Source organism: Miniopterus natalensis, unplaced genomic scaffold (genome assembly GCF_054644295.1).
Source record: "Miniopterus natalensis isolate mMinNat1 unplaced genomic scaffold, mMinNat1.hap1 Scaffold_69, whole genome shotgun sequence".
Taxonomy (NCBI): domain Eukaryota; kingdom Metazoa; phylum Chordata; class Mammalia; order Chiroptera; family Miniopteridae; genus Miniopterus; species Miniopterus natalensis.
The window spans coordinates 130695-202783 of record NW_028269999.1 but is presented as its reverse complement, the minus strand read 5'-3'; the positions used below and the strand labels follow the sequence as shown (position 1 = coordinate 202783).

At 43.2% G+C, this 72089-nt stretch overlaps 1 long non-coding RNA gene and 1 pseudogene across 1 annotated transcript; one reads left to right on the top strand and one right to left on the bottom strand.

Moving 5' to 3' along the window:
- Positions 1-17101: 17101 nt before the first annotated feature.
- On the bottom strand, positions 17102-68473 carry LOC148090297 (uncharacterized). The gene is made up of 3 exons (XR_015713886.1): positions 65959-68473; positions 20419-20519; positions 17102-17190 (listed from the first exon to the last, which is right to left on the bottom strand). It is a non-coding gene; the product is annotated as an uncharacterized LOC148090297 (long non-coding RNA).
- Positions 58889-58961, top strand: LOC148090298 (small nucleolar RNA U3; annotated as a pseudogene).
- Positions 68474-72089: the final 3616 nt, after the last annotated feature.

Sequence of the window (72089 nt, the reverse complement as noted above, 5' to 3'; positions counted from 1 at the left end):
ACTGTTGCCAACACATATTGAAACACTCCCCAGCCGATTTAGTGAGCTGCATCTATTGATTGACTGCCAAAAGTGAGACCTGGTGACAATGCTTGCAAAGCGGATTACAGACCCTCCCGTCAGCCTCGGAGAGGGCTGCTGCCAAGTGCCAGACTGGCTCAGTTCCCAGCTCTATGGCCCGTATGGCTCCTTGCAGGAGAGGATTGGATGCTCCGTATTACCTAAAGTGGATTATATTAAATAAAATTTTCTACTTTCAACCCTGTGTGGATTTCTCTAGGACTCACTTCTGATAGACTTTTTTAAAGTTAGTTTTTTCGTAACATTTTAAAAAGATATGTTCTTAAATTGTTTAGAACAATTTTTTTAAATATATATTTTTATGTGTTTTAGGGGGAGAGGGAGGGAAATGGAGAGAGAGAGAGAAACATCAATGAGAAAGAGACATCCATCGGCTGCCTTCTGCATGCAGCCTAGTTGGGATCGAGCCTGCAACCTGGGCATGTGCCCTGACTGAGAATCAAACTGGCGACCTCTCCGTGCATGGGACAGCACTCACCCAACTGAGCCACACCGGCCAGTGCTAAAGTTAGGTTTATAGCCAAACTAGTCCCAAAGAGATTTCACATAAGGTAAGAATTAATTAGTTGCTATTCATTTGCCAATTTGCTTAGTTTGTAAAAATGTTTATAAACAGCATAATTCTCCAACCTCATTGGGCTCTCCATAAAATCCATATAAATATTAAAAAGGTTAAGTTGTAAGCATGATAGAAACAGGTGGCAGCTTTTCTAGTAATTATTGGGATACCTTCTTCTCACAGTTGATATAGACTTACTTACATCAAGCTACTCAGGGAACACTTCAATTTTTGGATTTGGAATAATCCGTAGTGTATAACTTTATAATGCAGTTGATCTGACTGGACTCACGCAGTGCCTTACACATAGAAGACACGTAAGGAAATTGTTGAAAGCATACCTATATATTCCTGATGACAACGAGTTGTCTCTACGTGATTCATCAGGTATTCTCTGAAGGCTTAAAAGAGTTTTCCCCAAGTAACTCACTGTCAGAATTCAACTTCAAATTCTTAACACCCGTGACAGGTACAATGACAGCTTCACTCAGGTGTTTCTGAGACTAATTAAAAAGAGGATACTGCTTACCCTGGCCAATGTGGCTCAGTTGGTTGGAGGGTCATCCTGTCCACCAAAAGGTCACAGGTTCAACTCCCGTCAGGGCACGTACCCAGACTGCAGGTTAGAGCCGCAGTAGGGGCATGTACAGGAGGCAACTGGTCGATGTCTCTTTCACACATTGATGTTTCTCTCTCCCTCTCCCTTCCTCTCTCTCTAAAGCCAATTTTAAAAATTATAAAGTTGAATCTTGAACGTATATTCAAACCAACGAAAATGCTTTGAAAAGCCCTTATGCCCAGGCCCATCTCAAATCGACTGGACTCTCTGAGGACAGGGCCTAGTCAGTGATGTTATCTGGAAGCTCCCCAGGTGATTCTAGGAGCAACCAGAGCTAAGAAGCAGTGAATTTAACCTGGCAACAAAGAGACCACAATCAATCATATTTCTCCCCAACAAATCCCATCCTTTCCCCATCGCCCCCACTCTCCACACATACCCCGAGAATGCTCTAAGGAAACATGGGGTGTGTGGCCTTGAGCCTCCCGGTAATGGCGCTGCTGGAAGCGCAGGAGCCGGTCCCTGGGATGCCACAGGGCTGATCTGACAGCTGCCTATCAGGTATCATTGCCTAAGACTCCTGCTCTCACTGCCCAGTCACTGTTGCAACATCAATGTGGAAACCCCTGTCCCTGGGCACTTGTCCTCATTGACAGAACTCTCAGGAGGTTACGGTGAGAATTATCAGCCTGGTATCACAGCCCAACAGTCTTCACCTGTTCCCTTAACCATGGGATTGGAATTACGTGTTCTGTGCATCCTGGGGAGTGACAGTTTATTTTTCTCTTTTGACCTTAAGTAAGCTTCTCCCGGTCCTTGTATTCGGAGTTGATCGTGTCCCCGGTGTGTCGCTACAGAGCAGGTGGCGAGCACTTGTAAGACCACCGCCGTGGGTCTGCTGCGACCGAGCAATTAGACGATGCAGGAGAACGCTGTAGCTCACAGATTACACCGAGTTTCAGAAAAGCAAATACCTGAGCGCCCACCTTGTGGCAAACACTGGGTGCGCACACACAAACATACCCACAGGTAGGACGTCTGTCCTATGCACAGCTGTATGTCCCCTTAAGTGACTGGTACCTTTTCCACTTTATTCCTATTTAATCTCTTCATTGACTAATTTATCTCATCATTTTCAAATACAATTGGGGGTAAGGAGAGGAAAAACAATAGCAAGACCTTCTTGAAGGTGACTTGTAAGTCTTTTGCAGTATAAATGCAAGTGGATTTCAAATGAAAACCCCCTTTGATGAATCAAGGCCTTATTCAGGAAACGCTAACATCCTAGATGTCGATTGGTAATACACGAGTCCCCGGAATTCTAGAAACAAACGGGTTCCAGTCAGCTGAGCGATATCAGGTATTATATCCGAGTTGCAAACTTTTAAAAAGGCAAACCGACAGTCTTTACGTCCTACCTCATTGCCCCTTCTCGTCTCACCCAGTGGCAAACAGAAGGAAAAGCAAGGAAGGCGGCCACGCTTCAGAAACACTGTTTGAAAACCAGAGAAAGAGCTTTGCTTGACCATTAAAGCACAAATAGAAAATAGTAAATCTCCTTCCCTCCCCCTGGCCTCCTCCAAGCAAAGCACTAGCAGCAAAGCCCATGTAAGGTTTGACAAATACTCAAGGACAAGGCAGGGCGGCTGAGTAAGAGGGCTGGGCTGCGTGTTCAGCCCGTGTTGGCTTAGATCTGGTTCTGGGAAGAGGTTCCCAGGTCCAGCCTCGCGGGCACCCTCGGAGACCAGAGAGGGGGGTGGAGGGGCATCAGATGAGGCAGGCCTAGGTGCAGAGGCATCAGATGACCACGCTGAGTGTCATGCTCTGGTCCTGGGGCGGGATCCTGCGGGACCAGCGAGCAAGAGATTGCCCAGCTGCTCGCAAAAACTTGCGTGCTCAGCAGGGCCCCCTGGCGCCGGGGCCCGGTACTGCAGCGCCCCCTTGCATCAGGCCCCTGCACAGCAGCAGTGACTTGCATCATGCTCCGGTACTGCAGCGCCCCCTTGCATCAGGCCCCTGGACTGCAGCACCCCTGCACCGCAGAGCTCCCTTGCATCATGCCCCGGTACTGCAGCGCCCCCTTACATCAGGCCCCTGTACTGCAGCACCCCTGCACCGCAGAGCTCCCTTGCATCATGCCCCGGTACTGCAGCGCCCCCTTACATCAGGCCCCTGTACTGCAGCACCCCTGCACCGCAGAGCTCCCTTGCATCATGCCCCGGTAGTGCAGCGCCCCCTTACATCAGGCCCCTGTACTGCAGCACCCCTGCACCGCAGAGCTCCCTTGCATCATGCTCTGGTACTGCAGCGCCCCCTTACATCAGGCCCCTGTACTGCAGCACCCCTGCACCGCAGAGCTCCCTTGCATCATGCCCCGGTACTGCAGCGCCCCCTGCACCACCCTCAATTACGCCGGACATGCCACAGTGCCCAGGGGCCGGGGCCTGTGAAAGAGCAAGGGCGGGGCCGAGATTCAGGGCATAGCCTCTAGACTCACTTGGATTCGAGCATTAAGAGTGAGGGAGAAAGGCAGGGGATGGGGTGTGAGAAAAGACCCAGAGTTTGGCAAGAAGTGGAGAGCCTCGTGGGTGACACAGGTGCGGGTGGCCCCAGGGACAGAGCAGTTGCAGGACACTGAAAAATGTGGGAGATGAGGCTCTGGCCCACCCAGTCTCTGGAGCAGGTGAAAGACATTCTAGGGGTGGGAGTGGGGGCAACAGATTGCAGGCGCTCGAAGCCGTGGAAGGAGCAGGGACTTGTGCGCCAGCGCTCCACTAGGAGCGCACGCTTGCGGGGTCCTGCCGTCCTCAGACGGGGCCCGAGCTTGCAAGACTCCAGCAGAGGCGACCACGGCGTAGCCTTTGTGTGGGCCTGGCGCTCTCGGGCACAGTGAGATCTGCTACAGAGGTGCCGGGGCGCCGGCAGTGCGCAGCTCAGCTGGGAATGGCCATGAACTCCTGGAGATCCACGAGGAGGACAGGAGGCCGAAACAGCCACACACACACACACACACAGGGAAAGGGTGCAGGGCAAGGGCTGAGGGAGGACCCCTGGGTAGCAGAGGAAGGCGCTGTGCACTGAGCGCTGCGATTCAGGGGCATAGGCCAAGGTCAGCGGCACGCTGCTGGGCACAGGAGAGGGTCCTGGAAGGCCAGGAGCTGGCCTCTTTGCGCAGGGTCCGTCTGCTGCTGCTGACCCAAAGGAAGCTGGTTGCTGGTGACTCCCTCCAGGACGTGGAGAGCACAGCCCACGACGAGCAGTGGCTTGCACACCCCAGGGGCCACAGGCCTGCCAACCACCCACCAGCGTGCTGCGAAACACCCTTTGCTCTGCGGCAGGAAGAATGACCCCAGCAGCCCAGCTGTGGACACTCAGCCAATCCTTGGAGCCCGCTCGCCCTTGCAGGGGGCCGAGGCACTCGTGGTGGAACTAGACGCGCTGATGCAGCACGCAGGCTCCACCAAAACTCCCGCTTCCCGATCCTCTTCCTCCACTCAAGCCAAACGCCTCCTTTGCCACGACGTGAGACCACAGGCACCTGCATGCTGCTGACCCAGCCCATTCCCTGGTGGCTCCGTCAGGCCACAGGACGTGCATCCAGCCAGGCTTTGGCTCGGCTGCACTAATAACAAGACTGCTTGTTGTTAGTGTCATTTTAAGCCTAAGTAGACATCCGTCTCCCAGGAAGTAATCTTGATGTGTTATGAGTTCTGTTATTATGTCACAGAAAGGAAAAGCGGTTTGCTGGAGAAGCCTGGCGCAGGAAGCAAATGGGAATAAATAAGGGCGTGCTCTAAAGAAACAGTTATGGCCTTTGAAGGCGCTTACAAGGGCTGTCATTTCCCACCTGCGCCTGCGTTGAGTCTTGTAAGAAGCAGGAGGGCAGTGTGACCCCACGTTTGCTCTGCAAGGGCAGGGCCCCAGAAGGACTGGCCCCGACAGGAACCTGCCTGCTGCACACCCAGCATGGCCAGGCCGCCCATCTGGCCGCCCTGGGGCAGGGGACGCTGCAGCCCTGTGCCTGCTACCCAGGTGCCTGGGCGAGCCTTGTAGTACGTGACCAAGGGCAACTGTGCTGTCCTGGGCTAGAGAAGGAGCCCAGCGCCTGCTTCTAACCCACAGCAGGTTTTGCTTAATTTTTGTAGCTCAAAGGATTTTTTTTTTATTATTATATTAAGGGACAGAACAGAATGTACGATGTCATGACGCCCAGCTCCTGCATCCAGGTGGGTGGTGTCCTCACTAATTCTACAAAGAACTCATCAGGGTTTCCTTTCCGCCCACAGGAGACAACGCGGTTTCTAGGCTAGGGTGCAGCTGTGAAAACAGGGCGTACGAGGACACTGTCACTGAAGATCCAGGCCAAAATTTAAAATAAGCACCGTCTCTCAAAACCATTGTCTGTTTATACTTTCAAGTGCCGTGACTTTGACGTGACTGGCCTGCTTCCTTTCAGAGTGTCTAGATTCAGTCTGCACGGACACAGGCGATTCAGCCAAATCAGCCGCATGTGCCGACGAACGAGACAATCGACCGGCACGCACGGTTTCCTGACACGGGCCCCACAGGAGCCGGTATTTAACTGGGGTGGAAAAGCTACACACTGTACTGGCAAGAACACAGGCAAACATGAGAAAATACTTTCTGGCAAACAGTGTTTCGTCAAAGCAAAATGGATGACAAACCTCCTTTCTTCTTATGCTGCAAACTAACTAGGTAAGAATCCCAGTGGAATAAGCAAGGTCGACTCAGGCTTGAGATAAAGAAGCGGGCCCTTCACCCTGTCATGTGCCTCGGTGTGGAAATGAGGAGCGACAGTCACGGGCCCCAGGACACGCAGATCCCCCTGCGGCCTCCCCTCCTGGCTTTGCAGGACCAGCCTGGCCCAGAGCTGGCTGCAGTCACCGCACAAAACTAGAGAAACTAAATTTCGCAGACTTTACTCTGCCCACTTTTTGTTTACACATATATTATAATAAAAAGAAGACAATATAAAATATTTCTCCATTAACTTAATAACGCAAAGACATCCAAAGGTTTTAATGCCAATTCACATCATGATACAATGCTTTCATAAGGAAAGTTCTGCTGTTGGCCAGACAATGGTCTCTCACAGAAAAAGCATCTGGGTAATTATTAAATTACTGAAGAACTCACCCACATTTTATATTTGGATTTTAAAAATTCCAATTTTATTCCTTGCAGAAATATTATTAAAACTACTCAGGAGAGACTTTAGTTGCAGGTGTTATTTATAAGCCTGCAGCAAGCATTCCATTGAGAAAAGTAAAATTTGGCCTTCAGGGTAAAATGGAATTTTCCTTGATACTAGAATGTTACTGGTGCAGCAAATCAAACTATACAGGGCATAGTAAGAGTCTGTATATATTCTTACAGTAATTCAGTGTTTATCAATACAATCCAAGATACTCACAGAGTTAAAGAGTCTAACTCAAGTCCTCCACAAAATCTATCAACTCTGGTTGGTAAGTATTTAAAAAAATAAATCTGACAACCTTTACTTTTACTTCTCTGAATAATTTTACAAACAGAGGACTTCTGGTAGATGACTGACTTGCTCCCAAGATCACACTTCTAACTCTCCCACTCCTCCACTCCCCAAAAAAGGACAACTGAATTGGCAGAGGCAACTCTTATGAAAAACCTGCAAATCAGAAGTGTGACGATCTCTAATGTCTTCCTTTTCGCTCCAAGTTCTCTGAAGAGGTAAATATCAGTCCCACATAGCCGAGTAGGCTTGAGCACAATACTCAATTTAGAGTCAAGCAGAACTGAGGAAAAAATTTTTCATTTGCCACATCTTTCTATTTTTCTTTGCCTTTCAAGAACAACTAGAATAAGCCTCAGAGTCTAAACAGGAACTAACTAGCACTGTGGGTGTAGAAAAACCAAACACAGCTTTGCCACAGTTGGGCGGGGGCCTCAGATCAGCAGTGCTACTTCTCTCTGACTCCAATACGATGTCTGAAGCTGCAGACTGCGGCCTTTTTTCAAAAGCACTTATCTTACCCATTTAAAATGAAACGGATCAGGAATCCCACACCACTGACTATATTTGGATTTAAAAACCGTATCTGCTTCTAGAGCATCACCGGAGCCAGCTTTCACTGTTGGCTGATTCTCAACCTTACGAGGGGAGTTTTATTGCTGGAGTCCTGGCGACGCCTGAACTAGCGTGATGCTGGTACTACAGCAGCTGGTGAGTCATGTAAGTGATAGACGGAATGGAAATGTCCTACAAGAGTTGGTCCCCAACATTAACATGAATGTGCCATAGTGAGGCGGGGGGAAGCTGACCATGAATGTGCAACAAGGTTCTGTTCTCCCACTTGTTCAGATTCCTGCTCCGAAGCCATGCCTGACATCTGGTGGCATCTTGGCGGGTTAGTCCATGATACCGTAAGCTTTTCCAGGAGGCATTTGTGAGTTTGACATGGTCACAGAGTTGCAAAGTGCACAAAGCTCAAGGCACAGAGTAGAAAAAGGTTGTGGACTAATGGGGGGAAAGGTAGAGCAAAAGCAGAGTTAGCATTTTCCTTTCACGAGACTTTCTAATGCTAAACAAAGACCAACTCTTTTCAAGGGGCTTCTTTTAGTTATGGGTGAAAAATACTGTATTGTAATGATCTGCTTGATTTTAAAGCAAAGGGTATCTTGATGTGTGAAACCAATATACCGAGCGCCAAGTCCACAAATGAATAAAACAGTGCTTAAAAAAATTCTCCTGCTCCTATATTTTTGCAGGAAGCTGCTGGTTTGGGCCGCCCAATTTCACTTAGCAATGGTCACCTTTCAAGATGCCTGTTCCTCACGGAATCTATAGAGAGATTCATTAAAGGATTGTCCCATTTCAAAATCATCCCCAAGTCTAGCAGCAACTGACAGTTTTTTTGTTTGTTAGTTTTTTGTTTTTTAAAATTACAAATCAAAGTAAGAAGTCTGACATCCTCTTCCGAGAACAGCTTTGTGACAGTGCCCGAGTGCAGGACCCACTGTGCTCGGAATACAATCTCTGCAGCTCCAGTGTGTCCTTGTGGCAGGAAGGAAAGTACATTCAACACATTCACTATCTGTAGCCTCTGGAACTCGCACATGCTGAGGAGCTGTCTGAAAAAAATCATCAAAACAGGAAAAGGTATGAATAGCAGACGGCACTGGATCATGGTAGGAACCTATTTAACACATATTCCTACCCCTCTCCCAATCGCCAAAAAGGAGATTTTTTAAAAAGTGGTTTTGAGTGGAGTGAAAGGTGAAAGGGGGCTAGGTCATCAGGAACTGAGACTGAGTCACTGGCAGCATCCTGACAACTGCCTGAGAGCCACCACCACCCACTGGACCTCAGATCGGCCGCAACTCACAGAACAGCCTGTCCTCGATCACACACAGTCCCGATGAGCCCGCCATCAAGAACACTGTGGGGATCATCATACTTGCTGCACGGTCACTGCCGGTGGCTATCTACACCACAACCCCCACAGATGGTAAGGAACCTTATTACTTACCATAAGCCAACTCATCTCCAGCTCTCTTCCGGGACTGGGCAGCTCTGCGGATCAAAAAGGGAAAGTGAGTCAACAGAGCTGACTGACACCTCCACGTACCAACAGGAGAAATGAACCGCACAGCTGATGATGGAAGTGCAGCAGGCATTCCCATGCTAACCCAACAGCCTTAAATTGTGAAACAGACATTAGATTGCACAGTAACTGAGTCATTTACAAACTGATATTCTTAGCTAAAAGGTGTTCTTTTAAATACAGAAAGCTATTAAATGAAGGAGGGGTTATCCATGAAGACGGTTTACGCTAGGTTCTAGAAACAGCTCAGACTGACTATCTTTGAAGACTGCCCTGGGCTCTGCTGCCAACGTGCCCAATGACCTTGCACCAGGGCAAACTCCAAGTCTGAACTACGAAGGGTAACTTAAAATCTTACCCTAAGAAACGGAAAACTGCTCAAGCTCTGAAAGTCTCAGGCTCTCCTTAGAATGAACATGAACACTCTTCTTGCAGAAGAACACAAACCTTTCCCTACATTACCCAGTTTACCTTCAAACACCAAAGAAGTCCTGGTTCCACTTTAGAGGTGAGAGAACAGGTCTGATTAGGACCTATGCTACCCATAAATGCTATTTTTGTGTCTCTAGTTTCCCAGACAATAATTCAGACAAGTGACTAAAATGCCCGAACCATGAGTAGTAACGCCCAACTCACTAGCCTGTTCATCTGGCCAACACTCTGTCCTCGGTCGCCTTTCTCTCCCTTGTATAGTCTCCTTTGTCTAGAACAGTGATCACACCAGTCCTGTGACTTGAAATACTTGAGTGGGTTTCGTGGATTTCCATTACAGTTAAAAATCAATTCAAATTCACACGCCAGTGGGCCCCAGACTTCCATCTCCTGCTCTGATATTTCCTCCCCTGCACTTCAGACACAGATCAACTGCCCCATGACCACTGCCACCTGGATAATTTATACACACCACCAATGTACCATGGCCAGAAGGAATACTGCTGACTCCACGCCACCCCCACTCCTTCCCCAGTCTCACTCAATAAATGAATACCCACCCAATTCCTCAGACCAGAGCCCTAGCTCACCCTTGATTCCTCTCTTTCCCTCTCTCTGGAGCATTTACCCCCAAACAAAATCCAAAATAAACCACCCCTCACCTACTCCACAGCAAAAACCCCAATTCAAGATACTATCATCCCTCCCCTACACAACTGCAAGAGTCTTACTATTAGTCCAGACAAGAGCCAGAGTGATCTTATGTAAAAGCATAAATAAGATTAGTTCATGCCTCTGATTAAAGCCTTTCACTGGGTTTCCACTACAACTACAAATCAGTTCAAATTCATTTCCCTGGTCCTGTGAGATGCGGCTCCGTCTGCCTCTCCATCCTATCTACCTCTGGTCACTACACCCAAGCCACTCTGGCTTTCTTTCCGTCCCTTGGACACGTTAGCACTTCTGTACGTACTTAACCCTGCCTGCAGTATTCTTCACTTAGTCGACCAGTGGCTATCTCCTGATCACCAGCTCCCTGGCTGGAGGCCTTCTCCTCGGGAGGCACGACATTACCAAGTTAGCAGGAATAGCCCCTCAAAATGCCCTGGTCACCCGTTCTCTATCCCACACACAGTTTCATTTCCTCAGAACACTTATTATTATTTGAAATAAACTGTTTACATGTTTATTATTTATCTCCCTACACTGAAGCACAAGCTCCATAAAAACAGGAACTTTGCTCCCTTGTTCCCCCAGTACCTAGAACAGTATCGAGCACATAGTAGAAAATAAGTATTTGCTAAATTAACAAACTAGTGAATAAATTCATAAACAGCCTCTACAGATGATTAAAATGCTAGCTCAAATAATTATTTCCTGCTTTTGAATAATCTTCCAGATGACCAAAATTTCCCACTTTATTTCCCTGGTTTTGCTCAAGATGAGGAAAGAAGCCTCTTGCTGGGCTGGGTGAGAGGAGTCCTAACGACCCAGAGAGAGAACACAGCAAATGGCCTTGAAAGGGTTTGTTCTTGGCAGGGCACTTAAGGGAAAAACATGCTCAACTTTTAGCATGAACTGGCCTCACGCAGTTAAAGGACTTGAAACAGAAGTTCTAAGGCCACTTTTTGAACATCTCTACCGTGAACACTGCACCTGCGCAAAGCCAGCTGAGCATCTTACACGATCACTATTTACAGGATATCATCACAGCAGCATTCGCCGAACATTCTGAAACAAGTTAACACTGATCAAAAGGAAAATGTAGGATTTGAGATATGGAGCCTCAACTTCTACAGACAACCTGCATTCCCAACCCCCAAATGCCAAATAACTGAAGATGCCAAAAATAACAGGAGAAAAACAGAAGTGAGGACAGGAGACAGGAAGCGGCCGTGCACACGGCGTACGCGAAGGCTGCCAAAGATCAGCCGGCGAATGCGGCAGGGAAAGCTGCAAGCGGCGCTCCAAACCAGGCCCTGCTGCTGAAGGGAAAAGCCCCGATCTAGAGGAACCCCCTCAGCTGAAGACCAACAGTACCCCCGCCCTACCAGGTTCTATTTGGGTTCAGAAACCCAGGCACCAATTCCTCAGAAAGAACATTTCATTTGCCCTTGAAAGCTCTCTGGCACTCGCTTTGAAGAGGACCCCAGGCTGGTTTGAATGAGATGTTCCGCCTCAGGGCATGCACGCTAGAAGTTTCCAGATGAGCTCATCTTCCATAATGCAGTCTGACAACACCGAACTCCAACCTGCCTTCCCTGACAATAAGCAATTCAATTATGCAGGTAACAGAAAAAGGAAAATGTCGCTCTTAGCTTAGATGTTAATTGTAGCTTTGAAATAAGTCCACATGGTATTTCCATGCACCTGAAGATATTTCGCATAAACTCAGCTCAAATGAGGATGTGTCCATTAAATGCAAAAGAGGATATATTTGACAACATTCACACGATTTCAAAACACTTCAAAGACTTACTCTGTGCCGTCCACATTAAAGCTGTGAACTGCCTACTCAGGACTCCGTACATCGTGTAAGTGGAACATAATCTTAAATGAAAAAACAGTTTGCAAAGCTGAAAGGAATCATGTGGTTGGTCAGGCATAAGCCATAAAATGACTGCTCATGTCAGAACGGCCAGTAATAGAATTCTTGTTAGACAGCCTGTACTATATTCCCAATTTTTATTTTTATTTTTGCATCAGTGGACACCATTTCTTCTAAAACAATTCTAGCCAAATGCTGAGCAAGGAAGGCATCAAGCTGGCCGGGCAGAACGTGGAACGAGGGCCGGAAGCACAGGCTGACTCTCCCAGCGGCCGCGTGGACGGCGCTGCGCATCCTTTCTGCTCGGGATGGGCCAGCTCAGCAGTGCGGCGAGCGAGTCCAAGAATGTCAGCTTGGGAAGGGCCTTCTCTGTGCTAAGCACTTATCAGAATAACTTATGAGGCAGGCCTTAATCTTCACAGTAAATGTATAATAAACTGCCAACTTAATTCTAGAAATGCCCAATTCAGTTTGTAAAATAAAACATTTTAATGTTATCACCTCTTGGAATACTAACGTTTTAAATTTCAGGCAGAAGGCATACGAAAGAATTCCACTAAGAGAAACAAAAAATCCAATTTATACCCAAACCCTGAATGTGTTGGCCTTGGCAGAACAGTCCATGTTAGTCCATGTACCAGGGCAATGTTACATGAAGCTACTTATGGAGTCAGTCACTCACCCCAAGCAAATTTTACATATGAGCTACTATACAGCACCAAGCAGTCCTGCACCCTGCTGTCTTATTCCAATTCCAAAATTAGGGTTAGGGAATGTCTCTGGAGGTGTTTAAAAAGTTGCCCACACTGCTCGGAAAGGTGAATTCAAGGTGTTCAGAGAAATCCACACGAGCTAACTTCCTCAACTGCATCATAGAAATAAAAAGTTTTCAGAAGGCCGTTTGTTTTCTAAAGACACCAATAAGTTCATCTCTAAATTAAAAGCAAACATTCAAATAAAACATGAATAAAAGCATAAAAGACTTCAAATTTATGGTGATTTTTCTCCTACATTTATAGGGGGGGAAACATAAAAAGTATACTCAGATTATTCTACATGTATTTTTTAAAGTTTTAAGGAAACACTTTTAACTATAATTCAAATTAAAAAGCCAGAAAAACACCTGACAAAGTTAGTTATACAAAAATAAAAACTTCTACATGACTTAAAATTAAAAAGAAAAACCAACACCAAAAGTAAAGTCAAAAAACAAACTGGGAAAAAAATAACTGTCTTCTCTCAGGCAAAGCATCAATCTCTATCCTACAGAAAGAGCACCTAGAAACTAAGATTAAAAAAAACACTGACCACCAATAGAAAAATGAGTCCAGGGCATGAACAGGCAGTTTACAGAAAAAGAAATATACGAACGTGAAAATAGGCTCTGCCTCACTCATAACAAGAAATGCAAATTAAACCAACTCTGAGTAATTATGTTTCACCTGCTAGAGTGGCAAAATACAAAGGTTTAACAACAGGCTCTGCATGGAAGGCCACGGAGAACAGGTACGTTCAGACTCTGCTGGGCACATGCAAGATGACACAATCCCCTATGGAGGGCAATTGGGCAATATTAGTCAAAATTACAACTGCATTTACTCTTGACCCAGCAATCCCACTTATGGGACTTTACTCTCCAGATATACCTGCAGCAGGTATAGAATTACGCACGGACAAGGCTATTGACTGCAGCAGTCTGGGTAATAGCAAAAGATTGGAAATAATCCAGTTGCCATCTACTGGGGACTGGTTAAACAAGGTGTAGTAGATCTACGCGATAGGATGTGTAAGAGTTGAATAAAAATAAGAAAATACATTGTATTTGCTTGTATCTATATATTAAGAAAAACATTGGAAGGAATCACAAGAAACTTAAAAATTTATTACCTAACGGGGTGGGAGTAGATGGAAAGGCAGGTGAGGAAAAAACTTCTCAGCGTATATTTTTTATTTTCAATGTATATCATTTTCATTTTTGAACCACACAAATATATTAGTTCTTCAAAAATGATTAAGTAAAACTACTATGGCATGAAATGGCCTCATTCTGTGTATAAAAATAATCCTGCTGTTAGGGACATTACAGTTAATGTCAGGAAACTCGTGACCACTGGACATCAGAGAAGAACTAGCTGTCTGCGCGCTCCCATTTCCCATGGCCTTTCCCTCCCTCACTTGCTGCAAGAAAGCCAGGCCTGTCTACCCCCTGAGCGTCACGGAGCCTTTCCAGCGGGACCTGATGGTGAGCGGGGCAAGTGGCCAGTGGACTGATTACTCAGTGCCCCACTGCCATACGCACAGAGGTGCCACCAGGAAAAAACGGGGGGAAAGCCAACCCATGGGCCAACCAGTCAGCTGTTTTACTTCTTAACCTGTGCTGAAACTAGAGACTTGGTACCAGTGATCTTGGTCGAGACCAATATCCTGAGACTTAATTTGGCCTCAAAATCTATGGAAGTGAATGTCTCTCCCCAGTCCCAGCAAGAAAAGTGAGTCAATGATCCGCCTACTACTGTGGTCACAACTGTGTCAAATGAGGAGCCAGGTGCCTTCCTTTCCACAAACTGGACATATTTTGTCACAAAAGAAAATAAAACTTGCCTCATAAGACCATTCTGTATAAGTTCTCTCTGAAGTTTCTGATCTTGAGCAGCATATTCAGAAAGTTCAGATTCCACCGCCGGAGGGAGAATGTTTGGAATAAATTTAGAAAATAGAGTTGGAGCCATCTGAACCCACTCTGTGAGGGAAGGAAAAGATTCTTTAAGAAAATCATATAGACAAATTAAATTAAATATATATTAAACCAAAGTTAAGTGCAAGTTTATTCTGATAAAGAAGATACAAGAGGTTAAATTTCCTTTCTAAAAAGAATTTACAGTGTAAAGAAAACAGATGTCTTTACATTTTACCGATATAACAAAATTTAATGAAAATCTCTAGAGGTTTTTAAATGGGCCTTATCAAAAATTCTAAATATGAGGGAAGGAAATATTTGCATCAAAGGTGAATTAATATCTTTATTATAAAGCATTTTTACAAATCACTAAGACCAGATAAGTGAAAGACAGGACTGAATAACTTATAAGAAAAACAGAATAAAAGCCTTGTTAATATTTATGCAAACTCAGGCTAAAATAAACACAATCTCCCCCCGCTCACCGACCTGCAACTGTAACGAAGGCCCACCTGTGGCAGGGGCGTGAGGGAACCAGCGCCCGCCTCCCTGCCGGGGCCCTCCTGTGAGCACTGCTGCCCTTTTGGAGCCTATTAATCTGGCCCTTTCAAATTTTCACTCTCTGAAAACATCTTAGCTGCGCATCAAAAACCATAAAATGTCAATGCTCTATTTATTCCAGTGAGCTCAATTGTAAAATTGTAATCTTAAGTAAATATAATTATAAATTTGAAAAAATTTACGCTAATGCTGTGCAATGCTGGGTCATTGGTAAGTTAAAAAAAAAAAAAAATCAACAGGAGAACAGCCAAGTTAGAAATGGCAAGAAAAAAAATAAGGACTGAAAATGACACAAGGGCCACCTCACTCAGCCCTGAACAAACTCATGGCAAAATGCCCTCAATCGTGTCCCTCCACCTCGCTCAGCTCAAACAGGGTGCGGAAAGAGCCTCGGAACAGTGCTCCGGGGACCACAACCAATCGGTGTGAGCCGCCAACCAGACCTGCCGTTTCATGGAACTCCAAGCAGTGATTAAAATAAAGATAAAGAAACAAAAAACGTGTATTAAATGAAGGGCAACTATTTTTAAGCTGAGTTTCTAAACACCAAATGAAAACACACTTAAAATGTTAAGTCATCAGGATCTCCAAGGATTAGGGCCCAGGAATCTAGAGTTTAGAAAACCTTCTTGGCTGATTCAGATGCATTCACTATACAAAGATCAGCACGTGAGATTCACTGCAATGAAAGAAACTTTTACATTTAAAATTCAAGTTTTAAAATATTTTAACCTTAATCTTTCAGGTGAATAAAACTGCTTTAACAAACCAGGAACACAATGGGTGAGATGTGTAAATGTCAAAATACGTTTAACAGTATCTCAGAAAATGCCAATGGTTACAAAAGGTTTGCCTTTGCAAAAGGACAATTCGTAAATACAGACTCTTCACAAGTAGCACGAATCCTACCTAAGAGCTCAACCTTAGAACAACAGCATTTAGATGAACACGTATCTCTGAGTGTTTCTCCCCTGATTACTTTTAGTCTGCATTTCGTTATTTATGATAAAAGCCAGAGCTTTTATGATAAAGCTGCTTACTTGGGAGGCAGAATTTAGAAATTTGTCAAACTGCACTTGGATGCCTTCCAAAATAAAATAAAATAAATCATTCATAACCTAGCACTAAAAGCAAAATCCATGAGCCATTTCATCACATTTAGTAAAATGAAATTCAAAATTCTGAGAAACTACAAAAAGAGAAACATCAGCTTATTGGAAACATGAAATAAAATATTTTGCTACTTTATATAAATAATTACTTTATACAGATAATTTGTTTAAATTTTATGAATAGAGCGAGACCCGACCAAATTTAAGTAACACTGAATCTGAATACTGAAGCCACTGTTTAAAGTAGCCTGAGAAAGAAGCATTTACATCACACTCTACTCCTACTACAGTTTTCACCAAATTTCCATTTTTAGCAAGTTAAATTCTGACGGATCTTTTAAATTTAGCAAACAATCAAGCCACCAATTAAAATAAAATAACCACTGGGCCCAAGTGTACCGTAATACCTTAAGGTTAGTAAGCTTATTATATCATCAGGTATTGTGTTAAGCAATTTAGATCAGGTTTTATTTCACTCCATCTTCAAATGACAAAAGAATTTCACAAAAAGGTTATTAAAGTAGTCCCCCTTTCCCGAGGGGGATACGTTCTGAGACCCCCAGCGGACTGCTTGCAAGTTATTCAACAAGCCTGAGAAGACGGCATTGTGAGTGCGTCCCGAGCGTGTGCGCCTGTGCACAGCACCCGCAGTGTGGGCAGAATGAAGGAGGCTCCGCAACCAAAAAGACAAAGATTAATGCCAGGCGCGAGAGTCAATTTTACCAGAAGTGTCTCCTACAAACTCTTCTGTGTGTTTCCTAAACAAGTTGGGTTTCACTAGAATAGAGAGAATTCCACCTGAGTCCTGAGCTTACATTTCACAATGATGAGTATCTACTCAATTTTTTTTGCCATAACCAACCCAAATACCATTAGGGCTCAGAAACACACAGAGAAACACTGTTTCTTGGGTAGGGCTGGAGCCACCACAAACAAGCAGTCCAACCCCAAAGGAATGATGTACAGTTTACCTGGTCTGAGAGTGTACAGGCCTTGCACGATATCTGCCATAGTTGGAGGTGTGACCTGAAATGTGTTGACTGGGCTTCTAAAAGTAAAGCTGAAAAAAGAAGAAAAACTGGGACATAAAAATGGTGCAACATTTACTGGTTTTTCTTTCTATTACTATTTCTCCCAAAGATAGAAGGGTAAACAAGTGCAAGAAAAAAGCACCCCAAGAGGACAACCCAAGAACTGATTCAGTGAAGGCTGCCTTTAAACCCAGTGCAACGGAGCTCAGTCCAGCAGTAAACACATACAGGCTGTGGACACACCGATGGAAACGACTCAGTCCCGGCGGCTCTGAAAACAAGGACAGCTTCCTAAAAGCAATGGTGTTCCTGGTACTTAGGGAGCCAGAAGTGCTTCCCGTTATGCTCATGACTCAAAAGACTTACATTCGGGGGAAAAATGGTCTCTAATTCTCTCAGCCATTTCTCTCTCCCCCAGGTCACTGTATTTGAGGCTCTTGGGATTTCCCTGAAAGACGTGTTATTGGTAATGTCAGTGGCCGCAGTCAGAGGCAGGCTGACTTTCTGAGTCAATGTGACTTTCCCAAACGCTACAGCTGTATGTGTGTTTTCTCTTACTCAGGATAACAGCAGGGAGACCATGCTCGCTCCCCCTTCTCACTCCCATGGCTGGTACCTGCAGGGCCCTGACTGAGCCTGACAACGGAGCCAGCTTTCTTTTAGGTTATCTACTGCCGAACAAAAACTTTATCAGAACATTTTTAAATGGATAGAAATAATTTCTCTAGATAACATCATTAACAAATACAAATAAATTCCATTATTTAGTGGGTACAACAGATACTACTGACTCAAAACAGTTCTTTTTTAAAAAAAATTTTTTTAAACATATCTTTATTGATTTCAGAGAGAGGAAAGGAGGGGGAGAGAGAGAGAAACATCAATGATGAGAGAGACATTGACTGGCTGCCTAGCCCGCAACCCGGGCATGTGCCCTGACCGGGAATCGAACCCCGATCTCCGAGATCCTAGGTCGATGCTCAACCACTGAGCCACGCCTGGCCGGGCAAAGCAGCTCATTTTTAATTTCTCTCTCAAAGACCCGCAATTTACTAACCAAAATACTCCATAAAACTTGGCATAATTTTACTGTGTGCTAGGCTTGTCACATTGGACAGGCTGTTTTCACCTGTCCATGTCTCTTTCAACAAACAAATTCCATTTAGTGGGTACAATAGATACTACTGACTCAAAACAGTTCATTTTTAATTTCTCTCTCAAAGATCTGCAATTTATTAACCAAAATACTCCATAAACTTGGCATAACTTGGCTTGTCAAATTGGACAGGCTGTTTTCTTCTGTCGGTGTCTTTTTAAAAATGGAAACGCCATCTCACTTGGCCAACAATGACTTTACAGTTTCAAACATACACTGTGAGTTACACTTGAATTTACATGAAAGCTAAAAGTGCATTGTTCAAGTTTATCCTTTGGATTTTATCATCAGTAGGTAGTTACAATTATAAATAGCATAGAGAAATTTTAAGGAGACAAATGCTAATTTGAGCACTCCAGAAAATACTTTAAAAATATAATGTTTAAAACTGAAATTCTAAATTTTAGGTTCTAAGAGAGTCTCTTCCAACTCAAGGTTCTCTCTAATATCAACAGGCACTCGAAACCCATACTCTATTATTCCCTCTCCCTACTTTTGACCAATTGTCTTGACCTCCAGTAAGTCCGACTGAAGGTTGCCAGATGGGAGGGTAGCTGGGGGAGGCCGGGTGGAAAGGGGGAGAGACTATGAAGCACAAACTGGCAGTTACAGAATAGTCACAGTGCCTGGTAACTGCTTAACAAATATCTCATAAGTTCAGTTTTATCCAACTTACAAAAGCTTAAGGGCCTTTTCAGTTTACTTGAAAAAGAAAAGATATATCCACCTTTAAGTGTACTGTTTATTAAAAATCAGATTCTATAATAAACGAAAGGAAGAAGTAATCCGTTTATGTTTTCTCTCACTAAATCTGGATTCTCTCTGAATATTTTCTTTGCATACGCCCAATAAAATTGATTTCCAAATTACTGACAAATATAAAAACATATTTACATAGTAAATATGCTTTTCTACCAAATGACAGCACTGGTCTAAAGAATTTTAATAGGAAAAACTCCAAAATGCTGTATTTTCTTTTATAAGGAAAACAAAGACAATGTCGACATCAGAGATAATACTTAAGTGGTTATAATTAATAGTTGGGATACCTCACAAGATCATATTTAAAGATACCTGTAAGCATCTGGAAAGCCTTTTTTTAAAAAGGCCATACTCCCAAGATTCTAGATCTCCAGGATGATTCTGGAATCTCTTGAGGACATAATGAAATATATTATCTTCATCTACAGTATTACTTGAAAACCCTGCCTTTCTAAAATAAATTGGCCCAATGTTTAATATTCCTTCCCTTTATTTACACTCAAAAATGAAAGAGTTTGTGGTCAAGCTTACAACAATTCTTTTGTAAGTTCCAGTAAAAGTTCATTGTGGTAGAAACTATGACTATTAGAAAAGCAAAAATTACTGCAAATCCAAAATGTGCCAAATTCTAAAACATGACTTGATGATTTACTGCATAAAATATGAGCTTTTAAAGACTGCTGACACATTAGGTTGTAGGGGACTCCTAAATTTCACTTGGAGAGGTGTATTCCTTTAGGAAAGGTATAAGATGCCGCCTACTGTAAGGGGGCAGGGGCCTGGGAATGCGGGGAAAGGAAAAACTGAATTTGGCACGATGCTCCGCTTACTTACTAATCTACATAATAACCACGTTAAACATTTTACTAACCCCAATTCACAGAAGAGAAAACACAGGGCCAGAGGGTAAGAAACTGCCCTGAGATATAGTTAATAAATGCCAGAGCCAGAGGGGAAGTGTTTTTGCATCAAAGAGTAAACATCAGAGAGGATTCTGTGCTCCGGCTTCAAAGATATCACACTGGGCTCCTCCTAGAGTTACCAGTGACAAAGTTAGGGGCACACCCCTTCCTTGCTATGTCCCCCATTGTCAGAGGAGGGAAAGTCAGCAAGTATCAGGCACTGTCCGGGCACATGGCTGAGCAGCTCCCAGCTCACGAGGCGACCTCCAAGTCACACCTTCAACTCCTCAGGCCCCCTCTACAGAACTGGGCTTCAACACCTTCTGCTGCATGATTCAGAAGATGCCAACATGGGGTTTATGTGCCAGTGCTCGCTGACCAAAAACTATGCACATCACTGCTGGTGTTCTCTCACCCCAGCAAGGTGAATTACTCACGCAGTAGGCTGTAAATGTGCTTTTCTGCAACGTTCCGTAAACAGCTTTATAAGGTCATCTTTTAAGTCTCTGTTAAGCTTCGTTTCGATGTAAAACTTATTCTGAAAAGGAAAATAAATTATTCTTCAGCGAATCAATTAGAGGAAATGATTAGTCTAAAGCTGAAACACTAAAAATAAATTATTTTTGGGAAACAATTCATAAAAGCATCAATCAAAACATAAAAACCCAACACCAAGCAACAAAAGAAAGCCCTATCCTATTTACATGTCTTTCCGGCATGGGGTTAAAAGTACATAAAGATAAAATGCCATGAACCACACACCTCCAAAAGAACAAGGGGGAGATACCTGGCATAACCTAGAGAGGGATGATGGACAGACACACAGAACCCACTGTGTGAGGCACTTAATATGCCCTTTAAAAATACCGGATCATCTAAAGGCAACACCGGGTATCACTAACAAAAGTTCCCATTTATCCATGATCTAGGCTGAAAGCAGGAGGCGAACGTGCACTGGCTGGGCCCCAACATACACTCCACTCCAGCGCTTAGTGTAAGTCACTCAGCGTGTGGTATTCCCTGAGAGAGAGCCTGGTTCAAAGGGAGACGCGTGACCACGGCAGCCCCGTAAGGCTGAGAGAAAGCTAGGCTTGAATGAAAAGTATCTGACAGTCATCTCAGCATTGTGCGGAGAACAGGTGAATCAGATGTACACAGCAGAGACGAAAGCCCGAGTCCTTGGCAGCACTGTTAGGCCACAGATTCGGCCAAACTGGAGACTGCCTTATATCTGGATTTTACTGTAAGAGCTAATGCTTTCCCTTATTTACTTAAATCGCTTTGAATCTGGTCTTCTGTTTCTGGCAGCCAGAAGCATCCTGATTAGAATTACTGATAAGTCAAAACAATTGAATTTGTTCATGTTTAAATGTTAACTCAATGTACAGGAACGGAAAACGCAAAGAGGAATGTTAACAAGTTGCTGATTCTCTTAATTCTTAACACAACTTTTTTTTTTCTCTTTAAAAAATTATAAAAATAACATGTACATGGTTAAAAATTAAAACCATGCAAAAGGTTATACAATAAAAAGAACTGTCCCACTGCAGGCCCTCTGTCCTATTCCAAAAGGTCCCACCCTACACTGGGAAAACTTCTGTATATTCTTCCTAAAAGGTTGCTTGCATATGTGGATATGCTTTTTTCCAGAAGAAAACACACTTGCTAATGGAGAAATATTATACCCTGCTCTGCATCTTACTTTTCCACATAATGTCTCTTGGGAACGATTTTTCTCTAAAATAACATAGCACGTCATTATTTTTAACTGCGTATTTTTCAACTGTAAGTATCTTCCATAAATTACTTAAATAATGGCCCCTGGTGATAATGGAAATTTCTCCCAGTGTTCTGTTTTGTATGGCTTTTTTCTAGTAGTTTTGGGGTTTTTTTTTTTCAGTGAAGTATATCTTATGGAGCATAAATAAATCATTTTGAAGATGGGTATAAGACATACAGCAATCTCTATGCTATAGAATACAGGCTCAACCTACACACCCCAGTCCCTAATCTAATAAGCAAAGAGGAACTGGGATGATGGCTTCACTCCACTGGGATAACGAGCCCCTCCACTTGACAGGAACACTGACATTAAGATTCTGCAACTTGATATATTTAAAGGGAAGAGGGACTAATCAACAAAGTCAACAGACCACAAATTATACTCGAGGCATAATTCTCCAAGTGGAAGAAATCATCAGAACGCAAGTAAATTTTGTCGTTCCATATTTTTATGAGATGACTTGGCATTTATCATACTTCACATTTTTAGATACACGTCTTAATTCTTTTTCTGAGGACAAGAAATCTTTCTTATACATCTTTATTTTCCAAGCACAATATCTTCCATATGGCAGAAATAAAATAAATGCTCAACGGATAACTGCTGATATTCATGCCTAATTGTGTATATAGCAATATTATTTATGGAACTTTAAAACAGAAAAGGGGTAAATAATTCTTCTATGGCAACACTTTCAAACATTCCTAAAATAGATTAATTTCCATTTCCACCATAACATATAGCAAAAGAAAAACAGAACATGCTTCGCTCTTGATGCTTAGACCAGTAAACCAAGCTCTAACTTACCATATAAATGAAAAGAGGCACAATGCTCTGCAATGCTCCCATACACTGTCCAAGAGCTATATTAAATCTTTCAATATAGAGATCTGGAGGGCTGGCCTGTGAGAAAGAACATAAATGTGGTAATTCCGGGAAACCAGGCCTACAGACCTTCTGTCAGTCTAAAATGCAAATGGCTTAGAATACGTGTAGGGAACTCTCCTTACTTCTAATTGGGTCTCCACATGCAGTACTTACCCGTTCGGGATACACTAGTGTTTTTTATTTTTCTTAGTCCCCCTAAATGCCTGCAAATTGAATGTTATCTCCACTTTTACCTATGAAGCAACTGGGGCTCAAAATATTTAATCACTTGACTACAGTCCCACAGCTAATAAGCAGAAGAGCTAAGTCTCAAACTCTGGTTAATCTGAGTCCTTCCGCCTACTTACATTCCTCTTTCAGCGCCTTGAAACCTTTAGAACAAAGTTCAAATTTCCAACTGAGGGCACACTGTTTGCCTCCGTGTTCATACCTGCTCCTCGCGCACAGCCCAGCGCAGCAACACGCGGAACTGGCGGCAGTTGCCCAAGCGTGACGTGCTCCCAGGCCTCCCTGACCGTACCTTCTGCCTGAAGTCTCTAACGCCCCCAGCCAGCTTCGCCTGGCTAACTTCTGTGTGTCCTTCAAGATTCGTCGCTTCCTCATAAATATCTGGGATATATGGCCTCCCAACTGGGCACTATGACACTATTCACTTCTCCCACTGGGTGGTCTCTGTCCCTAAGCTTCAGGTCCCTGCAGGGCAAGATCTACATCTTGCCTTTGCAGCTTCAGTGCTGACCACAGAGCCTGGAACACAGTAGGTATATATAGAGGCACGTCTTGCAAGGACAGAGCCTTGCTTAAATCTAAACTTGTTGAAATCTAACCCTAACCTAGCCTTGTTTAGATCTAAATTATTTTGCTATTGAACAAGGCTGTATGGCATTATGCAATTCTTTTAGTCCTCTGAATTTCAATTTCCACACATAAAATAGGAAAAATACTAATTGTGCTATTTCTGAGATGAGTTTAGATTCAAAGAAAATAATGTGTAAGGGCTCACATGAAACCTGTTTATTTTATGAAGACTCTTCAGCCCAGTCTTGTGCGGGGGTGGTGCCAATCCCCTCTTTTATCATGAAATTTTCCAAGTCTTTGTCAGATAATTGTATTTAAAGGTTCTCCCTAAATTGCTTGATCTCAGGTATGAAAACCCCACGGGCAGCCACCCCTGACTCCCCTTCCTGAAACGCCAGGCTGCCCGTGGTCCCTCCATCACGGCCACAGATTATTCTAGCCATCTTCTACAGCAGCTGGCAACTGACAAGTGTCTTATAGAATAGGCAAGACACTCCTACAAACATAACAAAAAGGTAAGACCACCCAATGAAAACATTGCCAAAAGCTTCAACGAGCAACTGACAAGAGAAAATGTACAAATGCGTAACTAGCATAAAAAAGGTGTCCACTGCATCGGACACCAGGAAAGTGCACGTTAGGGTCGCCCAGGAGAAGGGCTCCATTTAAGGAGTTTATACACTGTTGTGGGTGACCGGCCAGAGGAGGGGAGAGGGTAAAGGGGGGTGAGTGGCGATGGAAGGAGGCTTGGCCTGGGGCAGCCGACACACTGTGCAGAGTGCAGACGATGTGCTGCACAATTGGGCACCTGAAACCTATTTAACTTTATTAACCAATGTAACCCCAATAAATTCAATAAGAATGTAAAACATAATACAAATTTTAAAAATAAGGAGTTTATACACTGTTGATGAGAGGGCTTATTGGTAGTCATGTTGGAAGATAGTTTGGTATTTTAAATAAAATATGAATATTTGTATATTCTATGACCCAGAATTTCCACTTCTAGGTATAAGTTCAAAGAAAATGATGACTGCATACACTAAGAGACATGCATGAGAATATTAATAGCAGTATTATGGTTTCAACCCCAAATATCCACCAACTGTAGAGCAGAGGAAGAATCGTATGTCCGTAAAGTAGAACAGCACTCAGCCGTGGAAGCGAGTGGACCACAGCTGTGGGCAACAGGCTGGATTAACTGCACAAAGAATACTGGAGAAATTCATCACAAAAGAGTACCTGTTAGATTATTTCATTAATCCAGAGTTTAAAATAGTCCCAATTGATCCCCAGTGTTGGCAATCAGGAGAGTGATTGCCTTTGGGGTGTTGTCACTTGGAGGTGTCTGGAGGGGCCCATAGGATGCTGGCAGTGTTTCATTTCGTGACCTAGGGGACGATTACGCAGGTGTGTTCATCTAGTGATCACTTTCTCTGAAAGTGCTTCCTGTCCACTTTTCTGCCCGTTTCAGTTATCTGCTGCTACGGAACAAACCTCCCCAAACTCAGTGACTGGAAACAAGTAACCATTTATTGTTTCCACAGACCCGTTACTGGGACAAGGCTCAGCATGCACAAGTTGTCCCTGTCCCCTGCTGTGCCCTGGCTTGGAGAGTTAGAGTGACTTGGACTTACCCGAGGACTCCTTCACTCCAGGTGTGGCAGGTAATGCTGGCTGTTGCCTGGATGGACAGGGTGCATTTCCACATGGCTTGTGGACTCTGTTAGGGCCCAGTGGCTGGGTTCCAAGGCTCTGCGCACCCACAGGGCAGGGCAGGTGGGCATGACATTTTATGACCCGCTCACTTACGATCGCTTCCACCGTATTGCAATGGTCAAGGCAATTACAGAAGTTCCTCCGGTTTCAAGAGGAGGGGCACAGACCCCGCCACTCAGCGGGAAGAATGTCAGTGTCACCATAGGAAGAGCATGTGAGATGGAATGTACCACTGTGGCTTTCTTGAGGAAATACAATATGCAGCTCTGTGTTATCGTTTTAAAAAGCATCACAGCAGCCCTGGCCAATGTGACTCTGTTGATTGGGTGTCATCCTTGCGTGGAAAGGTTGGCAGTTTGATTCCTGGTCAGGGCACATGCCCAGGTTGCAGGCTCAATCCCCAGTAGGGGGCGTGCAGGGGGCAGCTGATCGATGTTTCTCTCTCACATTGATGTTTCTCTCTCTGCCTCTCCCTTCTCCCTCTCTAAAAATCAATAAAAATATATTTTTGAAAAAGTATCACAGCAAAGAACTGGCAAGCTAAAAAAGTATAAAATAGCAACCTCTGCTGGTAATTTGAAGTCGAGGGAGTCCCTAGGACAAACAATCATTGCAGGTACAACATGGTGACCTCCATGTCACCTTGGGTGTCCCCCCATCTCCCCAGCTTCTGGGAATGGGTGACTCTCATTGATACTGATGAAAGGGTTGGAATTGTCCACACCAGCTGTGCTCAGAGGTTCGTGCCACCATGATCCCCTGGTGGAGATATGAAAACACAACTTTGCAAATCTTCCTGTTTACAGTGTGGCAGGCCTGGGGGAGGCCTGAGCCCCTTCCTTTCGGGCAGGTCCCCGCCCTGTGATGCTGCTGGTCTGAGGCCCTCATGGAGAAGAACTGATTGGGGAGGTGTCCCTGGCGCTGGTCACCGGAATCCATCATCAGAGCAGCACCACAGTGATTAACAGGGAACCAGTAGAAATGCGGCTTCCTCCAGGAAGCCTGTCCTGATGCATCAAGGCCTGTGTCCCCTGCACCACCCCCAGGTCCCCCACAGCGACCACTTCTGATCACATGACCCACTGTGCGACCTTAGGTTGGGGAGCTGGGGAGGTCAGAGGCCACTTCACTTCTGTCTGTAGCCCCCACAGGGAGCCAAGCGCTTGACGTCCCCAGACACTCAGTCACTTCAGAGGGACTGACAATAAATACAGTGTGGCAATTACTTCTGTGGGTACCAGAAAGCTATGGAAATAGCTAGTATTCCTCACAACATAGAATCCACAAAAGGCTAGAAAGGTGTGGGCTGAAATGAAAGAGATAATGCAGCGTTTCCAATTCAGGCTCAAAGGAAAAGGCGTTTGGAAGAGTCTGTGTCGAAGCTGATGTGGACATCTCGGGGTTTTAGTTAAATCTCAGGTGAGTACGAGCCAACAGTCTGAAGTAGCAGATGGAGCATCTGATAAACCAGGAGGGGAGAGTATTTATACTTAGTAGAGTCATATTATTTGCTACTTTTTAGTTTAAGGACAATTGCAATGTCTGAAGAAGAGCCCAGTAGGAGCAGGTACCAGAGCCAGGTTACCTGGAAAGGGGGAGTCTTCTGTGTGCTCCTGTTGAAACTTACTTCTGGAAGGTATACTGATTTTTTTTTTTTTAATTGAAGAGCTGAAAACATTTAAATGCAGGTTCCCTTTCTTTTTCTAGCTGGGAGGAATCTGTAGGCAGGTTCTCATTATCACGGCCACCATTGAACAGGGGCCTCCGCTGTCCAGGCCTCCTTTCGCCGGCTCCTATTTTCAGACGGATCTCTCTTGCACTGAAGGTTCTTAAGCTGAGCCTCAGTCCAGGGGAGGGCGTTGTCCAGGGGAAGGGGGTTTAAATGAAAACCATTTACTTTTCCAGCCATTGGTATAGAGGTAACCGATGTCCTGTTAGAGAGAAAAAAACCCTGAGAAATATTTCAGGAAATATTGGCGTTTAAATAACTAACATTTAAAATTGGAAAAAGGTGTTAGTTTCAGAAAAGAAATGAAGACTGGAATAAAGAAATGGGAAAATGCTGGCTGGTGGAGCCTCCCCTCTCTGAAGATGGATTGGGGAGATGCCAGCAAAGCCCAGAGAGAAGCTGGTGCTCTTTTCTCTGTGATGATGTAATTCTATTCCTATTTTTCTTGTTTCCCAACCACTCATCTTCTGTTTTCCTTGCTGGGCATTTATTTAGGGGCCACCGACCCTCCAGTCCCAGGCTCCGTTCTTCTTGCCCGTGGTCCCCTTGGAAGGAATCTTTTCTCGCATCATTAACCGTCACCCTGGTGCAGCTCATTGTAGTGCAGGGTCAGGCCCACGTTTCCCTCATCCCACACCTTGCGCGATGCTGTTTCGTCCACTCCACCCCGCGGGTCTTATCAGGCACAGACACCCGCCTGACTGCGCCCCCTCATTGCTCAAGGCCCAGCTTGTGCATTACCGGGTTCAGAAAGCTGACCCACGGTTTTGCAACAGTCCCCTCTTATTTACATCATTGCCCCAATATTGTATCAATATCCATATCTAAGCATCATTTTAGACATTTCCAGAGTTTGTCACACTGTAGATACATTTTCATGCTATTCCAAACATTTCTGCTTTCCTTGGAACTTTCTCTTGGACTGAGTGATTTAGCTTAGTTTCCAAATATTTCAAAAATTTTCAGATAGCTTTCTCGTTAATTTTCAATTTATTTCTAATATGGTCAGAAAACTTGCTTTGCATGATCTCAGTTCTTCTCAGTCTCCTGAGGTTTTCACAGCGCAGGATAAGGTCTCTCCTGGTCTGTGCTCTGTGTTCTTGTACATGCGTGTTCTGTGCGTGTCGGGCTGCGGGTTCTAGAAAAGCTAAACCGGTAAATGGCTGTTCGGGTCCTCTGTGTCTTGGTGACTGTTTTGTCTCCTTGTTCTGTAACTTGTTGAAGGAAGAATATCAAAATACTCAACAGCAATCGTTTACTTCTGTTATTTCTCCTTTCAGTCTATCAGCTTTTGCTTCAGGTATTTTGAAGCTGTCTTGTAAATATATACAGATTTGAGATTTTTACTCATTTTGGATGAATTGGCCCTTTTGTTCACTTAAGTACCTCACTTCTTGGGCAGGTTCACAAAAATGAATTTGTACTTTGTTTGGATTTTTCTTATTGTTACTGAGGGAGCAGCAGTCTTTCCAGCTACATTCGATACAAAAGCTGACTTTATTTTTATTTCTTCTATAGTCAACTTTAGGTAAACATATCTTTAAAAAATCTGGTACCGAAAATTCTGTTTTTAAAATTTTCACTATCTGGCATAGATGTTAGAAGCAAGACTGGAGATTATTCACATTGTGTTTCCCTCAGTGACAGTGGCCAAACTCCGGGTAGGTTTCCTTTTCCTCCAGTGTAGCCCTGACTCCAAGTCCATTTCCCCCAACCAGTTATTGCAACACACAGGGCCCCTTTACCTAAAAATGTCACAACATGATTAACTTAGAAACCCAACTCCCCAGCACATAAAAAATATAATCTAGTGCACTAAAATTCAAACTATAAGAAATCAGTCAGGGTCAGTGCTATCGGGTGACGTCCGAGACAGAACTGGTCACTTCACAGACTTTCTGCTGCTGGGGATCCAGCAGCCAGACCCCACCCACAGTGCGATAGAGAGCACAGGACGCAGAAGGGCAGGAGCTGGCACTTCTCCGTTAAACGCACGGTTCCAACAACGACACAAGGAAGCGGATTGTCTCACAGGAGCCTGGATGAATTTTTTTATCACATAAAACAGGACGAATTAATTTGAAATAGGCTCCCCTTTGGCTCCCCATTTCGAAACCTTGCGGGAGTTTTTAGATGCACTCCTGATAGAAGCCTGCTCGCCAGCACTCGGTTGCTACAGAGACGGTGTCCCTGCCAGGGCCCTCCATGGCGATGCCTGACGCCCTCTCCTTTGGGAAAGCCAGCCCTTTACAGTTACAAACATGGGGTGTGGGGGAGAGACTATGAAGATGGTCCAACATTTCCCTATGTCTCATAGAAATGCTAACAATCTCTGTTGAATGAGGTTGGGTTACTCTCTCCCGAATGGGTGGTGTTTACCTGACAATTTCTGTCAAATTGAACTCCAACTGCATGCGGTAACTATCTGGGGTGCTGATGGTGACTTCTAAACTACCTCTGACCCCCTGGCCAGTGTGGCTCAGTGGTTGAGTGTCCACCCATGAACCAGGGCACATGCTGGGGATGCTGGGCTTGATCCCCAGTCGGGGGCATGCAGGAGGCAGCCGATCCATGTTTCTGTCTCCCCCTGTCCCTGCCCAGGAAGCTTGGTGAGACCACCCTTCTATTTGTTTTGGTTTCCCATCAATGTGCTACTTTCCCCACATTTCCTGGGATTGGAAATAAAGGACATCGATGGTAACAGACCTGCCCTCCTTGCTTCAAGTCCCATCCACAGTGAACAGTTTCTGTTCAAATCAGGATTCTTGGGACAGAGCGTGTCTGTTGCTTTCTAATTTAATTTTGTTCTATAAATGGGGCTCCCTCTCCTTGGTTTCCCCCTTTTGCCCTTCTGTTCCCTGGAATCTCTGGATTCTCTCTCCCTCCCCTGTCTCATCTATACGGATGCTGCCCTAAAGTTTCAGACCTAGGCTGTAGAATAACTTAAAGCCCCACTGTTTCCTCTACAAAAGTATTAACTACACACAAAAAAGTAGGAATTCTAGATGAAAGAAGGCTGGACGGACGTGGGGACAGAGAGTGACAAATCTTTCACTTTTACTGCAAACACCTACATTTTCCTCGAGCATTGTCCTTTTCACGTAGCTCTTAGCAAAGGTGTATTAGAGCTGGAAATCCCCATACATGGTGCAGAGAATTGAATTTTGCTGCTAAATCACAGCAACATTTTCCTCTACCTTTGAGCACAGATGGAGACCTCACCATACAATGGTCCATTTCATGACTTTCAAAAAGAAAATGTCAATTTTGTCACCTTGTAATAAAATGGAACACCAAAGACACAGGTCCTGCATCTGCCAGGGAAGGTCAGCAAGGACAATAAAATTCACATCTTTATTAATGAATGTTGGAAAAGCGACATGGACAAAATAGATGCAGAAAGGACAGTGTTAGCAAGAGTCTAGAACAAAGGCTGCATATTACATTTGAAGGAAAATGCATCACTCATTTTAAACCTGGAATTTTTAAAAATGGGCAAAAGCTTTGAACAGGCTCTTTACAGAAGAAGATTGATAGGTGACAAAAGACCAAAAACAAACAAACCCTAAACAAAAACAAAAAACACGTGAGGAAGTTCAGTGTCGTTAGTCCTCAAGGAAATGCCCATTGTAACAACAGTGAGACATCAGTTGTCTGAGTGAACTGGGTCTTCCTGACCACCAGAGGGAAATGTCGAGTGGTATGAGTCCCCAACATCCTCCAGATCTTAGTAGGTTGGACACTCACGACCTGAAGGCAGGTGCAGGCAGGTGGGAAACAGAGTCTCTTTCCCCTGCTCTGAATTTCTTGGTTGGCCCTGACCCTGGAGAACCCAGGGCCCACCTCAGTCACTGTGACCCCAGCAGTGTCCCTGGACCTGACCGGGCAGTGGGGTGGAGATCTCCACTCCTGTTTAAGATTTTGATTCTTCCAGGAGGTGCCTGGGGTAAGACTAGGCCAAGCCATCTGAGCATTTGCTCAGTAACTGAGGGCCCTGGCCAGTTTTCACAGGAGGGTGACTGCCCAGCAGACACACCTGGAGGCGTCCAGGGCCCCAACCTCACCAAGTACCCAGGTCACGTTCCCAGCCACGAGCTCATCCTGATTTGGAGGAGTTCCCCTTGCTGCACTGAAGGAAGATCTCAGGCTGTGGGAAGGTTTTCCAGACCCCGAGGTGGGGAAGTAACTCTGGCCTGATTCGGGGTGCAGCCAGTGGGTTGGTAGCGGTGCACTGGGTCTCGGGACCCCCAGCCATGCACCTGCTTCAGAACCTGCCAGGGCAACTCTGCAGGGGCTCCAGCCTCTGAGGGGGCCGGAGCCTTACTCTGCTGTAGCTCAGGCCCGCTTTTGCATTTCCAACTCTGCCCAGGTGAAGCAGGCTGGAGGAAATGGGCCTCCTGGCTGGTGACAGAGACGGCAGCTTGCAGCCAGTTCCTGGCCGGTGACCTCAGGGTATCAGTGAGCCTTTCCAGCAAGTGAAGCGCATTTGGAATCCAGATGTACAACACTGTTAAGTGTGAATGAAAATAAAATACAAAGAATAGATTGAAATTGGTGTGTTGGTTGAAATCAATGCTTTGAAAATATATTCATATACAACAGAATTTTTAAAAACACACTTCTAATTTTGTATCATGTCATAGACAGGTGGCGTCATTTTATTCTTGGGTTTGAAAGTTTGCTTCTGTATGCTTGAAATATTTATTCTAGAATCAGTGATGACTTAAACACTACTAAGCAATATAAGCTTATTTGTACTTAGTACATTTTGGCTTATAAAACATATTTTGTATAACTTGCTTTATTTTTTTTCTCACCTCACACATTTAAATACTTTTCTTAAGCTTCTCTTCACACAGAATTAAACAGAAAGTGTTGTCTCACTGACCAGAGGCTGTCTCATCCCTGGAAATAAGAGCTTCTTGTTGCTTCACACAGATGAAGATTAACTGCTCTCTGACTGTGGCCTTTCTCGTAGCTCTAACTGAATTTACTGCATTAACTCTGCACATTCCTAGAGTTCTGCAGCATAGTCCTGAGAAAGGCTCAGTGTATGGTTATGTTCACACAGTTATTTCCACCGTGTTCCTCGGAACATGCGCCAGGAGGAACTTACCACTTCCGCCCATTTTACAGATGGAAAAAGAGTTCCTGACAAGATCAGATAAGATGCCCAGCATTGGTCGGTGGGCCAGGGTTGCCCTGGTTAACACAACCGACAGGGACGGGCCCTCCTCTGGGCGTCCTGTGCTGTCCTGTCCCCAGGGCTCAGGACACCCTCGTGCCCCCAGCCGTGCCCCCCATAGAAGCACCTCTTCTCCCCGGCCCCACACTTTTTACCCACCACAGGGATTTTACATTCAGCTCAACTCTCTGGATCGTGGAGAAATGTAAGTCAGTAAACACTTTAGACAGAAGTCCGTGCCCAGTAGCATCGCGATAGTTGGGGCCTATTGCTATACCTCCCAACTCTCGCGAGAGTGGCTGCCTCTCACAATGCTGCCCAGCTCCCACTCTAGATGAGGCCTCTCGCGACACTTCCCAACACTCGAGAAAGCAGCTGCCTCTCGCGACACTTCCCAAATCTCGTGATAGTGGCTGCCTCTCGCGATACTGCACAACTCTCGTGATAGTGGCGGCCTCTCCTGATACTTCCTAACTCTCACAATAGTGGCTGCCTCTCACGATATTTCCCAACTCTTGCGATAATCGCTGCCTCTCGCGATACTTCCCAACACTCGCGAGAGTGACTGCCTATCGCGACACTTCCCAACACTCGAGAAAGCAGCTGCCTCTCACGATATTTCCCAACTCTTGCGATAATCGCTGCCTCTCGCGATACTTCTCAAATCTCACGATAGTCGGGGTCTATCATGATACTCCCCAACTCTCGTGACAGTCACACCTCTCGCGATACTGCGCACCTCTCGCGCTTGTGGCTGCCTCTTGCCATACTGGCAGCCTTTTCAAATAGTGCCTGCTTCTCCCAATATTTTCTTCTTTTCAGGATACTGGCCAACTCTCACGATAATGGCTTCCTCTCCCAATAGTGCCTGCCTTTTCTGGTACTTTTTGCCTCTCATGATACTGGCCAACTCTCCCAATACTGGGTATCTTGTCCAATAGTGCCCATCCATCAAAATAGTTCCTGCCACTTGTGATACTGGCCGACTCTAGGGACCCTGGCAGAATCTCAGGGTAACGAATGCCTCTCACAATAGTACCTGCCTTTCAAGATACTGGTTCCCTCTCGAGTTAATGGCTGCTTCTTGATGTAGTGTCTGATTAGGAAGCACTCTCTGGAATAGTAGCTGATGCTTTCCATAGTTGCTGCCTCTTTTGACATTGCACAGTCCTATGACCTTTGTCCTTGGACCCTTGAACTGTGACCTCTGACCTATGCATTTAGACCTCTCCGTATGACCCTGGAATCGTAGTGAAAGAGGAACACACTTCACACTTAACACACACACAGCCAGGGAAGCACAAATATTTGGAGCTTGTGCAAGTTTGCCCTGGGGAGGCCTGTACTGGATTAAGAATCAGAGTTTGCTGAGCACATTCATGTACACTGGGTGTCACTCATTTAAACAAGAATCTTTAGGATACTTGAGCATCTTCAATTTGAATACAATGATCTCTCTACTAATTACAAAAACATGACTTATTCATTGATATTAGGACTCTGCTTGGTCTGTGTGGTCTGAGAATGATTGTACTGCAAAGGAGTAAAGCTGCTTTCGTGCACAGAAAAAATTCAAAATTTTTACCCATTCTGACTGGATTCTTCCCAGTCAGGGTAAACAAGCCAACCTCACCAAGTCTTTTTCGGGGTTTCCTTTGTGTGCTAGTGTCATTCTGTCTTCCTTTAGATACAGCTTTGACAACCATGCGGGCCTGGGTACAAGAACACCAAAAACATTTGGATGAGGAATGTAAGGGCAATACGTTAATATCATGTTCAATCCATCCTTCTTCTGGCCACAAGGTTCAGGTTCCAAGCTTCTGAGAGGCAGTGGCCCCCACTGGCCTAGATGTCCTTTCACCATCCCTGCAGGGTATGCCTAGAGGTAACAAAGTCCCAGAATTGGCCTCTGGGTACCATCATATCAGTTATTTATCTCCTGTAAAATGCTTTGTGCAGGAAGATGAGCCAAAAGAGCTCCATACAGGCCAATTTCCTTGTGTGAACTGCAAGGAGCATCCAGCTGGTCAAGAGGAACCAACACCCACAACTGATAGTGTGTTCATTTCAGATATCACCTAGGAACTGCATGTGGGTTAACTCTTTAGTAATCTCTGCATTATGCATTTCCTAGTGTGAGCACATGCATTCACTACAGTGGATTGTCTAGATTTCACACCCTCAGTTAGAGCACTATTTCTGGACCCCTGAGATCCCAGGGGTGAATCTTCAGGTTACCCATTCATCCTCAGTTATGTAGAAGCATTCCTCTTTACAAAATTGAACCTGAATCACACAGCTTTTAAAGCTCCAGTCGCACAAATGTGATCTATCCTGTCAAACCAGGTGGACTGATGACACCCTCTCTACCCAACCTGAGTCCCAGCAGGTGTACTCTTATAACTCACCTGGAGTCTGCACTGGACCCCCACACCATGATCGCCTGTGGTCTTTGTTCTACCTGCCTCACTTCTGTCTGCTCTGATACTCACAGATAGGGGTGCAAAGCCTGGTCCTCCACCTGATCTCTCTGTTTGGGAAACAGCTCTGCTGAGCTGGGCTTTGAGGACAGGAGCCCAGTGGCTCAGCATGATGTCATTATGAGGAGGTCTTTCCTTCATCCATTCATGTGAATTCATCCAGTAACTGGAGTGAGGCCCTGGCAAGGTCCATTGTGCTACTCGACTGTGAGGATGAAATTCAGTATGTACGAAAACACAGAGAATGTTTCCCATTCACAGGCTCAGCTCTGAAATGGGACATGTTCCTAGCAGCATGGGGCCTAAAAACAAGCCAGTGGTAAACAGATTCAAGTTCAACCTCAGAGAGCCATTAAATACCCTGCCTTTCATTCAACTGGCACCCTTCACATCTACTCTTCACCCTTATCTACTCCACTCTATTGTAAAATAGGCTCCCCAGACTCCACTGGCCTCTAGAGTCCGGCTAAGTTTGTCCAACCAGACGTACTGGCAGGAGTCTGGGACGACATAGAATGTTTCTTTCCCGCTCTGCTTTAGAGGATTCTCTGGAAGCTTCTGGGGCCTCTTTTGGTGTGCTTTGGATTCTCTGAAAGGGGAACTGAAGCTTCCAGAGAATCCACCACACCTGCAGTCGCTCCTGCTTAGAGGAGAGGCTTCAGCTTCACCAGGTAGAACACATCCTGTGCCTCCTTCATCCCTCAGTCCCTCCAGTCCCAGGGTCACTAGCAATCCCTTCATTATGCAGATATCTGCCTTCAGTCACATCCTTTGTCTACTTTTCAGCTTTTTCCTCTCATGTACCATTACCTGTGCTAAATTTACTGTTGAAAACCACATAAAATGGCTGATATTGAATTGAATTGAACCTGTTTAACAAAAATTACAATCATGGCTGGTTTGGGCAGACATCCCTGGAGGTGGGGAGGGCTCTCTCTAAAAGAGGAAACAGGAGGCAAATCAAGTTTACTTCATTTTGAGGTAGTTATTGTTTGAGAGATAGGAATGAAAGGTACACAGTTGGTTTTGATAGCTGAAGTTTGGAAGCCCATGCAGAGCATGTCCCTGGAGATCTCCAGGAGACCCTGAGAACATGGGGTTTTGGCTTCAAGGCTACATATCCTGGGATCAACTCCCATCTCATCTTCCACTGTCAGGTTGAAGTACTTAGCTTTCTCAGCTGCAGGTTTCTGATCTGTAAGATGTGGTGGTTGGAATGTTTCCATGGCTTGTTGGGGGATGAAAGATAGAAGCCATGTAGAACAGCTTCGCGCCTGGTGCTAAAATTCTTTACTATCTGGTGTTTGTCATCATGGTTACTACAGCTGTCCTGAGCAAGTCACATAAAACGTGAGGTGGGATTCTCCACTTTGCCACCTAAATGTTCTCCTTATTCAGGTGTGAGGCAAAGAAATCCTCAAAAAAATGAGGGCAGGAAAACAATTCTCAGCAAAAGGATTTAAAAGGTATATAAAATTTAACTTCAAAATAAAAATCTAAGGTCCTGGGTGGTGTTCAGTTACTTAGAGCATCATCCCGCCACAACAACGGTGTGAGTTGTGGTCAGGACATATACAAGAATCAACCAGTGACTGTGTAAATAAGTCTCTCTCCCTGTATCTGTCTTCCTCTCTAAAAATTAATGAACATATCCTCAGATGAGGATTAAAATAATAAATAAAATAAAAGTCTAAGAATAAAAGGGATTTTTGAGTAAAGAACTCGATGAAGGGTAAATGACAACTACTGTACATTATTAAATTGTTGCTATACATTAAATTAATACATAAGCTAGAATGACTTCTACTCCATCACAATGGTCCAGTCCTGAGAGAGTGCTCTTAGACAGTTGTAAGTGATCGTTGAGTTCAATTGTTTATTTTGGGCCATCATGTTGAATTTTGAATGAATATTTTGAATACTACAAGAAAGTCAAAATATTTCTGTAATTTTTTTGTGTGGTTTTATTTATTTATGAATTTATTTTGCATTCTTTCATGAAAGTATTATTGAGAAAGTCTAGCTACTCTGTTCATTTGTATCATAACCTTTTTTCAATAATCGATGCTATTTTAATCCTCAGACCTTGGTGCATTTGTTCTTGTGCAAATACACACTTATTCTTAATAATTAATGTGCTCTTGCTTCAAAATGTATCTCTGTGTAATATGATAAATATTTGGCACCATGAAGTCCAAACCTCACATTTCTGTGCTTCTTCTCTACAAAGAGATGAATAGTGTGCTCTGCCCTGCCATCTCCACTGAAAACAGATTATCTAATGGCGGTATAGGGAAAAGAGCTATCTCAACAAGGGCCAAAAGGGTACCCAGAGAGGCCTAACCCACAGAAGTGCACTCTCTCCATCATCAACAGCATCTTGCTACCCAACAGAGATTTGGTGATGTGTGCTCCCTTGTTCTGCCTTGAGCATGTATATCAGTCAGCATCTGGTCAACCCAACAACTATGTCTGTCTTCTGTGGGGAGAGTGTGGGCCACCTTCCATTATGTCCCCAGAGGGGTTCATATAGGCCACTGGCCCTGTGTGAGCCAAGAGATGCCTCCAGCTGCTCAGGAGAACCCTCTCCCCACAATTGATAGTGTGTTCACTTCAGATAAGACCTAGGAACTGCATGTGGGTTAACTCTTTAGTAATCTTTGCATTATACATTTCATAGTGGGAGCACATATATTCACTACCGTGGATTGTCTAGATCTCACGTCATTAGTTAAAGCACTATTTCTGGTTTCCTGAGGTCCCAGTGGTGAATCCTCAGGTTACCCATTCATCCTCAGTTATGTAGAGGCAATTCCTCTCTACAAAATTGAACCTGAATCACACAGCTTTTAAAGCTCCAGTCACACAAATGTGATCTATCTTTTCAATCCAGGTGGACTGATGACGCCCCTCTCTACCCAACCCGAGTCCCTGCAGGTGTGCTCTTGTACCTCACCTGGAGTCTGTCCTGGAATCCCACACCATGATTTCCTGCAGTCTTTGTTCAACCTGCCTGACTTCTGTCTCCTCTGGTATCTACAGGTAGGTGTACAACCCCCCCTTCCACCTGCCAGCTACGTTGAGTCAGTGTGGAGACTGAGTGAGGTGGCTCATGGCATAGCTGACCTGCACATCTGGCCTAGCCACTGCACAGATGTAGATGGTAGCTTGCTTATGTCCAGGGCCCCAAGGCCATGTCTTAGTCAACCTGGGCTGCCATAACAAAAATGCCACTGAATGAGTGGCTTGAAGAAGAGAAATTTATTTCTCACAGTCTGGAGGCTGGCAGTTCAAGATCCAAATGCCGGCCGATTTGATTCCTTGTGAGAGCTGCCTTTCTGGTCTGCAGGTGCTACCTTCTAGCTGTGCCCTCACAGGACAGAGGGGAGAGGTCGTCTCTCTCCTCTCTCTCCTTAGAAGGGCACTCAGCCCATTCCTGAGGGCTCCACCTTCATGACCCCTCCAGATGCCAGCACCTGGGGGCTGGGCACTGACGTGATGTGGAGGGCACAAGCATTCAGCTGTGACAGACTGTGTGGATGGCTGATAGAGGCTGTGTGCCACTCCTTAGAGACACACAGCATGATGATGGAATACACTATACACTCCTAAACAGACACTACCTCAACAGACAGCCATTATCTTGAGAGGAAGCCAGTATCTGGAGAGGCAGCCAGTATCATGAGAGGTATTCATTATCCTGACATTCAGCCGCTATCACGAAAGTAGGCCAGTATCACAAGGGGCAGGCACTATTTTGAGGCAGGCACTATTGGGAGAGGTACCCAGTATTGGGGGAGTAGGCCAGTATCGCAAGAGCCAGGAACTATCTCGAGAGACAGGCACTATCATGTGAGGCAGCCAATATCTTGAGAGTCGGTAAGTATCAGGAGAGGCAGCCAGTATCACAACAGGCAAGCACTATTGTGAGAGGCACCCAGTATCCTGAGAGTAAGCCAGTATAGAGAAAGGCTGGCACTATGGGGAGAGGCCAGCATTATCGCAAGAGGCAGGCACTATCCCGAGAGTCACTCAGTACCATCAGAGTCAGCCAGTATCGAAAGGCTGGCACTATCATTAGAGATGGCCAGGATCAGGAAAGGCAGCCAGGATCTCGAGAGGTGCACACTATCGCTAGGGTTGGCTAGTGTTTGGAGAGGTAGCAAGTATCATGAAAGGCAGCCAGTATTGTGAGAAGCTGGCACTCTTGGGAGAGGCAGCCAGTATCCTGAGTGGCAGGCACTTTGGGGAGAGGCATGCATTATCACAAGAGGCATCAGTTTCACAAGAGGCAGCCAATATCTCAAGAAGCAGCCAGCCTCACAAGAGGCAGGCACAAAATATGGGCCTCCTTGAAATCTGGAGGAGCTGGAAACAGAGTCAGAGGCATCCAATCCAACTCGTAGAGGCCAAGGAGTCCCCTGCTTAGCCCACACCTAACACATGGGCACCAAGCCTGTATGGGAGCTGCCTCAGGGATGGGAGCCTCCTACCCACCAGTGACTCTCATGCGCCCAGCACACTCTGGGTATAGACAGTCCTGTTATTAGAAGGATCTTTATTCCACTGAGACTGAACATAAAAAAACATTCAAACCTGTAAAGATTTTTGTGAGATTATTTCAACCAAATTGTCCACAAATATCAGGAAACAGAATCTCAATAAATTGAATTTATGACCAAAAGGGAACTCTATGAATAAAAGAGACCCAGTGCTAACCTGAAAAGCTCAGGCAAGGACTGGTTGGCAGCCTCGTTATCACCAGAGATTCTGGCCCCGTCAACCCTAGCGCTGAAGCCACTCTGCCGTGCACTCAGCAGGAAGGGGGTGCAGAAATGGGTGAGGACCGCCCCCAAAAACACAAGGGGAGCCGATGGACTCCAAGCTTGCTGTAGCGAGGAGCCTGTGTTGAGGGGCTTCCTGTGTGCCCTGATGGGGGGCTGTGGGCCGGGGAAGCTCGAGGCAGGCTAACTGGAAGCAGGACACCCTGTGTGCTTGGTGTGGGCACATTTGACCTCCTGTGGTTGGTCCCGAGTTGAAAGCAGAGACATAAAAATAGGAGCACTGGCGTCACTGACCAAGCCCTGCCCGTTCGGGGGCAGCTGCTGCGGAGGTTTCTGCTCAGAGCTCTGCTGTCGTGTTCGGCCTCGCTGCTGTCCACTCAAACTCTCCGTCTCTGGAGAGCAAGTGGGGCTGGGGCAGCACCGGCCTCTCCCTTGGGCTTGTATCTCCGTACGGTGAATGGTGCCTCCTAGGTTTATGCCAGTGGGGGGTTACTCTTGCTCACATTGCCCTTGAGTAGAACTCAGTTACTTGGCTGCATTCGTCGCAAGGGAAGCCGGGATGCACGATGGTGTTGGTCTTGGTTCCTGCTCCTGGAACAATGAGGATGAGTGCCACACCTGCAGATTCTTACCCTACAAGGTAACAAACTGAAGTCATGTGATAGGGGCACAGGGAGGAGAGCAGGGACTTTCCTGGTCTCAGAGGGTGAGGAGATCCCCTTTTGGAGATGGGTGGTAGATGGCAGTCTGACATGCCCCTAGGGCACAATATTTATAGGTGGGGTCAACTGGGACCAAGGATTAGGGCACTGGGCTAAATTCTGGTCACTGGATTGGACCCTGGGCCCATCTACACCACACTCAGTTTTTCCCCAACTTGAGAGTGTACCTCACACCTGCCTACCTGGTCCGAAGGGCAGAAATGCAGACTCACTCTTTTTCCAGGAAAAGATGAGCCACTAGCCCACTTAGACTCCTGGGACGGATGTAATTTTCACACCCTCCCACCCACCTCACAGCACCCAAAACAAAGTTAGGAAAAATTTATTCCACTTTTCTAGTGAGAAGTGAAATAGGAATGTACCACTTAGGAATTGATTTCTAACTGCTTTTTACTAACAGTTGTGTCTTAAGTGAATTAGGGATTTATTGTCTCAAATGGAGGAAGTCAGTTAAAAAAGCCTTGAGCTGAACAGCCCAGGCCCGGTACAGTGGTAGCTCCATTCTATCGTGCCAGCAGGGACTCAGGCTCCCTTTGTCTTCCTGGCACATCAACCTTAGTCCCTGGCTTTCATCCTCATGGTTCAAGACAGATGCTGGTGCTCCAGCCACCACACCTATGTTTCAGTCAGAAACAGGAAGGAAAGAAAGAAGTCAGGAAAATACTCCTCTTTAGCAAGTCAACCCACTTGAGGATATTTTCCAGAAATTCTGCCCAGTAATTTGTACCTCCATCTCACTTACCACTTCTGCCTGAAAGGGAGGCCAGAAAAATCCAGTCTCTTAGCTGAACACATAGTCTCCCTGACAACCCAGGATTCTGATGCTCAGGAAGGACAGAGTGGGTATTGAGAAGGCAATTACCCTTCTCTGTTACAACGAAGCTCCAGCAATTTGAAAAAGCTGTCTCTTAGATTATCAATATTTCCCAATCAATCTTCAAAATGCCTCCAGTACTTCCCATGTGTGAGACCTCCAGCTCGTCTCCCTACACTTTCCACCAGACTTCTCAAGACAGATGCCCCAGGAGGAAGTTCTTCCTGCATATCTAAATGTGGGCCATGTCAAGCTACCCCAATGCAACAAGTTCCTGGAGAAAAGGTGCTTCTATGACACAACCCTCCAGAAGATAGCAACATTATACACAGTACAGAATGCATATGAATTCCAGGATGAAAACTCACTCCAGAAGGATGAAATGCATGTATTTCTCTCTGAAAGAACAGTCAGTCACTACATTGGTGCTTGCTCCTTCAAAGTGTTTTGAGAAAAGTGTATTTTCCCTGGTGAATTAAGTTGTGGGCTGCATTGTTTAATCTCTCGCAAGCGTGATGCGCAGCCTTCAATATTGTTTCCTTAGAGAATGTGGAAAAACGCGGATTTGTAGCCCAAATGACTTGCAATCCAGGAAAATGCACACTGCATACCTCTTGCACAAACACACTCTTACACCTAATGCATTGAGAAGATGCAAGAGAGCAGAAAAGAAGGGCATTTTGCAGTGAAATTCAGACGAACATATACAAAACTTCATTTCTATAGGTTGCAGAGAGCTAAAGCATGAATTACTTCATGTTGTCAATGAAACCCTTACATTTCCATGTTCTCTAAAGAAGGACTGAAGAAAACGATGTCTTTGCGTGTCAATTCACTTTAAGCTTCCTAAAGGAGCTCTAAGGTGTGTATTCAGTCCTGGAGAGTTACACACTCTACATATGTTGAACAGCGTTTTTAGCCACCAACAGGTTTCAAACTGAAACTGCTACAAACTGTGTGAAGCATGGAGAAAGAGGTATCTTTCTAGGAGAAATTTACCTAATAACACATCCCAGAGAAGAGGAGCTTTCAATAATGGACTTCCATTGTCAATTTCTTCAAAGATGGGAGGACCCTGGAAAGAAGGCTTGTAATTTAAAAGAAATAACAGGAAACCAATATCTAGGTAGTGAAACGAGCACACTAGTATGGGAGAGGTGCATGTGTAGGATTTCAAGCACCAGCTCTTTGTGGACACTTGGAAAGAGCACTGTGAGAAAAATTTGTACGAAGCAGGATTTGGCCAAAGTAGAAAGACCTTCCAAAACCACCCCTGGAGAACTTATCCAAACAATGAATGTTGCAACAATCTCCTGGAGGAAAGGTGCTTCTATGACACAGACCTCCAGGAGATAGCAACATTCTACACAGTACAAAATGAATATGAATTCCAGGAAGAAAACTCACTCCAGAAGGATGAAATGCAAGTATTTCTCTCTGAAAGAACATTCAGTCATTACATTGGTGCTTCCTCCTTCAAAGTCTTTGTAGAAAAGTGTATTTTCACTCTTGGAATAAGTACTGGGTTGCATTGTTTCATCTCTCGCAAGCGTGATGTTCAGTCTTCAATGCTGTTCCTTAGAGAATATGGAAAAACCCAGATTTGTAGCCCAAGGAACTTGCATCTAGGAAAACGCACACTGCATAACTCTCACTCAAACACGCTCTTACACATAGTGCATTGAGAAGATGCAAGAAAGCAGAAAAGAAGGGCATTTTGCAGTGGAATTCAGACAAGCATACACAAAAGCTCATTTCTATAGGTTGCAGAGAGCTGAAGAATGAATTACTTCATATTGTCGATGAAACTCTTACATTTCCATGTGCCTTGAAGCAGGACTTTGAAGAAAAAGATGTTTTTGCCTGTGAATTCACATTAAGCTTCCTAAAGGGGCTCTAAGGTGTGTATTCAGTGCTGGAGAGTTACACACTCTACATATGTTAAACAGCGTTTTTAGACCACCAACATGCTTAAAACTGAATCTGCTACAAACTGTGTGAAGCATGGAGAAAGAAGTGTCTTTCTAGGAAAAATTTACCTTATTACACATCCCAGAGAAGAGGAGCTTTGAAAAATGGACTTCCCTTGTCAATTTTCTCAAAGATGGGAGGACCCTGGAAAGAAGGCTTGTAATTTAAAAGAAATAACAGGAAACCAATATCTAGTTGGTGAAATGAGCACACTAGTATGGGAGAAGTGCATGTGTAGGATTTCAAGCACCAGCTCTTTGTGGAAAGACCACTGTGAAAGAAATTCGTATGGAGCGGGATTTGGCCAAAGTAGAAAGACCTTCCAAAACCACCACTAGAGAACTTATCCAAACAATGAATGTTGCAACAATCTCCTGGAGGAAAGGTGCTTTTATGACACAACCCTCCAGAAGATAGCAACATTATACACAGTACAGAATGCATATGAATTCCAGAATGAAAACTCTCTCCAGAGGGATGAAATGCATGTATTTCTCTCTGAAAGAACACTCAATCACTACATTGGTGCTTGCTCCTTCAAAGTCTTTTGAGAAAAGTGTATTTTCCCTGGTGGAATAAGTTCTGCGTTGCATTATTTAATCTGTTGCAAGCATGATGTGCAGCCTTTAATGTTGTTTCCTTAGAGAATGTGGAAAAATGGGGTTTGTAGCACAAATGACTTGCAATCCAGGAAAACGCACACTGCATACCTCTTGCTCAAAAACGCTCTTACACCTAATGCATTCAGAAGATGCAAGAAAGTAGAAGAGAAGGGCATTTTGCAGTGAAATCAGATGAGCATGTACAAAAGTTCATTTCTATAGGTTGCAGAGAACTAAAGCATGAATTATTTCATGTTGTCGATGAAACCCTTACATTTCCATGTATCCTGAAGAAGGACTTTGAAGAAAAATATGTCTTTGCATGTCAATTTGCTTTAAGCTTTTTAAGAGAGCTCTAAGGTGTGTATTCAGTGCTGGAGAGTCACACACTCTACATATGTTAAACAGCGATTGTAGTCCACCAACATGCTTAACACATTACGTGCCGCATAGAAATCTCTAAGACATACGCCTGGGACCTCATGATTTGGGGCAAACTGCACGTTATTTAAATCATAACTACAGATCATAATACACTTTAGGTGCTGTTTTTCAATAATTATAACATTTTTATTTACAAAAACAATTAAACAATTAAACAATTAAAGTTCCTAGTACTTTTTAAACATATGGTACTGCGTAAAACATTTTCCTCTATGAAGAGGGACCAAACAAAATTTACATAAGTATCTAGATTCACTCCTTTTTCCATGGGCTGCCCAAACTCTGCAGGCTCTCGTGGGAAATTTTTTCTTTTCACTCGCTGGAATACACGTAGGTTCATGCTGCTTCATATCACCTGACAAACTTTTGGGTGGATCTTTACGAGGTGCTCTCCTTGCACTCCCAGGGGAAGGGCTGGACAGATTTGTCTCTGGTTTTGGACAGCCTTCATTATTGTCATCCATTATTCAGTCTCTCGCCACCAATAGCAGAAACTGTTTATACTTCATTTTTGCTTTTGGATTGAGGATGTTGTACACTCTAAATGAATTGAAAAGTCCACAGTTTATAAGGTACAGCACTACTTTTTTTGTCCATTTCTTCGTTTTCCTTAGAATGGAACAACACGAGGAGGGGAGGCAAGAAGGTGGCACTGTGAGAAGCAGCAGAGCGCCCCCTCTCCCAGCCATGGACTCAATTTCCTCCTAAAATCCTACGTAGCCAGCTTGGAAAAACCAGAGAAACATACCTGAGTGGACGGAGTGCGAGTGGGGAGCACTGAAGAGACATCACAGAGTCTGGTAGGAGAGGGCGGCCATAGAAAGGGGGAGTCCCCCTGAAAGTTGTCCCCAGCTCCAAGCCCGGAGCCTTGGAGACTGCAAAGCTCCCTCCCCTCAGGAGCGTGGTTGGCATTCAAAAGCGTCGGTCCCCACCTGGAGCTACCAGAGGGGAAGGAGCACCGGTACACAGGGCAGAGGGTCCCAGGGGAGCTATGAGGCCTGGAGGGAACAGCGCATTCCTAGGAAGCAAAGCCTCTAGTGGTGGCTGCGACTGGCATCTAATGCTCGGGGTGCTGACCATAGGGAAGGCTGTCCCAAGGTCTGTGGCACTCAAGTGGTAAGGAACCAGAGGATTGTGCTGAGCACCTGTGCACGGGGATCCTCTGCCTCCCTGTGGGGCAGTGTGTTGAGCCCCAGAAAGCACTGAATCTGCGAGGTGCAGGGAGGGGAGGAGCCCTCCTGCCCTGAGCTCCCGGTGCCAGGAGGCTGAAATCTGTGACCAGCCCTGAGGGTGTCATCCCTCCCTGAGCTCCCAGTGTCCAGAGGCTGGGATCTGTGACCAGCCTTGAGGGTGCCTCCTGCCCTGAGCTCACAGTGCCGAGAGGCTGGGATCTATGACCAGCCCTGACAGGCGCCGTGGTGGCGCATGGTGCTGCACCAGCTTTGCTGAGACCAGCAGTGCAGGGAGCTGTGTGGAGCTGACTTTGGGTCCCCTCCCGCTGGGTGCCTTGGAGCAAGGGCGGGGGGAACTTGCAGGGTGGACTCTCTGCCCATGTGTTGCTTTGTGTGTTTGTGAGTTTGACTGAGGAACTGACTGCCACCTTCCAGGCATGCACTGCACAGACCAACCAGCGGAGGCTGTAACTGGGGTCTGCACAGTAGATGGTCTGAGGGGCAGGCCTAGTGTGACCAGCTAACCAGAGCTGAGCAGGGAGTGGCAGAGCCCACCTGCCTCTCCCACAGCCAGGAGCCCCGCCCCCAACAGGAAAGGGGCGGGTCCCACTCACTGAGGCCCCAGACACACCAGCAGGGCACAGTCCTGAGGGGGAAGGGAGAGCAGATCACAGGAGGACTTTACAGGAATAAGACTCTGGGGACTGTTGTTTGGGAACTGGAGGAAACACTGAAAACCCCTGCTGGGGGCTGGGCAGGCAAAGGGCTCACCAGAATGTGCTCTTAATCGAACCCAGAGCCCAGGCTGCCGAAACGGCCCATACAGAAAAGGCAACAGGCTGAACACAATCTGAAGCTGCAGCAGGCCAGAGCCTGGGGAACTAGAATCGGCGGACATGGTAGGACTGAGGAGCTGGCGGTGGAGCAGAGATTAACTCACTCCCGCAGAGTGAGTGCCTGACAGCGGCACCTCTAAGGAGAATGATACCCTGGGCTACACTAGCCACACTGCACCCTAAAGACTCCACAGGAGACTCTGGAGTAAGACCAGGCCACTACAAGGTTGCAAAATAGCTGACAAGAGGAGGTGGTCCACAGAGAGCCTCAGATCAGCCATCTGCATAAGGACACCAGAGCCAAACCTAGACGGCTCCTCACATTGGCTGCTACACAAGCACCTCCCAGGAGAACTGAAATCAGCACACAAAACAGTGACCCTCAGACAACATAACTTGCCCAGAAAAAACTCACCTAATTGACTATTTTTTTTTATTTTTATTTTTTTGGTTTGGTTTTGTTTTTTTTGGTTTTTGAGTCTTTTGCCTTTTGTTTCTGGGTTTATTTTTTCTCTTTTTTCCTTAGGAAGAAGACAAAGGGGAGACAATTCATTTTTTCTTTTTTTTGAAATTTTATAAAAATTTTTTTAAATTTTTTTAAACATTTTTTAAACTAATTTTTCTTTTCTCTTTTTTATAAAAGAATTTTGTCTTGCTTAGCTTGTTTTTGGTTCTGTCTCAGTTATCAGCTTTGTTTTGTTTCATCCTTGCTTCTAATATCAAGACTTTCTTGATATCCCTGCTTACGACTGGGACTTTATCATTATAACCAAGTTTACTGCTTTCCTCTATAGTTTCCCACAAATCTCTTACTGGATTCCCTCCTTGCCTGGGCTTTGTCTCTCTCTCTCCTCTCAATCCATTGGCATAACTTTTTTCTTCTTTTTCTTTTGTCTTTTTCTACTTTTCTTTCATTCTTTCATTATGCCCCGTTCTGTCTTCCTGTCCGATTGTTAGTTTCTCTTATTCTCTTTATTGTATTTTTGTTTTCTCATTTTCAACTATTATCCTATTCCTATTTTCTCCCTTAATTTTTTGCTGGACCTTCTTTCAGAATCTTTTCTCTGCTTCTGTTATCTCCCAGTAGCTTCTTCATTTTTTACATTTTAGTTTATTATTTTCTAAATATTCACCAGTATTAACAATAATATACATCTCTCTCTCTAAGCATTACTTTTCTTTCTTTCTTTCTTTTTATGCATTTTCTTTTTGTGTGTGTGTGTTCTCCCTTCACCCTTCCAGTTCTATTTTCACATGGGTTATTTTCATTGTGACTGTCAAGATATTTTGTAAGATACCTCTTGTTTCCTGAATTTTAGTTGTGTATTGTCCTGCCTTGCCAGCACCCATACAACAGCTTACACATCGAGGTTGGGGCTGAGACACAGTTAGCCAACCTGAGAGGAGGGTTCTCCCAAGGACTGATCTACAACAATCTAGACCCAACCACAACAGGAGAACATAAAGAAATCACAAAAGGAGCACCCACAAGAGGGACACGCCAGGAGCGAAGAGCTCAGAGGTGTAAGGAAAACACACCTCTGGGCTCCACTGGACCCACAAGGCAAAATCCCATCCCACAAGACTGGGGGACAGCAAATATATCTAATATAGAGATACAAACACTAAGACCTACCAAAATGGGGAGACAAAGAAACAACCTCCAAATTAAAGAAAAGGAACATCGTCAGAAAAAGACTTTGATGAGATGGAGTTAAGCAAGTTATCAGAAACAGAGTTCAGAGTATTGATGATGAAGATGTTCAAGGAACTTAAGAAGACTCTAGATGATAAGATCGAGGACCTTAGTGAAAACATGAGAAAAGAGATACAAAATATAAACAAAAATCAGACAGAGAAAAAGAATGCAGTATCTGATATCAAGAATGCACTGGAAGGAATTAAAAGCAGGCTCAATGAAGCAGAGGATAGAATAACTGACTTAGAAGCCAAGGTAGAAAAAATCACACAATCAGAGCAGCAAAAAGAAAAAAACACTTAAAAAACATGAAGACAGTCAAAGGGAGCTTTGGGACAACATGAGTGAAACAACATTCGCATTATAGGAGTGCCAGAGGGGGAGCAAAGAGAGCAAGGGATAGAGAACTTCGTGGAGGAAATAATGATAGAAAACTTCCCTAGGCTGGCGAAGGAGAAAGCCACATGAGTTCAGGAAGCACACAGGGTTCCAAACAAGAGGGACCCAAAGAGACCCACTCCGAGACACATCATAATTAAAATGGCAATGTCAAGGACAAAGAGAAAATATTAAGTGCTGCAAGAGAGAGACAAGCAGTGACCTACAAGGGAACCCCCATAAGGCTGACAGCTGATTTCTCAACAGAGACTCTTCAAGCCAGAAGGGAGTGGCATGAAGTTCTGCAAGTAATGAAAAGAAAGAACATGCAATCAAGATTGCTTTATCCAGCAACGCTATCATTTAACATTGAAGGTGAAATAAAAAGTTTCCCAGACCAAAAAAAAGGCTAAAGGATTTCAGTACCACTAAACCAGCATTGCAAGAAATGCTAAAAGGACTGCTTTAAGAAAAAGAAGGAATAGTGAGAGAAAGGTACATCAGCATAAAGGGGGAAAATGGCACTAAGTAAGTCGATATCAATAGTAACCTTAAATGTAAATGGGTTAAGTGGTCCAATGAAAACACAAAGGGTAGCTGAATGGATAAGACAGGACCCAAATATATGCTGTCTACAAGAGACCCACCTGAGAGCAAAAGAATCACACAGGCTAAAGGTGAAGGGATGGTGTAAAATATTCCATGCAAATGGAAAGGAAAAGAAAGCTGGAGTAGCAATTCTTATTTCTGACTAAACAGACTTCAAAATAAAGACCATAACAAGAGACAAGGATGGTCACTACATATTACTAAAGGGATCAATCCAACAGGAGGAAATAACCCTGATAAACATTTATGCACCCAATACAGGAGCACCTAAATATATAAAAAAATTCTTGGGGGACTTTAAAGTGCAGATTGACAGCAACACAATCATACTGGGGGGCTTTAACACCCCACTGTAAGCACTGGACAGATCATCAAGACAAAAAATCAACAGGGAAACGCAGACCTTAAATGAATCACTAGACCTAATGGATTTAATTGACATTTATAGAACATTTCACCCCAAAGCAGCAGAATACACATTCTTCTCAAGTGCACATGAAACATTCTCAAAAATAGACCACATGTTAGGGCACAGGGCAGTCTCTACAAATTCAAGAAGATTGAAATCATATCAAGCATCTTCTCGGATCACAATGCCATGAAACTAGAAATCAACCACTATTAAAAATCTCAAAAATATTCAAACACATGGAGGCTAAATAGCATGTTATTAAACAATGAATAGGTTACCAAGGAGATCAAGGAGGAAATCAAACACTTCGTGGAAATTAACAAAAATGAACAGACAACAACCCAAAACTTATGGGATGTGGCAAAAGCAGTCCTGAGGGGAAAATTCATAGCATTACAGGCCTATCTCAAGAAACAAGAAAAAGATCTAATGAACCATCTAACACAACAACTAAAAAAACTAGAACGAGAACAGCAAGAAAACCCCCATAGAAGTACAAGGAAGGAAATAATAAAAATCAGAGCAGAGATTAATGACATAGAGACAAAAAAACAATTTAAAAAATTAATGAAACCAAGAGCTGGTTCTTTGAAAAGGTGAGTAAGATTGATGTACCTTTATCCAGACTCACTAAGAAACAAAGAGAGAGGACCCAAATAAATAAAATCAGAAATGAAAGACGCGATATAACAACTGATCCAACAGAAATACAAAGGATTGTAAGAAAATATTATGAGCAACTATATGCCAACAAATTGGACAACATAGGGGAAATGGACAAATTCCTAGAAGCATACAACCTTCCAAAGCTGAATCAAGAAGAGTCAGAAAACCTGAATAGGCCGATAACAACTAATGAAATTGAAGCAGTAATCAAAAAACTCCCAACAAACAAAAGTCCTGGACCCAATGGATTTACAGGTGAGTTTTACCAAACATTCAAAGAAGAATTAACACCTATTCTATTCAAACTATACCAGGAAAATTCAAGAGGAGGGAAAACTCCCAAATATTTTTTATGAGGCCAGCATCACCCTAATCCCAAAACCAGATAAAGACACTACAAAGAAAGAAAATTACAGGCCAATATCCCTGATGAACATAGATGCTAAAATCCTCACTAAAATACTAGCAAACCGGATCCAGCAATACATTAAAAAGATCATACATCATGACCAAGTGGGATTTATTCCAGGGATGCAAGGCTGGTACAACATCCGCAAATGAGTAAATGTGATACATCACATAAATAAAATGAAGGACAAAAATCATATGATCATATCAATAGACGCAGAAAAAGCATTTGACAAAAGCCAGCACCCGTTTCTGATAAAAACTGTCAGCAAAGTGGGAATAGAGGGATCATCCCTCAACATAATAAAGGCCATATATGACAGACCTACAGCCAACATCATACTCAATGAGCAAAAACTAAAACCATTTCCATTAAAAACCAGAACAAGACAGGGATGTCCACTTTCACTACTCTTATTCAACACAGTACTGGAAGTCCTCGCCATAGCCATCAGACAGGAAGAAAACATAAAAGGTATCCAAATTGGAAAGGAGGAAGTAAAACTGCCATTTGCAGATGACATGATACTGTACATAGAAAACCCTAAAGACTCCATCAAAGTACTACTAGATTTGATAAACAAATTTGGCAAGGTAGCTGGATACAAAATCAACATCCAGAAATCAATGGCATTCTTATACACCAACAATGAACTTTCAGAGAGCGAAACTAAAAAAGCAATACCATTTACCATTGCAACTAAAAAAATAAGATACCTAGGAATAAACTTAACCAAGGATGTAAAAGACCTGTACTCAGAAAACTACGTGACACTGAAAAAAGAAATAGAGGAAGATTTAAACAAGTGGAAGAATATACCACGCTCATGGATTGGAAGAATTCATATCATTAAAATGTCTATACTCCCCAAAGCAATTTATAAATTTAATGCAATGCCTATGAAAATACCAACAGCATATTGCACAGACCTAGAACAAACATTTCAAAAATTTATATGGAACCAAAGAAGAGCCCGAATAGTTGCAGCCATCTTGAGAAAAAACAACAGAGTGGGAGGGATCACATTACCAGACTTCAAACTGTATTACAAAGCCACTGTAATCAAAACGGCCTGGTATTGGTACAACAACAGGCACATAAATCAATGGAACAGAACAGAGACCCCAGAAATAGACCCACACCATTATGGTCAGTTAATAGTTCACAAAGGAGGCAAGAGCATCCAATGGAGTAAGGACAGTCTCTTCAATAAGTGGTGCTGGGAAAATTGGACAGATACATGCAAACAAATGAAACTAGACCACCAACTTTCACCATACACAAAAATAAACTCAAAATGGATAAAAGACTTAAATGTAAGTCACCAAACCATAAAAATCCTGGAAGAAAACATAGGCAGTAAAGTCACAGACATCCCACGTAGTGGACTTTTCACTGATCCATCTCCTAGGGCAAGAGAAACAAAAGAAAAAATAAACATATGGGACTACGTCAAACTAAAAAGCTTCTGCACAGCAAAAGAAAACAGCCTCAAAATACAAAGGAACCCCATGGTCTGGGAAAACATATTTGCCAAGGATGAATCTGATAAGGGGCTAATTTCCAAAGTGTACAAAGAACTCATAGCACTCAGCAAGAGGAAGACAAACAACCCAATTAAGAAATGGGCAAAGGACCTGAATAGACACTTCTCCAAAGAGGACATACGGATGGCCAAGAGACACATGAGAAAATGCTCAACGTCGCTAATCATCAGAGATGCAAATTAAAACCACAATGAGGTGTCACTTCACACCTGTCAGAATGGCTCCATCAACAAATCAACAAACAACATGTGCTGGCGAGGGTGTGGAGAAAGGGGAACCTAGTACACTGCTGGTGGGAATGCAGACTGGTGCAACCACTATGGAAAACAGTATGGAGGTTCCTCAAAAAACTAAAAATGGAGCTGCCGTTTGACCCAGTGATTCCACTCCTAGGAATGTATCCTAAGAATCCTGAAACATTCATCAGAAAGGATATACGCACCCCAATGTTCATAGTAGCACAGTTTACAATAGCTAAGATCTGGAAACAGCCCAAGTGCCCATCAGTAGCTGAGTGGATAAAAAGCTGTGGGACATTCACACCATGGAATACTACGCAGCTGTAAATATGAAGAATCTCCTACCCTTTGGGACAGTATAGATGGACCTGGAGAATATTATGCTAAATGAAATAAGCAAGGCAGTGAAAGACAAATATCACATGATCTGGCTTATATGAGGAATCTAAAGAACTTAATAAACTGATGAACAGAATAGATTCAATGACATGGAAGCAAAGATGAGACTAACGAATGTCAGAGGGATGGAGGAGGGCGGGTGGGTGGAGGGGGAGAGAATAACCAAAGAATTTATATGCATAAAGGCATAACCCAAGGACACGGACAATGGTGGGGAGAGGGACTGGGGAGGGGGAAAGGATGGGGTGGAACGGGCCATTGGGGAGAAAAAGGGACATCTGTAATATTTTAAACAAAAATTAAAATTTTTTTTTAAAAAAAGAATGGAACAACACGAAAAGAATTGATCTGCAAGGTCAAAGCCTTTCATGTGGGCATTGTATTCCTTGATGCAGGTAGGTTTTACAATATTCTCTCCCGTTTTTCTATTTTTTTTCCTGTTGTCTAGACAGAAGTGTCATGGATCTTTGATATCCTTCAGACAACCCGCTTGTCTTTCCATGCTAAGAGAAGAATATCGCCTTTTCTGGAAAATATTATGTCACCTTTCTTCATTCTTGATGTTTTCATTTTCAAATTTGACGATAAACCGCTACTCTTCGTAATAGTCCCACAGAATCTAGTTTTGTTCTGTAACAGCAATTCAGCAGATGTAGCACTGTAATAATTATCCTGGAAAATATGGTACCATATGCCAAGATAGGGTCCAAGGACTGAAAGAACAGTTTCTTGCAATTTCTTTCTTTCAGCAGTGCATATCTCCATAGTGCAGATATAGCCGGTGTCACTCTCGCACACCATCCGAACAAGTAAACCGTATTTTGTTATTTTCGCTGGGTTGTACATGAGAAATTTTAAACCTCCTCTCCATGGAATCATTGACTCGTCCAAAGACAACCGTTGCTTTGTTTTGTATATTGTTCAAAATTTATGCAGGAAATAATCCAGCACAGGTTGAATCTTGGAAAGTCTCCCCGAGCTACTGTACATTTGGGTGTTATCATTGAAATGCCAGAATGTCCATATTTGCTCAAATCTATGGCAACTCATTATCTGTGGAAATATAGGGGTACATATCAAAGGATCTGTTGAACAACAGTCTTTCAAGCTATCTTTTCTTGTTTGACCCATCAGAATAATTAGCTCAAGGAATTTCTTGGTGTCCTTCTGTGTAACTGGAGACCACTTTAGTGTTCTAGATGGTGTTTTGCATTTCATTGCGGTTTGATCGTGATAGTTGGACAGCTCTTTGCACATCTCAAACAATTCATCACCAAAAAAGAGATTGGTCACCGAGGTACAGAGTCACTCTGAGAAGGAAATGTAGTGACCCCAGCATGACCTTCAAACATCTGTAAGCGTGGTGGTGTGTCAATTTCAGAACAACAATTATCAGTAGCTTCGTCCATGTCAGAATCACTTGAAAGCACCTCCACCTTGCACTTCCTTACAAGTCTAATAATTTCACTGTCAGTAGAGTCAGTAGAATCGTCTCCGGAATCGTCAAAACAGTCATCCGCATCTTCTTTCTCACTAGGAATATCTGATAAATTATTGTTAAATACTTCCAGAGGTGTATCAGTTTCGTTGGTTTCCTTCCTTTTTCTGAGAGAGGGAATTTTTAAGCGCCAGGAACTTGAAGACAAAGACTACTCGAATGACCAAAATACAATGTAACTGCAATGCTTTATGGGTTGGTGCAATTATATAGTTTTTTTGTAGATTGACCTGCACGGTTTCCACCAATGAGATTGCTTCATTCGATGTAGACAAGTCACTGTGTTGACATCTAAGGTCCAAAACAGATGGCGCGTGAAAAACGATAAAACTCGTGAGCGGTCCTTAACAGATGGGGCATGAAACACGAGAAAACTTATGAGTGGTCCTTAAAAGATGGCGCAGGAAAACAAGAAATCTCGTGAGCAGTACTTAACAGATGGGGCGTGAAACATGAGAAAACTCGTGAGCAGTACACAATGTGTTAAAACTGAAACTGCTATAAACTGTGTGAAGAATGGAGAAATAGGTATCTTTCTTGGAGACATTTACCTTAGAACACATCCCAGAGAAGAGGAGCTTTCAAAAATGGACTTCCCTTGTCAATTTCCTGGATGGGATGACCCTGGAAAGAAGGCTTGTAATTTAAAAGAAATAACAGGAAACCAATATCTAGGTAGTGAAACGAGCACACCAGCATGGGACAAGTGCATGTGTAGGTTTTCAAGCAGCAGCTCTTTGTGGACACTTGGAAAGAGCACTATGAAAAAAAATTGGTACGAAGCGGAATTTGGCCAAAGTTGAAAGACCTTCCAAAACCACCACTAGAGAACTTAGCCAAACAATGAATGTTGCAATAAGCTCCTGCAGGAAAGGTGCTTCTATGACACAACCCCCGAGCAGATAGCTACATTCTACACAGTACAAAGTGCATATGAATTCCAGGCTGAAAACTCACTGCAGAAGGATGAAATGCGTGTGTTTCTCTCTGAAAAAACACTCAGCCACTACATTGGTGCTTGCTCCTTCAAAGTCTTTGTAGAAACGTGTATTTTCACTGGTGGGATAAGTTTTGGGATGCATTATTTCACCTCTTGCAAGCCTCATGTGCAGCCTTCTATGTTGTTTCCTTAGAGAATGTGGAAAAACGCGGATTATGTGTCCCAAATGACTTGTAATCCAGGGAAACACACACTGCATAACTTTCTTGGAGAAATTTACCTTATAACACATCGCAGAGTAGAGGAGCACTCAAAAAAGGACTTCCCTTGTCAATTTACTCAAAGATTGAATGATCCTCGAAATATTCCTTGTATTTCAGAAGACATAACAGTAACCCAATGCCTACGTAGTGAAACGTGCAAACCAGTACTGAAACAGTGAATGTATGGGCTTTCAAGCAGCATATCTTTGTGGGCACTTGGAATGAGTGCTGTGAGCTGAATTCCTATGAAGTGTGATTTGGTCACAGTTGTAAGCACTCCCAAAACAACCAACCAAGAAGTTAGGGAAGTAATGAGTGTTGCAACATATTCCTAAATGAAGGGTGTTATATGACACAACCCTCCAGAAGATATAAACATTCTACACAGTACAAAATGTGAGTTAATTCTAGAAAGGAAACTCACTGCAATGAAATGAAATGCATGCATTTCTCTTTGAAGAACACTAGTACTTTCTCCTTCATCGTCTTTGGAGAAATGTGTTTATTTCCTGGTAGAATGATTTTTGTCCTGCATGGCTGAACCTCTCGCAATGGTGATGTACAGCCTGCACTGTTTATACTTAGATGCCGGAAGCCGTTCCATCCTTGCTCCTTGACATAGTATGCAAGGAGGAGACATGTGCACAGCAAATGCTCTGTGGGACTTCGTGTATGGCATAGCCCTCTTCCTATGCTTGTTCCCCTTTCTAACACTCTGTGTCTTACCCGAGTCACTTCACCAGAAAAGAGTTTTGCCCTAGCTGGAAACTTTTCCCTAGCAGGGGAATCAGACAGAACTGGAAAAGACAATGATTCAGTAAAAGCCCCAAAGAGTACGGGAAAATTATGTGCCGCTTATGAGGAACTCAGACTGTCAGCAGAAAGTTTGGGACGTGTTAGGCCCACTACCACAGGAAGTTTCCCACCAGGGAAGAGGCCTTGGTTGGGGCCTCTGCTGATTTGCTGGCACAGGGCAATCCACAGGGAGTCCATCAGTGAGTTCCCACTAAGGAATGTATTACTGGGCGATGTTTATATTAATGAAAAACTCTGGGAATCCCCACAAGGAAAGAGCAGTCTAGGAAAGAGATTATTTCAATCTACACCTGAACCCTTATCATACACAGAATAACCATACACAGGGTATTACAATGAGGATGGACTGCTGCAGGGAATGTAAGCAGAGAGACTGAGGCTGGGTGCCAGACAGGCAGGCAGTCACCATAGCTAAAAACAATCATGCGCAAGCTGCAGAACCTTTACTTAGGACTCGCATAACCTTTACATAAGAAAAGCTGGCCTAGTTATTCTCCTTTTAGCTATACGGTAGAGCAATAAAATAGTAACTTCAGAATATAAATAACAAACTAGAGATGAACCTGTAGAATAGCCTACAGAAATACAAACAATAGATAAGACTAAAATTAACATACCTAAACAGATGTAAATTCTTTAGCAAAGGTCAGATAAGAAGGTACAATCGTTAACTGTGAAAGGCCAAAACAGAAACCATAACAAAGCATGATGTCATGTTGTTTAACCAGCAATAAAATCAAATAGTATAAATACAGTTGTAACAAGGCAATAAAGAGAGAAGCTGATTGTCCTGATGCTCCGAACGCTGTCTCCGTGTCCTGCATTCTTCCCCGATGCCATTCACACCTTTGGGGACCCCTGGACCACTGACTGGGGCTGGACCCTGGCACTTAGAGTATCTTGAAAAAATGAATCTGTAGCACAACTTACTTGTAATCCATAAAACCCCACAATAGGCATCTGTTGTTCACACACGATCTAAGGCATCTAAGTATACAACAGTGCAGGCTGTACATCACCATTGTGAGAGGTTCAACCATGCGGGACAAACTCATTCTACCAGGAAAGAAACACATTTCTCAAAAGACTTTGAAGGAGAAAGTGCCAGTGTAGTGACAGTGTTTTTCAAAGCATTTAGATGATCAAACTAACCAGAAAATAAGGTCATTTTGCAGGGAAATTGAACCGTGTCTGTACAAATGTTCATTTCAATCATCGCCTCCAGGGAAGTAAAGCATGAATTACATCATGTCATCGACCAAATCCTTACTTTTGCACAAGCTCATAAGAAAGACTTTGAAGAACAGTAAGGTTTCAGTATTTCTGTTTACCTTGAGTTGCCTAAAAGAGGTATAACATGTCTATTCAGTGGTGGAGGGTTACACACTCTACACATGTGTAACAGCATTTTAGTGCATCATCATGTGTAAAACTGAAACTGCTCCAGAGTGAAGCATGAGGAACAGGCAACTCTCTTAAAGACCTTTACTTTATAACAAATCACAGAGGAGAGGAGCACTCTGCAAAGGACTTCCCTTGTGTATTTACTCAAAGACTGAATGTTCCTTGAAATATTCTTTGTATTTCACAAGACATAACAGGAACCCAATGCCTAGGTTGTGAAATTAGCAAACCAGTACTGGAACAGTGACTATTGGGGATTTCAAGCAGCAGCTCTTTGTGGACACTTGGAATGAACGCTGTGAAAGGAATTCGTATGAAGCGAGATTTGGGCACAGTTGTAGGCACTCCCTAAACAACCAATGGAGAAGTTATGCAAATAATGAATGTTGCAACATATTCATTGATGAGAGGTTGTTATATGGCACAATTCTCCAGAAGATATTAACATTCTACATAATACAAAGTGTGTCGTTAATTTCAGGATGGAAAATCATTCCAAGGGATAAAATGCATGTATTTCCCTTTCAAAGAACACCCCAGTCACTACATTGGTGCTTGCTCCTTCAAAGTCTTTTGAGAAAAGTGTATATTTACTGGTTGAATGAGTTTTGTCTTGCATTGTTTAACCTCTCACAACGGTGATGTACAGCCTTCAATGTTGTATACTGAGAATATCTTGAAAAACATGGATATTTAGCACAAATTACTGTTAACCCATGAAAACCCACACTAGGTAACTCTTGCTCAAACACATTCCTATACCTAAAGCATTTAAATAATAAAACTAACCATAAAAGTCATTTTGCAGTGAAATTCAATAGTTTCCAGTGAACCAAAGCATGAATTACTTCAGGTTATTGATGAAATTCTTACATTTTCACAAGCTCATAAGACAGACTGTGAGGAATAAGATTTCAGGGTTTCAATTTGCTTTGAGTTTCCTAAAAGAGGTAAAACCTGTTTATTCTGTGCTGGAGGGTTACAAATTGTACATATGTGAAACACCACTTTTAGAGTCTCATCATGTTTAAAACTGAAACTGCTACAAAGTGAGTGAAACATGGGGAAACAGGCAACTTTCTTAAAGAACGTTTCCTTGTAACACATCACACAGGAGAGGAGCACTTTGCAAAGTGCTTCACTTGTGTATTTAATCAAAGATTGAATGATCCTCTAAATAATAGTTGTATTTTACAAGACATAACAGAAAACCAATGCCTAGGTATTAAAATTAACAAGCCAAATTGGAACAGTGTATGTTTAGGATTTCAAACAGCAGCTCCTTGTGGACACATGGAATGAGCAGTGTAAAATTAATTCATAGGAAGCTGGATTTCAGCAAAGCTGTAAGCACTCTCAAAGCTACAAAAAGAGGAGTTATCCAAATAATTAATCTTGCAACATGCTCTTAACATGAGAGGCTGTTATATGACACAACTCTCCAGAAGATATCAACTTTCTACACATTAAAAAATGCTTGTTAATTCCAGGATGGAAACTCGCTGCAAAGAGATAAAATGCATGTATTTATCTTTGAAACAACTCTCAGTCACTACATTGGTGCTTTTTACTTCAAAGTCTTTGGAGAAAAGTGTATATTAACTGTTGGAATAAGTTTTATCTTGCATTGTTTAACCTCTCGCAGCAGTGATGTACAACCTTCAATGTTGTATACTTAGAGGAGCTTGAGAAACGGATTTGAAGACTATACTTTCAGGGATCCTTTCTATAGTTTGTTACTAGAGAAGTTTCTCTGAGCGTGTAGAGCATCTGTTCTTGGGGTACTTTAAGGGGAATATTGACAGCAACACAATCATAGAGGGGGATTTTAACACTCCACTCTCAGCATTGGATAGATCATCAGGACAAAAAATCAACAGGAAAACAGAGACCTTAAATGACTCACTAGACCTAATGGATTTAAATAATATTTCCATAACATTTCACCCCAAAGCAGCAGAATACACATTCTTCTCAAAAGCACAGGGAACATTCTCAAAAACAGACCACATGATAGGGCAGAGGGCAAGTCTCTACAAATACAAGAAGCTTGAAATCATATCAAGCATCTTCTCGGATCACAATGCCATGAAACTAGAAATCAACCACTATAAAAAAGCTCAAAAATATTCAAACACATGGAGGCTAAAGAGCATGCTATCAAACAATGAATGGGTTACCAATGAAATCAAGGAAGAAGTCAAACACTTCGTGAAAAGAAATGAAAATGAAGAGAAAACAACCCCAAATCTATGGGACATGGAGAAAGCAGTCCTGAGAGGAAAATTCATAGCATTACAGGCCTATCTCAAGAAACAGGAAAAAGATCTAATGAACCATCTAACACACAACTGAAAGTAGTAGTACAAGAACAGCAAGAAAAGCCCCGAGGAAGTAGAAGTAAGGAAATAATAAAGATTAGAGCAGAAATTAATGACATAGAGACTAAACAAACAATACAAAAAATCAATGAAACCAAGAGCTGGTTCCTTGAAAAGATAACTCAGATTGATGCACCTTTAGCCACACTCACTAAGAAACAAAGAGAGAGGACTCAAATAAATAAAATCAGAAGTGAAAGAGGCAATATAACAACTAACCCAAGAGAAATATGAAGGGTTTTAAGAAAATACTATGAGCAACTATATGCCAACAAACTGGACAACATGGGGGAAATGGACAAATTCCTAGAACCTTCCAAAGCTGAATCAGGAAGAGGCAGAAAACCTGAATAGGCCGATAATAACTAATGAAATTGAAGAAGTAATCACAGAACTCCCAGCACACAAAAGTCATGGAACAGATGAATCTACACACGAGTTTTACCAAACATTCAAAGAAGAATTAACACCTTTTCTATTCAAACTATTCCAGAAAATTCAAGAGAAGGAAAAACTCCCAAACTCTTTTTATGAGGCTAACATCATCCTAATCCCAAAACCAGATAAAGACACTAGAAAGAAATAAAATTACAGGCCAATATCCCCGATTAATATAGATGCTAAAATCCTCACTAAAATACTAGCAAACTGGATCCAGCAATACATTAAAAAGATCATACATCATGACCAAGTGGGATTTATTCTGGGGATGCAAGGCTGGCACAACATCTGCAAATGAGTAAATGTGATACATCACATAAACAAAATGAAGGACAAAAATCATATGATCATATCAATAGACGCAGAAAAAGCATTTGACAAAATCCAGCACCCATTTCTGATAAAAACTCTCATCAAAGTGGGAATTACCAACTTATCTGTTAAGGAACATTCTTCTTTATTTTTAAAAGTTATAGGTTCCAAGACATAAGATATCTAAATTAACAATAATAAAAAATACATATATATCCTATGACACTGACAGGAAAAGAGGTTATGTACAGTGAAGAGGCACTACACTATCGGGCAAGAGTGTGCGGCCTTTGGAGTCAGGCTGGGTTTACTTCTTAGCTCTACCACTTAATAGTTATTTAACCTAGTTGTTCCTGTCTCCTCATATGTAAAGTAGGAGTAATACAAGTACCTACCTCTTGGGTTAAGAGGTTTAAATGGGATAATACATATAAAGTATTTAGAATAGTACCTGCTACATACTATACCACAGGCTAGCACACTGTGGCCCACAGGCCTGCTGCCTATTTTTACAAAGTTCTACCAAAACACAACCACACCCAATTATTCATGTCTGGCCCTTTTTCCACAACAGCAGCATAGTCATGAACAGGAAAGAGTAATGTTATCAGTCTGCAGCCCTACAGTGGGACTTTCCTACAGACGCCTAAATACAACTTTGTTTTTTGGCTAAAAATGATTTTTCTCAACTGCCTTTTAAGATCTTTCACATTCATATGCTAATTTACCAAAATTCTAGTTAATGGTGTAGTTTTCTATTCAGCTTACTTATATAATTGCTAAAAGCTCATCTCCAGAATCACGCAGACCCAAAGGAAGCTCTACCATTCCTTAACTAGTTCTGTGACCTTAGGAAAGTTAAACTTCTCAGTCTATTTCCTTATTATAAGAATCCTAATCTCGCCCGGCTGGGCGTGGCTCAGCGGTTGAGCGTCGACCTGGGATCCAGGCAATCGGGGTTCGATTCCCAGTCAGGGCACATGCCTGGGTTGTGGGCTTGATCAATGACTCTCTCATCATTGATGTTTCTATCTCTCTCTCTCCCTCTCCTTTCCTCTCTCTGAAATCAATAAAGACATATATATATAAAAAAAAAGAATCCTAATCTCATAGGTTGTTGTATTAAGAGAAACAATTCAGATGAAGTGTTCATTGCCTGCTTAACTTTGTTATTTTTTATTTTTTTAAATCATCTATTACTTGAATTAGACAATTTTGTATACTAAATGCAAATGAGGGCACAAGCCCAGCTGGTGTGGCTCAATGGTTGAGCATCAATATAGGATCCAGAAGATCAAGGTTTGATTCCTGGTCAGGGCACATGCCCAGGTTGCGGGCTCGATCCCCAGCAAGGGGAGTGCAGGAGGCAGCTGATCAATAACTCTCATCACTGATGTTTCTATCTCTCTCCCTCTCCCTTCCTCTCTCTGAAATCAATAAAGACATATCTAAAACGAAATAAAAAATGAGAGCCCAAAATATTTCAAAATATTCTAATTAAATCCCAAAGAAAATAATATCTTCCCAGTCTAAGAAAAAAAAAATTAAAAATTAAAAATAACTGTTTTTAAACCCATACATGTCTGTGAGGATTGCTTTCCATCCAACATACACTGGGATGTCTATTGAAGTGCAGTCAAATGAATAACAAAATAGTTTCCAAACTTTTTCTTCCACTCATTAATCTATTCAACAAATAATTATTAAGCAACAACTTGCTGTGCTTAGCATTCTGAGGCTAAAAATTGATTATTAAAACAGTGTCTGTCACCATGAAGTATATCCTGTGGGGAGATAAGAAGTGTCACAAACAACTGCCATATTTCCTCCTATTAAAGATTACACAGAGGTTTTGGCTCAGAATGTTTTTATATTCTTTCCTGAAGATATAAATTTTCCTGCTGATACACTGGATTAAACACTGGAGTGACTCAGGGCTTGGTGCTGAGCATCATCTTCTCACTGCACCGTCCAGCACAAAGAGCTCACACATGCAAGCGGTAAGAGAGACGGACCCTAAGGTCCTGACAGCACGAGGCTCCATGCCATCCGCTTGGACTTTTACGTAAAAGGAAAATGGGCTTCTAGCTCACTTAAGCCAATGTTCTTTGGGAGTGCTTGCTGCTCCCTGCAGCTGAATCAATTCCTAACTGATGCAACGATCCAACCAAATTCTCAACGATGAAAGGAAAGAAGCAACAAAGAAGGAAAGGGACATGTGGGACAAAGGTTGGAATTCACTAAAAATACCTAAGTATCTACTATACATACAGGTAGTAGGCACTGAGCTCGGAGCTGGTTAATTTAAAAACAAAAACACTGTCTTTGGGTAAATAAAACTGAGAAAATGCATTCTAGTAAGGAAATCAAAGGTGCTACTCTGTCTCCAACACCTCAAACATGGTATGCCAAAGACAGTCATTATCTTCCCCCCAAAAGATACTGCTCATATGTGTGGGGCAAGGGGTAGATGGGACATCTCTGTATCTTCTCCTCAATTTTTCTGTTAACTTAAAACTGCTCTAAAAAAATTGTCTCAATTTTTTTTTTAAGGTCAGGTCCCCCTCCCTCCATATTTCCTACTTGTCTAGTATTCACACTCAAAACCTGTGTCATATCTGATTTCTCATATGCACTAACCCTCATATCTGACTATTTATCATATTCTAATACGAAAGTATACTTTGTTTTAAGATTATCCTCTTTAAAGCATGATTTCCAGTAAAATACTGTGTTCTTTTAAGTGGAGAATACACATATTTAATTATTTAGTATGTACACACTCTCCCTTCAGCTAGACTATAGGTTTGTCATTTTGTTTCTCTTTTTTTGGAGGGCAGACACCATGTTTTAATCCACAACACACAGCCTAGTCCTCAATAAATACTGAAAAACAATCAATAAATGAGTCCCAGTTGAAAAAGCTGCTTTGTTATGTTCTTAGAAAGGCCTATATTTCACATTCAGCTTGCAGTGTGGTAACTTCAGGTAACTCCAACTGCTGTGTGGGGTGCTTTTTAGATTCGATATGGTAATAACTAGTACAGAGATCAGAGCTAGTTCACAAGAAACTGAGGAAGCTTTGGGATACACCAAGTGCATGGGCTATAAAAATGGACACTACTATTACCTATGAGAATATTGTGGCCCAGCCAGGCGTGGCTCAGCAGTTGAGCATTGACCAAGGATCCAGGTAATCGACGTTTGATTCCCAGCCAGGGCACATGCCCAGGTTGCGGGTTTGATCCCCAGTCGGGGGCGTGCAGGAGGCAGCAGATCAATGTTTTTCTCTCTTTCTCTCTCCCTCTCCCTTCCTCTCTCTGAAGTCAATAAAGATATATTTTTTAAAAAGAATATTGTGACACAACCCATATATTAAAGGTACTACTGAAAAATTAAACCAACCATGGTTCTGAGATTTAATTTTTTAAATGAAAAAAAATCCTTATGATAAATAAATTTAAGACAGCTTTTTAAATAGGTTGTCTCTCTTTCTTAATATAATATAAATGTACATTACCCAAACATACAGATTTATGCAACATTCCCCCCTCTCCCATTTCAAACTGAGATCATATGTTCTTGGGTCACCTTTTCTAGCTACAAATGTGAAATTTGAGATAGGAATAAAAATCCCTTTAATATTAACTAAAGTAAGCTGTAAAGTGGGAATGGAAATCTGCCATTACTAATTAGCACTGTTAAAAGTTAATTTTACGCCCAGCCGGGCGGGGCTCAGCGGTTGAGCGTCCACCTGGGATCCAGGTGATCCGGGTTCGATGCCTGGTCAGGGCACATGCCCGGGTTGTGGGCTTGATCAATGACTCTCTCATCATTGATGTTTCTATCTCTCTCTCTCCCTCTCCTTTCCTCTCTCTGAAATCAATAAAGATATATTTTTTAAAAAAAAAAAGTTAATTTTACTAGAACAGACATTTGTATAACAAAAGATATACATCCGCTTCTTTATAAATGATAATGAACTTGGAAATATAGCTTATCAATTTCATCTGTGAAACGACATCATTCCGCAGTGTTAAATCATTCATTATAAATGCTAGAGGCTCAGGTGAGAGTCAAGATGAAAGAGGATCCAGTAGCCACTTGTGTTTAATTTTAGACTTTTCTGCCTCAGCTCACAAAGAAGCACCCTTGACTAAGGGGCCCTTTGTAAATTCCACAGCTTCAGAGTTAAAATGTCCAAATGATACTTCACAGATACAGGGCAATTGAGACTAGAGCAGCATCTTTAAAAGAATAATCTAGGACATGTGTGGGGAGCCGTTGTGGCCCCAGGCACAGAGGAGCTGCTTGGGTGAGCTGCAGAGGTGCTCCCCTGCTCCCTGACCCAGTCCTTGAGGCACCAAAGCAATACTAATTTAGCTTGCGGCCATAAATTCTAGAAAGGCTAATTAGGAAGCTGGCCCCGGCCTGAAAGGGTTAAGGGATAGTCAAGCCACATGCCAAGCCAAGGACTCAATCCTCCCCGCAAGTTCCCATTAGAAGCCGAGATAAAGATAGTTCCCAAGGCCTGAGCTCCTGCAGGAGGCAGGGTGTTTACTCTGAAAGAGCGTTCCTAGGGCCTTGGAGGAATTACTTAGTATCGGGCAAGGGGGAGGACTGCGGGGCGGGGTGCTATTCAGCACAGTCAGCAGTGCCTCTATATATTGAGCAGAGAAAATGAACTCGGGGCTGCGGCAGCCAGCCACGAGCTGCAGTCCTCCCGATCCCATCTTTTTTGTGTCTGTCTTTTCTCCATCCTCACCCCTTCCTCAGGACCGTTCGACTCTGCCGGCGGGCTCCGGCAGGCATGAGAGTATAACAGAAAGTAACATGTACTTGTGTGAGAACCTTCTTTTATAAATATTTGGAAGCATAACTTCTTTTCTTTGCATTGACTGAGACCTGCTATGCAGTATTCCTTGAATAATTTATCATAGTGTTTCTTTGCAAGTCTCTTCTCCCTAGATTCATAAAAAATATAAATTTTCATTTAGAAATTCAACTGTGGTTTGCTACTTGGAAGCAATGTCAAATAAATAATGCATATGATATAAATATTAATGTTTTAAAAGAGGTCTATTACTTATATGTGCCTAGAATATTGGGACATTAACTCTTACAGTTCTCTCAGAGAGGGAATCTACAAGACTGACAGTCAGAAGGAGAACCAGCCCACTCTTCACTTTTCAGCCTTTGTAATGTTTGGATTTTTAGAACCATTTTCAGGTTATTTTTTCCCCAAAATAGTTTTAGAAATTTTAAAGAAGTCCTAGCTGGTCTGCTCAGGGGTTAGAGTGTGGGCCAGTGGACTGAAGAGTCCTGGGTTCAGTTCTGCCAGGGCATGCACCTCGTTGCAGGCGCATTCCCCGGCCCGGGTCAGGGCATGTGGGAGGCAACCAATCGATGTCTCTCTCACACTGGTGTTTCTCTCCCCCCTCTTCCACTCTCTCTGAAAAGCAATGGAAACAATATCCTCAGGTGAAGATAAATAATAAAAATAAATTTTTTTTTAAAGAAACATATTATAGGACAACAGACAATATTCTTCTAAATGTTTTTTAAAGACAAACTCAAGCAATGAGAAGTCAGTTAAAACTGCTAAAAATTACCACAAGTACCAAACTAGAGTCAGACCTGAGACACGGTTTCATGTCCTCAGTTCAGCGCTGTTGCACGCAGGGTGGCAGAGGGTGAGAGCACCGGCCGCGCCCTGCGCCAGCCGGATGGCTGAAACCACCAGCTCTCGTCCACTCCCTCCTCCTCGCTCCAGAGAAATCTCATTTTCTCATGACAGCCATGTCTGTCTTGTCGTTTTCCCTGGAAAATAAAACTATTTCAATTTAATATAAACAATTAGTCAATTTAGGAGGTTAAGCAGTCCTGTGAGATTTTTGGACACCTGAGTAAATATATAATACACAGAGATAAAGACAGTTTTATGCGTATGCATATATGTACATATGTTTGTAAAAACCATTTCAGTGCACCATAAAGAGTGCCACTACAGAAGCAATTTAAATGGATAAGAAATTCATCCATCTCTAGCACTGGTTTCAGTTATACACAAGGTGATAAATAACCAAAGCTGGGATGAGAAATCTGAGGAAACATTAAATGGACAGGGAAAAATGTATGAAAATTTTAAAAAGCCAATCACCGCACCCTATTGAGATCTAATTTTTAAAAACATATGAAGAGTGTTCCATCCCTCATTTTACTACCGTGTCTTAGGAAGAATAAGTAAGAAAGAGAGTCGAGGAATATACTTTTTCCAGATGCTAAGTTTGGGGGTAGAACAGGGATTGTTGGGGAGTACAGGCCAAATTGAGAAGGGAGTAAGTTTGGGATAGATAAGATAGCATAAAGTTTTTCAGGGCTCTCCCAGTTCAGAAAATTGTTAAGTCAGAGGGAAAAACCCACACAAAACCAAGAGGCTCTGAAGAGCCCCAAATAGAGGAAGCAATTTCATGTGTGGGAAATATTAGAGTGAGGTTTCTTGCTTTCCCTACACTTAAAAAAGCAATCCCAAATGCTGAGGTTTAAAAAGGTCAAAGGCCCTCCCTAAGGGGAAAAAAAATTCCGTACGATCAGGCACATCTGTATTGCTCACAAATTCTGTTATTGCCAGGGGCAGATCTGGCTCAGCAGGCTACCTGTTGCCACAAAAATGGGGTTCATGAGAAGCTACTTAGCTAGGAGCTATGGACGGTCTCTCCACCTTGTGATATAACAAGGAAATCAGAATGGGAAGCAGAGGAAAATTACAGAACCAAGAAGACATAACAGCTGTGGGTCTTCAAAAGATCTATCTCCACAGCCCCCTCTAATTCTACCTAAACCTCATGGCACTTACCCAAATCGCTTGAAATCTTCTCTTTTGCCTCCATAGTATAAAATATAGTCATTTACAAACTTTGCATGCCTTTGATACTGAAATGCAAAAAATTAAGGATTTTATTTGTTTAAAAGTTGTCCTATGTCCATGATGTATCAGTGAGTAGAAATCAAAAGCATAGTATGAGTCTATTTAGTTTTTTTAATATGCAAATATACATTATACATGCTTATAAATTCAAAGGTAGAAAAAGGTAAGTATTAAACTATTCCATATGAACATTATAGAGTACAGGGACTTTCACTTTCCACTGAATGCTGTTTATATTGTTTGGAACATTTTTCAAGCATATACTACTCATGATAAAATATATCTCTATCTAGGGAGAAAGCTTCCTTTTCTATTGCTAAACTACATATAGCCTCACACCACCACTCATTTTAATCATCACAATATGAAAAAATATAGTTTCTAAAATTACAGGTAAGGAGTAGAATTTACCTTTCATTATTATAAAATATAATTGACCTATTCCAGTAATAATAAAGCCTCTAATAATAGAAGATGAAACTTTATAATACTAAATCCTAACTTTAGGCTTTCAAAAAAAAACACAGCAAATATAAGAAATATTATTTTTTATACTTTAATATTCAAAGAATCCACAGTCACGTTTATTTTCAGTGCAGTGTAACAAGATACGTGAGATTAAAATGTTTTCTCTTGAAAAGCTTAATGGTGCTCTCTCTAGAGGTGAGTTTGCACATACTAGAACTGACCTCATCTATAATATCGTCTGTGACTACATCCTATTAAAGATAGTGATTTAATTGAACAAAATGTGTTCCAATAGAGTACCAAATCAGAATATACTTCCAAAACTGGAAACAAAACAGTTAACATTTCAGAAAAGAAAAAAGAGACAGCCAAATACCTGAAGATACTGGTTTTAGCTCTTGGTCTATCACGAACTGATCATGTGGCCATAACAAGTCACTTAAATCTTCTAGAGATGGGGTCAGCAAACATTTTCTGTAAATAGTAGATGTGCAGGCCATCTGGTCGCTGTTGCAACTGCACGGATCTGCCATTTTAGTATGAAAGTTGGCACAGATAACGCCTAAATGAATGAGCATATCTGTGGTTCCACAAATCTATTTCCAACAGGGAGTGGGTGGGACTTTGCTTCCAGGAAGATGAAGTAGACAAAGATGTACTTCTCCCTACTCTTCCCACTAAGAACAGCTAAATCCCTTGGAAGTTATATATTTATTTTTTTATTTTTAAATATATCTTTATTGATTTCAGAAAGAGGAAAGGAGAGGGAGAGAGAGAGATAGAAACATCAATGATGAGAGAGTCATTGATTGAGCCCGCAACTGGGGCATGTGCCTTGACCGAGAATCAAACCCCAATCGCCTGGATCCTAGCTCGATGCTCAACCACTGAGCCACGCCCGGTCGGGCGGAAGTTATATATTTAAAAAACACAGGAAGCCCTGCTGGTGTGGCACAGTGGTTCAGCACTGACTTATGATCCAGGCAATTGAGGTTCAATTCCCAGTCAGGGCATGTGCCCGGGTTATGGGGCCTATCCCCAGTAGGGGGCCTGCAGGAGGCAGCTTATCAACGACTCTCTCTCATCATTGATGTTTCTATCTCTCTCTCCCCCTCTCCCTGCCTCTCTCTGAAATCAATAAAGTCATATTTAAAAATACAAAACAACAAAAAACAAATAGGAAGCCCTGGCCAGTGTGGCTCAGTTGGTTGTATGTTGTCTCATACGCTGAAAGGTTGCTTGTTCAATTCCCGGACGGGGTACCTGTCGGGGTTTCAGGCTTGATCTCCAGGAAGGGGGCATGCGGGAGGCAGCTGATCAATGTTTCACTCTCATATCAATGCTTCTCTCCTCTCTCTCTCTCCCCCCTTGTTCTAGCTCTAAAAATCAATTCAAAAATCTTTAAAAAAAAAGAAACACAGGAAGACTCTGAAAGGTGGAGAGAAGGCATATTAGCTAGGGACCTCAGGACCCATGGTATAACATGGTGGTGAATTACCCTTTTTGCCTTTTAAATCCCAGATTTGGAGGTGAAGAAAGCTGGAGACCTGGAAATATCAACTAGCACAGATTTTTTAAAATCCCAAAAGCCTTCTCTAACTGAATAACTAAGAGATAGGCAGTCTAACAAGATAGATAACTTTTAGACAATAACTATTCTACTCCAGCCAAACACTCCAGAAAAAAACTGTGTCCCACCTCTACCCATGCCAGAAAAGGGGACCTAGACTTTCATCTTTACCAGGCTTTAAGTAGATGCCCCAACACCCCCAGATGAATGGTGTCATAAAAGGCAGAGTAGACATTGAAGTGCTAAAGGAACAACTGGGTCAGGAGATAAGAGGAATAAATAAGTTGTTGACAAAAAAACTTCTATAACTTAAAGTATCAGAAATTATAACAAAGTGAAACAGATTACTCCAGGTGGGAGGGAGTGTATCTAACTGACATCATATCTCTCTCCCAATCCTGACCATAGCAATACACACCTAGACATACTTCAGGTCTTCCTTGGCCTCTCTCACTCTCCAATATTCAGGAATACGGAAGGTCAGTGGTAGCAGTTACTGTAATGAGCCACAGTCTTACCAAAAAGTTGAGCTGATACATGCCATAATAGGGAAGCAAGGTATGGCTTAAAGAGAGCCCCAACTCATGCCTGAGAGTTGAAGCCACAGCAGACCTGAGAATAGACCTACCTTTAAATACAAGTTTTACAAAGGCCTTAACTAGCCAAGAACCAGGTAAGAAGAGAATGAGAGTTAAATGAGACATGTTGAGAGCTTGGCAAAAACAGGTTGGAAAAATATTTGCAAGTTCATGGACTTTGTAAACCTATTTATAGAACATTAGGAATATGTTTTCTTATTTTGTCTCTAAATCTTTCTTATATATTAGTAAGAGAGAATTCAAAGGTATAAATGGCAAAATTTCATATCAATAAAGACTTATCTTTAAAGATAAAAACTCAATCTGACTTTATAAGATTTTATTAAATAAAAAAGATTTTAAAATATTCTACTAGTTATAAAAACCTAGAAATATAAAAAGAATACAGCATCCATCGCTATGAAATGAAACCTTCTATTTCTTGCTTCTTCCTTGTTAAGACAAATTTTATTTTAAACAAATTTCAAGGTCATCTTTTGGAGCAGTAAGTCATCTTCAACAGTCCTGGTTTATTAAGAAGAAAAATTACTAAAAGAGCTTATCTCAAAGGGTTTCCTGCTTCTTTATATTTTCACAACTGGAACATGTTTTAAAGAATTTAAGTCTTAACTTAAAAAAGACTCACTGAGGAGGAAAACAAGCTGGCGGCGTAACAGCTGCACTGCTGCCTCCCGCAACCACATCAAAAGTAAAACTAAAATACAGAACCGCCATCACTCTGAGCCTCCTGAAATCTGGCTGCACAGAAGCCCCACAACCAGGGACCTGAAGAAGCACCAAGACCAGTAGGAGGGGCGAAGACATGGGCCAATCGGGGCTGAATCACGGAGACGCGGCCGCGGGCCCACACCCGGTGCTGCAGTTGAAACTGGGAAGGGAATCTCGGCGGTGGAGGTTTGCAAGAGGAGGGAGGGGTCCCAGCCCCACAGCAGGCCCCCAGCCCAGGGCTCCAGGCCGGGAAGAGACGTCCCCACAACTCTGGGCTGTGAAACCCGCCGGGACTGTCCCTGAGGGTCACGGAGGCTGCGGGAGCCCCAGCAGCTCCTCCTAAAGGGCCGCGCACGGACTCACTCGGGCGCTCCCTCTGAGCCCAGCACCGGGAGCAGCCTAAAAGGACCTGGGACACTCGGGGAGGAACTAACCTGCCTGAAGTTGGGCTGAGGGGTGGAGGGGCGGCTTCCTCCCAGGCAGACGGGCTGGCGGAGGCCATGGCTCCTTTGGTAAGTCCTCCCTGTACACAGCTGGCAGGCAGGCACCATATTTGAATCGCCAGCACCTGACTCGAACCATTGGCCCCGCCCCTCCCCACCTGCAGCTCATCCAGGCCATTTCCAGGGGCTTTTCTGTGCAAGTGGCCTCTCAAGCCTCATGCTTAGGACTTTCCTAAAATCTCTCAAACAAGCAGCATCGGGCCCCATACAGCTTAATAAGTGGCCCCAGGCCTGGCACTAGTGGCGGCCTGCATTGGCTCATAGCTTGGCCTCTTCTGGGCTCCTCCAAGCCCAGCACAAGTAGCAGCCAACTACGGTTTGCTGTGTAGCTTATGCTGGGTGGCCCTGGGCAAGGCACTGGCACAGGCTGACTTTGCACCTCCTGGGAGGCCCAGAGACAGTGCACCTGGTGATCAGACTCGACCACGTGGATTACAACCCTACCACATCCATGAGTGACACACTCAAGGGGTGCACTTGGTGAACACCAAAGCTCCACTGAAGTAAATCCTGCTCCATAGGGGTGTCTCCAGCACAGCAGCTCTCTGGCTGTAGTTGCAGCTGGTCCTCACAGCTGATTGGCCTGGGGGTCAGTTCCTCCCAGTGACACCAACAGCAACCAAGGCTCAACTACAACAGGACAATGCACACAGCCCACACAGGGGAGCACCTAGAAGGCGCAGCTCAGGTGACTGGGGAGGCTGAGCCACTGGTCCCTACAGGACACCTACTACACAAAGCCACTCTACCAATTCCAGGAGACATAGCAGCTCTACCTAATACATAGAAACAAACACCTGGAAGCAGACAAAATGCGGAGGCAACAAAGGAAAGAACAGAAGAAATCTCTAGAAGAGGAACTAAATGAAATAGATCCAAGCAAGCTAACAGATAGAGAGTTCAGAATTTTGGTTATAAGGATGTTTAAGCATACTATTAGGTAAATAACTGAGAAAATTGATAACATAATAAAGTACCAATTTGAAATGAAG